Here is a 70,600-nt window from a genome sequence, read left to right on the forward strand (position 1 = left end):
TTCTCCCTCATTAGCGTTACAGCCAGAACCGAAGAAGCTTCTTGGAAGAAAAGCAAGAAAACCCAGGGGGCTTCTGGAGAAAGCAAGCAGGACCCTGGGTGACGGAGCATCTCCACAGACATCGAGCCAAAGGCTGGCGATCTCTCTGTGTGGACGGGACGGTTGGGGCTGAGCGTTTGGACCCACCACTTTCCCTGGTCATTTGTGGCATGGAGCCCCAATAGAACCTGCAAGGGATTGGTTCTGGCCAAGCCCTGCAATTCCTGACATTGATTTCAGACTGGGGGGCCTCCATCCACAGCATTTCCCCACTTCCGGTTTCCGGTCAGCGGTCAGAGCTCCTGAACTTGTCCGCGGGGGAGCGGACAGCCCAGGTTCCAGACTTGAGCTCCGCAAGAGGCGCTGAGCTCCAGTCCTTGCTTCAGCTCCTGCCCACCAGCAGAGTTTGAAAGCATGCGAATGCAAGTAGATAAATAGGTACCACTTACCTGCTGGGAAGATAGGAGCGTTCTGTGCGCTTCTCTGTATAGCCCTGCTGGAAGCCACCCCTGGGGGGAGGGTGTGCCGACCGCTTCAGTTCCTCTCCTAGTTTCCTGCCCGATAGACTTTCCAGGTGAGTCTCTCTCCACCTTGGCCACATGAAGATGGATGGACTTCAGCTCCCAGCATTCCCCACGGGTGGCATGGGTGGGACAAGCACAGCTTCTGGCGGGGAGACCCCTGACCCCTTTTGCTCCAGCTCTCCACAGGGAAGGTCCCCATAGCTCAAGAGCCCCTGCTTTGCCTGTGTGTGTGTGTGTGTGTGTCCGTCCATCCGTCCGTCCCTCTGCCTGACGGGTGTTTTTCCTGCCTGTCCCAGGATGAAGGACACCAGCCGCAAGAACAACGTCTTCGCCCAGTTCCGGAAGAACGAGAGGGACAAGCAGAAGCTGATTGAGGCCGTGGCCAAGCAGCTGCGCATCCTCATCAGCAGCAGCCACCACTCCTGAGGGGCCACGAGGCGCCTGGGGGCCCTGGGTGGGTGGAGGGGGGGCTTGCAGGGCGGGGCCTGTGCGCAGCGGCTCCAGGGAGGATCGGTGGGATGCAGCATGTGGGAGTGCTTAGTGGTGGCCCCCTCTCTGGAGAAGCCTGGCTCGCTTGGGAAAGAAGCCCAGAGCCCCCGAGAGCCTTCCTGGTAGGCCCAGGGGCCCATCAGCACTTCCGGGCCCCTAGACGCACCTTGGCAATGAAGCGCTAATGCAGGGCGTCCGACCTCGGCCACTTTAAGACTTGTGGACTTCAGTTCCCAGAATTCCCTGGTCAGCCTGGCTGGCTGGCTGGGGAATTCTGGGAGCTGAAGTCCACAAGTCTTGGGCGCTTCTGGTTTAAAGGGAACAATTGACACTTTCAAAGGGAAACACTTACAAGAAACACCCCTGTGGGGTGCCCAGACCCCTCCCCCCCTTTCAGCCCCCATTCTGTCTCCAGAAAGCCCCCTTCCTCCCTTCCTCCTTTGGCCCCATTTGAAACACAAACCGCTCTTCTTTTTTAAAAAAAGTGTGTGATCCATTTTTTAAAATCTGATTTCTCAGCTTTTGAGCAGCTCAGGAGGGGAAGCATTTTCCTCTTAAGACAAAGGGAATCGGAGCTCTTTAAAATAAACTCCTTGGAAAAAGGGAACTTTGTTTTGAAAACCCAAAACTCCAGTTTTTAAGGAAAGGAATGGATCTCTTGCAAGGGGAATCCCTTGTTTGGGCCTCTGGTTTTCTCCGCCATCGTTGGATCTAAGAATTCGGGACGGTGGACAACCCAGGCAGCAGAAGCCCCGTCCTTTGAAAGGGAGCAGCGGCTGCCCCCCCCCGACCCATAGGCCCCCCGGCCCCCCTTCCTTCTGCCTGCTTTTGTGCCAAGAACCCCCCTTTCCATGTGGCGAATAAGTCACGGTCGTAATTGGAATGGGGAGGAATATTACATCCTCCCCCATTGGATGTGACTGTCAGCTTCCCTCAAGCCAAGTAGCAGGGCAGCCGCCCCCTCCCCAAAAGTGTTTGCCCACAGACCACCCGGAGACCTCAAACGTGGGGATTTGTGGCCAGAGAGGACGGGGTCCATCTGCTGGCCATCTTGGCCCCTCCCTGTTGCCCCTGGCTCTAGTGACATTTCCTGGGGGGTCTGTGTGGAAGGGGCTAAAGAGGCCAAATTTGGAGAGCCCTGGAAGAGCTCATGGCAGGCAGCCAAGGCCCCTCCGTGGCTGTTGGGGCAAAGGCCTTTCCCAAAGGGCTGACCCTGACCCTGATCGGTCAGACAAGTGCCTTAGAAGAGCCTCAGCACAAGCCCACCTCCGGCTGACCCAGGGGGATCCTCCACCGTCCTGCCTTAGGGGCTTCTCTCTGCTGCTGAGCAACGGGAGATGGTCCCAGCGCATCGCAAAGGCCCTGAGACGGACACTCAGAGGCCAGGTCTCCCCTGGAGAAGGAAGGAAGGAGAGGAGAAAAAGCCCTCCGGCTCTCTTGGGTTGGATGAGTTGCTCAGCTCTCCTGGAGGTCCCCACCACTTGTGGGGCTTGACTGGGGTCCTCCTGGCTGCCATTCCTCCCCAGGGTCCGCCAGGGCCTCTTCTGGGAGTGAGGCATAGAGCTGGGGAAGGGGCATGGGGAGTCCCTCCTCTCTCCCTCTGGCCACATGGCTGTCTGTCTGCTGGGAGGACAGAGGGGGACCCAGAAGCCTCTGTAGTGTCCAGGTTCACGCCCAGACCAGGCAAAGCCTTCAGTGCCTCCAACCCTCTCCCCAGCCCTGGTTCAGCTGGAGCCACCCGAGGCCTCTGGGGCTGCTGGAGCTGATCCATGGGGGGGGGGCTGCTCCTTTTCCTTCCTCCTTTCCTTCCAGGCCAACCTGCCTTGTGAGTCACTTGCCCCAGTGAGGCGGCTCTCACCACGGAGGGGGGCCGGGACCGTTTGCAGGAAACGCACCTCTGAAGATGGGTCTGCCTGCTGGTCCCAGGGCCAAGCCCTTTGCCAGAGCTGCCCGCCCTCAAGGGGTCCTTTCTAAGCCCAGCCTGGTCTCTGGGCCCAAAGAGCCCCCAGCCGCCTCCTTTGCCTTATCCAGAGAAGGACAAGGGGAGTCACCTCCAACCTGCATCTTGTCCCACTCTGCCGGGCCTGACTTCTCTCTGCAGCAGCCCCAACAGCCCAGCCCGGCCCAGCCCACAGAACCGGCCTTTTGGCCCCTCAGGAGAGCGGCCGTAGGGAGCACGTCCGGCCCCTGCTGAGGCCGTCCCCTTTTGAGAGGGTCTGGCTCTCTGGAGGGAGGGGAAGGGGGGCTGATCCGGTTGGCCCTTGGTGGCTTCTTTTGGGCTGGGCCCTGCCCTCTCCAGCCGGTTCTAAGTAAAACTCCCGGCTTGTGGTGCCTCTTCCTCCTTAGGGAGATACGACCCTCACCCAGGAGAGGAAGCCCCTCAGACATTCTAGGGGTGCCCCTTGGGAAGGGCCTGTTCCCTGGAAGGGGGTCTCCCCCACTCCCCTCTCTCTGCCCATCCATTCCCCCAACCTTCTTGTGCCCTCTGAATTCGGAGCCAGGATTTGCCTTTGGCTGAAATGCCTCCCCCTCGTCTGAAGTGGGGTCCCCAGCCTTGGCAGCTTTAAGCCCTGGGGCTCCAACCCCCAGACTTCCTCCGCCAGCCCTGCGCCTCAAGGTTGCCACAGGTGGGGAGTCCTGGCCCAAAGAGGAAGGGTCTTCCCCGTCTTTTGTCTTCCCCATCGCAGGAGACCCTTCTTTCCAAGGCTTCTCTTGGCTTTTCCTGGGATAATTCTGGGTTGGAGGGGGGCAGGGCACCGGTCCGTGTGGGGTGGGGTCTTGGGGCCCCAACTTAAGGCAGGACCTGGCAGCCCTCCAGGCGTTGGCCACAACCCCCTCCTTGCACAAGCTGGCTTCCTGGCAGTTTGCCAGAGTTGCAGACGTTTCTCCCTCCACATTTTGAGCTTCCTTGGAATCAAATTTACAGGTTACTTTTTGAATCGGTGGCCAAGGAGGGGGCTGCAGTGGCTTAACTGGCCACAAACTGGGAAACCCCTTTGGATTCAGCCACAACGCCTGCCACACCCCAGCTTCTCAACGGGTCCCTTATGGATTAGGTGCATAAACACACTTTTCCGGTTAGCTATTTCGGGTGGATATTTCTCAAACTAAGGTGGGGAACACAGGTGACTTTTTTCTTTTGGCACAAGCTGTTGCACAAAGTGGAAAACTTGGGATTCGCATAAGGGACCCTCCCTGGCCACAGCAGGTAAAACGGGGGCTCTGGGGGTTCACCAATTAAACTGCGTTAAATAGTAGCATGTGGATTTGAACTGTACATATATATCCTCCTGTTGTAACTTTTATTAAAAGCTGTATGAATGTACCTGCTCGGACTGCTCCTCCTTTGCACTCCCTGTAGAAAGCAAGGAGTAAACCTCAAAGGGTTTGTGGCAGAGGTGGTGGTCCCCAGACATCATCCACAAAGGGCAACTGGACTTCCTTGGTTGTTTTCCCTTGAAGACATTTCTCTTTTCATCCAAGGAGCTTCTTCTGTTCTCTGGGACCCTTGGGAGCATCTTTGGGACAAGCACGGCCGTGGAGCTCTTCTGGAGCCTCTGAGCTGAGGGGACTCCAGCCACTCAGGGCTCTTCTCCCAGCCAAGGAGCCCCCAAGCCTCCTTGCAGGAGCCTCCTCTCCTCTGCCACCCGCTGGGCTTCTACACCAGCCGCCCCCCCGGAAGTCGCCCTCCCTTGTCCTGCTGGTCCAGACCAGGGCTCTCTGGCCCGCGGCCCCTTCGGAACCAAGCGACACAAGTGGAAGGCATGCGCGGGTGTGCAGCGTCCTTTGCACGAGCAGTGGACATTCCCATGTGCATGTGTGAAGCTCCGTTTGTGCAAATGGATCTGCACACACCTGCCACTCACCGAGGTCCATTTCCTCCCCCCAAAAAGCTGGGAAGGGGGGGGGGAGCCCTGGCCTAGACAGGTCCTCCTCCTGCAGCAGCCCCCCCTCTCCCCCCCCGGTGCCTGTATTAGGCCCGTATTAGGCCACCTAAGCGGATGAGGGCCTGGGTGAGCCATCCATCAGGCAGACGAGTCCATCCATTTTCCTGCCAGCTGGAATGCAATTAGGAAGGGCCGGCCGTAAATCATCTGGGCGCTCTGCCCCCTCCGTGCAGGACGGCTACTGTGCCAGGAGAGCCGGGTTGGCAAGTGGCAGGGCCGGCCGTGGGCTGGGGTCACGTTGCCTTCCCAAACGTTAAGCCGAGCCACGGATGACGAATGGCCGGCCTGCCGTCCCCTCCGAGGAGCCCATCCATCTCTCGGCTGACAGGGACGACTTATTGGAAAAGGGCCTGCGCGGGGCCATCGCTCAACGTCGCCCTGACAAAGAGGACTGTGAACGGCCCCCGCGGGCCCAGCACGGTCATCTGTTTCCATTAGGGCCTCTGCACTTGCAGCTCTGCTTGGGCACATGGCCCTCTCCAGCCCTGGCATCCTGTAGGCCTCCTGGGGGGAGGAAAGAGCCCGCGGGACAGTGGCTTCCTTTGGATACTTGAGGAGCGGCTGAGCAGGAACCAGCAGAACTGGACAGTTCCGGTCAAAGGTTATGATGGCAGGAGCATCCGAGGAAGGTCCTGGGATGGTCAGCGCCGACTCAGGGGCAGCAGAGCCACAGAAGGTGGGCAGAAGGGGTTGACCTTGGCACTTGGTGGACTCTTCTTGGAGCCTCCCAGTTTAATATAGAAAGAAATGCAGGGAGTTCTCTATTTAATTTCAATTCAATTTTCAATTTTATTTGATTTATAGACCGCCCCCTCTCCCTGAAGCGACTCGGGGCGGTGTACAGGCACACATTAAAAACCAAATACAAAGAATAAATACACTTAAAATCAAAATTAAACCTTAAAGCTGTACAGAATGGTAAAAATTAAAAAATCAACTTAAAACCAACCCCTAAAAATTTAAAAGTGCAGAATTGAGGGACTAAACTGGGATTAGGCCAGGCCAGCTAAACTGAACAGGTGGGTTTTAAGCTTCTTACGGAAGGAGCGGAGATCGGTGGTTGTTCTGATGTCAGGGGGGAGGGTCGGGCCCATCACAGAGAAGGCCCTACTCCTGGGCGTCGCCCGCTGGCACTGCCTCGTGGACGGTACCCGGAGAAGTCCCTCTCTGTGAGAGCGGATCGGCCGAAGGGATGTATGGGGCAGGATACGATCCCGCAAGTACCTAGGTCCTGTGCCATGAAGCGCTTTAAAGATTATTATTATTATTTATTATTTATTCACATTTCTAAACCGCCCCCTCTCCCAAAAAGGGATTATCGGGGATAATCAACACCTTGAAACGCACCCGGAAAGCCACAGGCAGCCAGTGCAGCCCGCGCAGGAGAGGTGTTACGTGGGAGTACCTAGAGATTCCCGCAATTGCCCGCGCGGCTGCATTCTGAACCAACTGCAGCCTTCGGGCGCATCTCAAGGGGAGCCTCATGTAGAGGGCATTACAGTAGTCCAGCCGGGACGTCACAAGCGCATGGGTGACTGTGCGGAGGGCGTTCCGGTCCAATAGGGGACGCAATTGGCGCACCAGGCGAACCTGGTGAAACGCCCCCCTTGCCACGGCCGTCACATGGTCATCCATTGACAGCCGGGCATCCAGGAGGACGCCCAAATTGCGTACCCGATCCACGGGGGACGTTTAAGACTAGTTGCTTAGCAACCTTCGCCTCCCACCTGCTTTCCCAAGAAACCCCGGCCCTTCCCTTCCTCTGTCCTTGCCTGGGGGAGAGCCAGGTAGCCAGAGGCTGTCCGGAAGCAGCCAATATCCTTGGGCTGAAGATCGGTGGAGGAAATCGATCATAAAGCCTTCACCAACTTGGCTGGACAGTAGAATTAGGATCAAATCCTTTACTGGCCACGTGTGATGGGGACACCCAAGGAATTTGTCTCCAGTGCATAAACTCACAGCGTACCTGCAAGCAGAAAGTGATAAATCACGATCAAGGGTTGGACTAGATGGCCTCCAAGGTCCCTTCCAGCTCTGTTCTTCAGCGTAGCCTCTGCTTTTGCCTCCGATAAGTTTCAGGAAGAGGCTCCCCAAGAGATCAGGGGAGACTCCGCCTTCCCTCCCAACCTCCGGCATGGAAAGGGGCCTTGCACACACTGGGATGAACTGGGGACGATTCACGGAAACCACCGAATTTGGGGAGGAGAGAAAAATGGAAAGAATCCAACTATTCCATAAAAACGGCAATGGAAGGCTGGAATGAAAGGGATTTAAAGGAGAATCAAGAGGATAAAAAGTTGAGAAATCAAATCCAGACTGACCCCGCCCCCCTTGAGTGGGTCACTGTCAAGTGGAGCCCCTCCCTCCTTCCCTCGGTCTGTTTGGGTGGGTGGGATTTCAGCCTTTCCTCCCAGCTGCAGGTGGAAAAGGGCCGGTCTGGAGTGGGACCCCCGACCCCTCTTCTTGCTCTGCTTGGGCTGCTGGCTCCCCCTCGCGCCCTCCGGCCCTTGGCCCTTCTCCCAGGGATCTGCCCCGGGGGGGTGGGGGTGGCGAGGAGTCCGCTAGGACCCCACAGCCCCCCACCCCACCCACGCCGCCACTCACGTCTCCCTTGAGCGCCCCCTGGCGGGGATGCCCGCAAACGGCTGCTGGGGGTGGGCGAACTTGGCCCGGCAGCAAAGCCCGAGTGGGCAGGTGGGTCAAGACGCCCCGCGACGCTGCTCGGGCTGGGAGGCGGGTCTCCGCTCGGGCTGGGAGGAGCCTCCCTTCCTGACCCCCCCCTCCCGTCCTGGTTTTTTCCCCTGCAAGTGCTGAAGGCCCCCTCCCCCCTTTGCCAGTCAGGGCGGAAAAGGGGCTCCGGCACAACCGTCCTCAGCCCCGAGCGCTGCGGGAGGATCCAGTCCCGGGACCGGTTCCCTCCTCGGCCGGCCACGGAAGGAACAAAGGACGGGCGGGAAGCGGAGCACGTGCGCCGCGGCTGAAAGCCTCTTCCTCCTCCGTCTGGCAGGCCGGAGAAACGGGCAAGAAAGAGGCGGCCGCTCAAAACTTTCCGGAGAAGATTATTTCCTCGGGGCGCCTGAAGGAGGGGCTCGACCCGATTCTGCTTCGCATTTCAGTCGAAAGCCTTTTTATTTAAGGGCCAAGTTGCCTGTCCTCATGGTTCTTTCTGCCAGGAGGAGGAGGAGGACTGTGGGGTCCTTGGTGCTGGGTTGCTTCTTTGCAGGCGTTTCTAGGTAACGCCATCAGTGCTAGAAGGGAGGGGGATTTGCGGAGGAGGGGGAGGACAGACGTTTCATGACCCAACTAGGTAACGTCATCAGTGCTAGAAGGGAGAAGGGTTTGTGAGGAAGAGGAGGATGCCTGTAGTCATAAAGGATGAAAAGTGCCATGAATGAGCTGGGGCTGAAAAGTCTTTTTCAGACAAAGCCTCCCTCTGCCATTCAGCCAGGCAGGACCCCTCCCCCCCCATCAGTCCATCCAATGAAGACAGTACCAATTACGGGCACAGCCCCTCCCCACTCCCCTGAGCCCCCCTCACAAGGGAGCAAGCAAGCAGCCAGATGCCCCTTCTGGAGGGAGGGGCTCTCCTATCCCCCACTCCTGGGAACAGTTATTGGGGGGGGAGTCTGTCTTGTGGACTTGTGGAGAACTCCCAGAATTCTCCAGCCAGCTAAGGTTGGAAACCCCCCCCTTAAGGGGAGACCACTCATGAGGGGGGGTGTCCTGAGAGGCCTGCTCAGTCTGGACTTTTCTGTTGCTAAGCGAGACAGTTGTTAAGCCCCATTTTTACAAACTTTCTTTTTTTTTAATTAAAGGTTTTAACAAATTTTACAAATATTACCCCTTCCCCTTCCCACCCTCCGACCCTCCCTCCCCCCGACCTCCGAGAGCAAAATACAGGGTATAAACATTTAACAACATTTAACAGTTAGCTTGCGCTAACATAAGCTAACTGACTTTAACATCCTACCTCCTCTTGTGCTTTAATTCCCCTTTTGTTAAGCTAACTTTAGGTAAATTGTAACATTCCTTGTGCCTTCACTCATAAGCTAATTGAAAATTTTTAGTCCGATATTTATTTTGAATATAGTCAATCCATCTTCTCCAGTCCAACTTATATTTCTCATCCGAATGGTCCTTCAAATATGCTGTAATTTTGGCCATCTCTGCTAGATTTACTACTTTTAGCGTCCATTCTTGAATAGTAGGCAATTCTTCCCTCTTCCAGTACTGCGCCACCAACAATCTTGCTGCCGTTGTTAAGTTCAAAATCAAATTAGTCTCTATAACTGTACAGTCTGAAACTATACCTAACAAAAACAACGGGGGGGGGGGGCTTTATCCTCTTTTTAAGTATATTTTGAATAACCATATTTTTATCGAAAATGCTTTGACTTTTTTGCAAGTCCACCATATATGATAATACGTAGCATCAGCACAATCACATCTCCGTAGCATCTTTCTTGCCACCATTGTAAAGTGAAACACTTCAGTCGTTAAGTTAATAACACGGTTGTTAAGTGAATATGGTTTCCCCATGGACTTTGCTTGTCAGAAGGTCGCAAAAGGGGATCACGTGATCCAGGGACACTACAACCGTTGTAAACCTGAGTCAGTTGCCAAGTGGTTGAATTTTGATCCCGTGACCCTGGGGAAATGCTGCAACGGCCATAAGAGTGAAAAACCGGTCATAAGTTGCCTTTTTCAGTGCTGTTGAATGGTCCCTTAACCTATGGAGGCTTCCCTGTACAGGTAGCTTAGAAGACGGCTTCAAAAGAGCTAAACTCCCCCTTACAATTACTTCCAAAATAAATACTTCCAAAGGGCACCTGTGGAAGAACATCAAATGCAGTTCAACCTCCTTTCATTGTTTTGAGGGGTTATGTTGCTTAAATGACCTTTTATATCCCTGGAATCACTAGGAGGAAAAAATTGTTTGAGGGACCAGAAAAATGGGATTCAGCCAGAAAACCTATTATGAAATGATTCTATATTTGAACTATTATTTTAACATTTATTTACAACATTTTTATTTTATTTTATTTTCTATACCAAGAAGTCAAAAGGTTAAGTTTGGAGAAGTGAAAATGATGTAGACTGTCAACAGGCCAGCAAGAGCATTGTTTTATTTTTAATGTTATGATCCTTGAGAGCTTTTCATCATTATAATATATATTTATTTTATTTTATTTATTAAATTTATTGGCCGCCCATCTTACCACTGGGTAACTCTGGGAGGTTTACAATATTAAAAAGATAAAACAATATAAGTAAAATGCTGCAAAAATAGAAATACGTAAAATACAATATACTGTTCTGATATGGATCCACTTGGAGATCACCCGAGCGGAATTGGGAATGGTGTCCAGAAACCGTATCCCATTCTCATTCTTCCGGCCATTTCTCCGAAGCTCCGTTCTTCTTCAAAGGCGCTGGGGACCATTTCTCCCAAGGGATTCAGCCGGCCTCAAGGAATGCCCGTCCTTGGTCTGCGCATCTGGGAGAGACGGAGGGATTTCGCCACTTGCCCCTTTCACGTCTCTGGCTGTTGTCTCTCAATCACCCGAGCGGGATTCATTTGCTCAAACAGGTGTGTAAGTGGGCACAGAGCAGACAATAACCTCATAAGTGCTGGCTACGGGAAAGGAAGCACGGGCATAGAACGCGGTTCAAAAGATCCCGACAGAAAACCAAGTTGTGTATTGTGCCATTTGCAGAAGGTCATCTTTTTTTTGTGCATCCTCTGACCAAGAGGCCAAACGTTTATTTGCTAAGTCTTTCTTTCTTTCTTTCTTTCTTTCTTTCTTTCTTTCTTTCTTTCTTTCTTTCTTTCTTTCTTTCTTTCTTTCTTCTTTCTTTCTTCCTCCTCCTTTTTTCTTTTCATTTTCATTTTCTTTTTTCTTCACAGTCTTGCCCAGGATCCTACAGTACCAGCATTTCCTCCTAAAACCCCACTGAGAAGCTGAAATCAAGCAGCCTGTGCAGGCAGCAGCCACCGTGTCTCGTCTGGAGGTGGCAACCAGACGGAGCGGGGTGGGTGGGGGATTTCTCCCGAAGGACCCTTGTTGGCTGCAGAAGAGGAGGAGAAGAGGTGGAAAGAACTGCAAGGGGGGGGGGTTTCTAAACAGACCATCAGAGAGGCATCTTCAGCTGGGGAAGATGGACTTTGCTGCTCCTTTTCTTTGCCAGGTGATATTTGATTGATCTGAGAGCATCAACATAGCATCCATCCAGCTTAGCACAACTAATCAATTCCTCAACACATTTCCCAGGATGGAATCAGTTAATTTGCACGCTTGGAAGAGGTGCTTCTTCCCAAACCCTGCACCCGTTCCCCCCCCCGCCTCTTCCTGGGTCTCGCATCCAAGTTACTTGGGGGCGGAAGGGAATCCATTTGTGGCTGCTGTGTTATCTCGCAATCGATGGGCTAAAGTGCTTTCCTCCAAGACTCGGTTCAGGCATTCAGGGAATCAACAGTGGAGCCTCAGCAGGGTAATTGCCATGGTTTTGTCAGGAGGGCATCACCGCCAGGGTGCCTCTTGACCCCGGATCGTGGCCCTCTTCGCCTCCTCCTCCTCCTCCTCCTCCACCGGAGAGCCACTGGAAAAAAATGGGAGTGCTTCAAGAAGCCTTACGCTGCACACCCACCAAATGTTTACAAAAGAATTATGGTAACAAATCTGGATTTTTTTTAAAGAAAGTAGCATTCATAAGCCTAAATTATCCTAAAATGTATGTGCCATGAGGCTGGGTTTCCCCAAACTTATTCCCTGTTCGTGTCTCGGGTTACGCTGCCGTTTGAAATAGGCAGGAAAATTCAGCCGAGCGATTTTCCCTCATTAGCTCAGTAAGATGTTTCTGGTTATGGCTTTTTAATTTTATCAAAGGCTCCTCTGGTTTAGAATAATGGAGGCTGTATTCTTGTAGCAATGCAAAAGTCCTTTAAAAAAAAAGGAGAGGGGGGGGGGTAAAATTCCAAATGGGGATGGAGAGGGGGCCAGATCCCAGCCTGTGTGGGATTTTGTCCTTTGAGCATCAAAAGAAATGGCTCGATATTAATGAGCGAAACCGACCATCTCTAAAACCTGGCTGTCTTAGAAAGGAAGATTTTTTAAACACCAAAACTGTATCTCTTCTACAAATGTTTTAATAAACATGGAAAAAAAAAGTTCTTAAGCAACATCTTGTCTGAAGTTCAGTATACACCGTATACAATCTGAAAGACTTTTCCAGTAAAAATATACTAATTTAAATCTACACGAAAGCTAACAATTCATTAATTGAGCAAATGCAAACAGTAAACTGAATTCAACCAAATGTAAAATAGTAAAACTAAACTAGACTGAGATTAAACTAAATCAACATTCAAAACAGGCTTAAACATATTTGCTTCAAATACTCAGCACAGGAAAAAAAACAGAAGAATCCTTTCCCAGTTACGCAATTGTGTATCTGCTCTTTAAGGAGCTCATATTTTAAAAGAGTTTATTTTTTTAAGGAGAGAAATACATTTGGAGGCATAAACTGCCGAAAAGCTGAAACCCAGGGATGAACTGAACAACACAGCTTGTTCCAATATTAAACTCCTCTGGATTAATCATCTTCAGATCGCTGCTATTATTGTCTGGAGCACAAGCCAACCAGCCCTCCAGCCCACAAAACGGCTCTAATTGTGTGTCCTCTTTCTTTGCTCCTGCTTTTCTTTTCTCTCCGAAAGTGTTCCTTTCTGGGCATTTTGTTAACTCTGCACTCACAACACCCTTGCAGGGAGCACGGAGGTCACGGCACGAGGAGAGCTGGACTGATCCACGGGGGCCTGAAATCACCAGGATTTTTTTCCCAACAAACAAACGAACTCAAGGAATCTCCTGGATTGTCGGGACGGGCTGTTTACAGATTCCTGGGGATTTGGAACCCAGATGGTGACCGGAATCTGGAGCCCTCCCCGCTTTGCACCCACAGCTCAGAAGAAATTGAACGCCTCACCGCCAGCAGCAATGAGCTCTGCCCCCACGGTGGCTCTGCTCTGGCAGGGGCCCTGGCAGGTGAGACCAGCAGCCACCGAGGGATGCTCCCCAGCTGCCCCAACCCCACTGCCAGGACTGGCCCAGTGGCGAGGTCACTACAGGGGGCCAGGCTCATTCCAGAACAAGCCCCCCAAGGGAGAATCACACCTGGGCTTCCAGAGGACTCCGGGAGGGAAAAAACAGCTGGCCCCTCCTAATTCCCAGAGCGGTGGCTGGTGGACCTTTTGCCCCAACGTCACTGAAAACTGGGTGTGACTCAAAGCCACCCCAGTTCCCACCCGTCCTGTGGGAAGGACCACGACCCCCCTAAGGACCCTCCGAGCCCTTCCTGGGGCTTCCTAGACTCATGAGTTCCTCAAAGAAAAGAACCAGGGGGGGGGGCTTTTGCAGTGGTGGGTTCCAGGTGGTACGGCCGTACCGGTAGCAGCCGGGAGAAGCGGCTCGTTTGGCCCATCCGCCCATCTTCCATGACCGTTTAATATCACGACGGCCCATTGTGCATGTGCCCACAGCATGTGGTGCCTGCGCGACCTCCGCCGTGCAGCTGGGTGTCGTAGGATGGTGATGTGCACAGCGCATGTGCTGCTCTAGGACCCCCGGCCCCGTGAGCAGTGCCCGGAACCCACCACTGGGCTTTTGGGTGGGGGTCTTGTTTGAACAGTCGGGGGTCTCATTTGGGCACCAGATCTGAGGAGCACTTTGCACTAGAGGGATAAGCACCAGGGGAAAATGTTTGAAGGTTGAACATGGGTCCCCTCTGAATTTGCCCTCCGTGAAATGGGACACAAGGCTGACCCCTGAACTGCCCCGTTTCCCAAATGGCAACTGGACCTCCTTGGTTTTTTCCGTCTTGAAAACGTTTCCCTTCTCATCCAAGAAGCGTCTTCAGTTCTCACCAATGATTGAGCAGCTCCATGGACAGTCACTGCACTGATTCAGGGATATTGGACTCAAGTCCGACCGAGGAGGGGTAGACCGTTCTCCCTGGTCAGTTGTCCAGGCTTATGAGATAGTTCAGGATGGAGCTATTGGGCAGAAATGTGGGCAGTCAGGCAATGGGGCCACTGCTGCCTGGCTAAGCAGGGCCCTCGGGGCACCCTGGGCTGCCTTTGCTGGCATCCAGACGGGTCTCTTCTGCCCTCTGACGGGACCTTCCCTCAAATGGATGAATGAACGAACAATGGGCCACTGCCAAACCATCGCATGGAGTCCTCCTGTGACTTCCCCATGTTGCCTTGAAGAGGACCTTCAATGGCCAATGGAGCAGAGGCCAGAGGTCTGCTTGGGAGATCCCACCTACTGGACCCACCACTGGAGGACACAGGGCCAAGGACCTGGCAAGGCCCAGGAGACCTTCCCAGGTGGGGGCTCCAGGATCTTGAGGGCAGGGAAGCCCCACTGACCCCGTGGGAGAAGGGTGACCTCCAAGAACCCTTCTTGACCAGACCCTCAGGAAGCCCCAAAGTGAGAGCTCCTGTTGGGGAGAGAGGGAGGGGAGGGGCCGCTGGGCAGCCTCCCCCAAGCCAGCCGAGAGAGAACAAGGCCAGGGCAGCTTCCGCTCTCGGCCCACAGCTGAAGGGCCTTTGTGTAGCAGCCCTTGGCTTCCATCAGCTCTGGACGCTGACCAAGAAGCCATTTTCTCAAGCCCCACACAATGGAGGCCCAAAGCGCCTATCTCCCCGATCATCTGGCTCTTTCTCTCTTCCGTCTCCGGGGGGAACAAAAGGCAGAGCAGGAGGGGGGGGGGCGTCACCTGTTCCCATCCCATCTGGGGCAGCCCAGGGCAATGATCCCCAACTGAAGAACTCCGGAGCCTCCTTCGTTGCCAGGTGGGACCCCCTTGGCTTCAATGGGGAGAGCCAGACACCTCCAGGCTGCCCGCCGTTCTTCTCTCCTTCCGGGACAGACTTCAAAAGACGGAGAGGGGTAAATAAGAACAGCCCTTTGCCCGGGCAAGGGGTAAACAGAGCCCCTCCCAGAGATTTTTTTTTGGGGGGGGCTTCCCCAGCCTGACAAAAGGCCCCGTTCTTCTGTCATCCTTTTCATTTCCTTGATGGGTCCCCAATTGTGTAGCCTTCAAGAAAATGCATCCGAGCTCTTTGTCCGTGGCTGTAATTCGATAAACGCTTTGCAGAAACACAACGGTTTCCGATTCTTTTCAGAAACGCTTAGGAAGAAAAGGGCCCGAGCGGCTGAGACACCAGGGAGGCTCAACTGGGCCTTGTGGAGGGAGGGGGGGAGGGGAGCCTTTCCATCTGAAATGGCAGCCAGGTTGGGCAGGGGTGGGGGTGGGGGGAGGGAGCATCATGTGGGGGAGCCTCTCCTGGTTGGGAGACCGGTCTTCAGAGGCTCCTCCGTCAAAGACCCCCGTGGTCTCCTTCCCTGGGGGAAAAGGGGCCCAGAGAGGCTTTCTGGCCGAGGCCAGGGGACCTTCCCCCCCCAAAGACCCTCTTTGGCTCAGCTGCCAGGTCTCCTCTCCGAAAGTCACTTGGCTGTTGGGAGAAAGCAGACGGGGGCACAGCCACCTTGGTCTCCAGGCATCCTCCTCTCCACAATCCCCTCCCTTCCAGCACTGATGATGTTCCCTAGTTGGGTCATGAAACGTTTGAAAGAAAACAAGCAAGCTCAGAGAGCAACAAGGACCCCTCAGTCCTCCTGCTCTTCCTCCTTTCCAGGGTTTTGCTCCAAAAAAATCCCATGTCTCACTTAGCAAAAGAAATTTTGGTCCCCAAATTCACCTTTTCTCCAAAGAATGTGAAGGCAGCACAAGAAACAACAGATGGAAACTAATCCAGGAGAGAAGCAACCTGGAACTAAGGAGAAACTTCCTAACGGAAGACAATTAACCAGGGGAACAGGGGCCCCCAGAAGTTTTGGGTGCTCCATCACTGGAGGTTTTTAAGAAGAATCTGGACTGTCACTTGTCTGAAATGGTAGAGGGTCTCCTACTTAAACAGGGGGATGGACTAGAAGACCTCCAAGGTCTCTTCCAACTCTGTTATTCTGCCTAGCCTATAATGGGTTAAAACTCCCAGGACATTAGGATTGGGGGTGACAAGATAGCAGTCTTGGGTATAGTTAAGGATTTTACCAAAGGGGAAACAAAATTGGCCTTGTATATGGTCACAGCAGCTAGGTTGTTGATTGCGCAACATTGGGAAAAAGATTTTTTGCCGACAATTGATCAATGGATTCAGAAGGTGGCGGGGTTCGCTGAAATGGCAAAAATTTCAGCTTTCTTAAAAGCTCAGAAACAGGAGGATTACACACAGGAATGGGCAAAATGGATTGATTATATACAGAATAAATACCAGACTAGGAGTTATTATGTAGCCTTTAGGTAAGAATGTTTAGACCGATAGATGATCAGAGTAAATAGTATATGGGATGTTTGGAATTGTTAGAGTGGTATACAGCGGAAGTCAGGGGGGTGGGTTTGTGTGGGAGGTGGGGGAGGGTTAGGGTGGAGGGTGGGGCAATATATATGTATGAATAAATTAGAAGATGGGACTAATGAAACATTGTTAGGCTAGGAGAAATTTATATTAAGAGTTATAGAAAATGATCAATGTGTTATTATTAATTTAAGAGAAATTTATATAGTGTTTGTTGGGAGGAGAGGGGTTATGAGTAATCTATTTTAAGATGGGGGGAGAGGAGGGGGCAAAGTATTTGGTATAATATTTGAAAGTGAATTTTTGTGGGGGGGTTGGGGGGGTATAGCATTTGTATGAGATTTATATTGTGTGGAGGGGGGGGTGAAAAGGGGGAAAATTTGTTTGTACAAAACTCTTTTAATAAAAAATAAAAAAAAAGATAGCAGTCTTCCTGTATGTTGTAGGCCGATTCAGTCACTACCCATATCATATTGATTCTAGAATAAGATAAATGTCTGTTTGAATAAAAAGTATATTGTTTTTAGTAGGATTTCTCTCTCTCCAAACATCCTTTAAACCTGTCTCATCGATCATTTAAAAAAAAGATTTAGGGAGTATCTTTCTATTTGACTTTGTTGTTTTTTGTGAGTTATAGTTCATATTCTTATCTACAATTCTATTAAATCTCCCATCATACAAATATTTAAATAATCCAAATCCATTATTTTCCTGTGTAGTTTTCTGTAAAATTCATCTTGCTTATCATTAGGCACATATATTGCTATTAGGAGCATTTTCTTATTATTGTCCATAATTTCCACCATCAAAATTCTTCTATCATCATCTGTATAAATTTGTTCCACTGGGATTGTGTCTTTGATGTAAAGAATCACTCCTCTTTTCTTACAGGTTGTCAATGAAATAAACATTTTCCCCAGCTTTGGTTGCCTTAATAATTATTCATGTTGCTTTTGAATATGCACTTCTTGTAGACAAATTATATCCAATTTTAGTTTCCCTAGTTTGTGAAATATTTTCTTTCTGTTATTTGCTGAATTAAGTCCATTCATGTTAATTGAGATCAATTTCTTCTCTTCCATATTTATGTTTTATACATAGGAATTATTGCTCTGGTGGCTCTAGGTTCTTCTAGTTCTCTAATGTCCAGGCCACCTACAGCACCTTCTACTATCTCGATCCTGCCTACTGCTCCTTCTTCTTTTTCAATCGAAGCTGAAGACACCGCTCGTGGTTCTGTCACCGATTCTTTATGTCCAGTCTCCTCAGCCTTCCCTCTGAGATGTTCTTCGAAAAATGCTTCTGTTTTTTCAATTGAAACTATTCTGTATCTTTGTCCTTGCCATACAAACGTTAAACCTTCTGGTATCAACCATCTGTAATTAACACCTTTTTTGAATAGGATTTTAGTCAAAAATTGATATTCTCTTCTCGATTCTCTCACTTTTCTTGGTATTTGCTTTAAAACTACAATCTCCTTGCCTTTGTACTCCAGTTTTTTATCTCTTTGCATCCTAATTGCTTTCTTGGTAAATCTTACATGAACTTCCCATGGCAAGTCATTTCTTGCTGTATATGTTGTATAATCTCAAAATGCTTCATCTATAACATCGGGCATCTTCTCTTGGGTTAACTCAAGGACATTTGTCAAAATTTCTATCATTAACAGGTTTTCACCTTTTTCTTCTTCTATGTTTGGAATCTTAGAAAAAATTCTGACCTTTCCATCTCCAAATTCAGTATTCCAATATTATCTTTTTTGACCACATTCAGTCTATTATCAATCTCCCCAATTTTCTTCTCTCTTTGGTCACCTTTTTCTTCAATTTTTGTAGTCTATCTTCATATTTCATCACCTTGTTGAATACTATCATTTTTTTTCATCAGTTTTAACTGCTTTTGTTCTCCGTTCGTTGTTCAATGTTTCCCATTCATTGTTCTATTGTCTCAATTCTTTTTTCCGTGTTTTCTGTTCTCTTTTTGATGGTATCTGTTTTTACTTGCAAATTCTGAATTCCTTGCATACTCATCTCTAAGGGAATTGCCTTCTCTCCCTTTTCTTGCTCGGAGGGTCATTTTAAGTGTTCCGAAGGCTTCAGGGACCGTCTGGAGGCTTCCCTGACGCCTTTGGAGCGCTCAAAACGGCCCTCTGAGCAAACCGGAAGTACTTCCGGTTTGCTCACAGGGTCGTTTTAAGCATTCTGAAGGCTTCAGGGATGGTCCGGAGGCCTCCCAGACACCTTTGGAGCGCTCAAAACGACCCTCCGAGTTTGCTCGGAGGGTCGTTTTGAGCGCTCCGAAGCCTTCAGGAACCCCTGAAGCCTTCGGAATGCTTAAAACGACCCTCCGAGCAAACCGGAAGTCATTTCCGGTTTGCTCGGAGGGTCATTTTAAGCGTTCAGGGAAGCCTCCGGACGATCTCTGAAGCCTCCAGAGGGCCTATGGGGGGAGGGGGAAGCTCTTTTCGCCCTCCCCAGGCTCCTATAAAGCCTCTGGAACCTGGGGAGGGCGAAAAAATGGCTTTTAAAAACAATGAACTCAGCTGGCCAGCGCGCGCATGCATGCTGGCCAGCTGACAGGGCAGTGCCTCGCCTGCCCTGACAAATGGCTCCACATGCCACCTGTGGCATGTGTGCCATAGGTTCACCATCACTGTTTTAGGGTGTTCTCATAAATCAGAAAAAAGGTAAAAATTACACCGTGAGTGACACACTCTCTCCTGCACTTTCACTTCCAAAGCTGTTAGCAGTTTCACCAGCCTTAATGGCTGCTTCATAGCCACTGGCAAAAGGGCTATTCCTGGATCACCAGAGACTTTGCGGGTGTCTCTGGAATCAGCAGGATATGCCCCTTCCTATCACCGTCTCTTCGGGATGGTTTAGGTCTAGTTAGACCATCCTGCGGCTGGAATTTTGGTGGTGGTCTCGGAGCCCTGAGATTGACCGTCGTGACAAGAATCAGGAGTGAAACAATACTTACAGGAAGCCAACTTACCCCACATACCCAAAGAAACTGCAATAATGTTAGAAGGCAAAATAACTATGATGGAGCTAACTGAAGCACTTAAAAAACAAAAGAACGGGAAGGCCCCAGGCCCGGATGGGCTTCCAGCGGAATTTTATAAGACCCTGCAGGAATCGTTGTCTCTTCCATTATTGAAAGTTATGAATGAGGTGATGTCAGAAAGGAGAATACCCAAATCATGGTCAGAAGCATATATTACACTTTTACCAAAGGAGGAGGCCGATTTACTACAAATTAAGAATTACAGACCAATCTCCCTGTTAAATTCAGATTATAAATTGTTTGCTTCAATATTGGCAGAACGATTTAAAAAATGCTTAAGTAGTTTCAATCATTCTGATCAAAATGGGTTTCTGCCAAAGAGACAAATTAAAGATAATATAATCTTAGATACTTTGGAATATTATGAGGCACATCCTGGAAAACAATTGGCATTGATGTTTTTGGATGCTCAGAAGGCGTTTGACAACGTGAATTGGCGCTTTATGCTGTTACAACCGGAACAGATGGGCTTTGGTGAGAAATTTCCTCAAGCCATACAAACTATATATTATAAACAAACAGCAAAGATAATGATAAATGGAGATTTGACAGAGCCTATTGAAATAAAGAAAAGGACGAGACAAGGCTGCCCATTATCCCCATTACTTTTTGTCTCAACGTTAGAACTTTTAAATAGAAATGTCAGAGAAGGAAAAGAAATAAAAGGAATGAAAATCAAAAAGGAAGAATACAAGCTACAAGCATTTGCAGATGACTTGGTCTTAATTCATTCCGATTCAGGAATCGGAAGCTAAGGGGATTTTTAGTAAAATGTTTTTTATCTTTTTTAGGGGGTCCCAGGGTGGGGGGGAGGGTTAATCAGACCGGGAGGAGGGCCAGAGCCGGACAGACAGGTGAGTCCAGGAAGGACGGGGATGCGGTGGAGGGGGGGAATATAAAGGTCACGAAAGCAGAGGGTTGTCCTATTACAACGGTCGCGGGGAGGAGGGGATGCGAGGACAGGATAAGATCCCAAGGTCGGTTGGGAGACCGCGGCTGCTGGTTACGCCCGGTCGCTTGTACCAACCCCTGCAGTCTAGGTGGACAGGTGCTACAGAGCCAGGGCCTGTGGCTGATGCTTTGCAATGCAAGGTCTGTCACCAACAAGGCCCCCCTCATTAATGAGTTGATCTCAGAGGGGGAGCTAGACCTTGCAGGGATAACGGAGACCTGGTTGGGCCACGAGGGTGGTTTACCCCTCGTGGAAATGTGCCCACCGGGTTTTCGAGCATTCCATCAGCCTCGGGCCCTGGGTAAGGGTGGTGGGGTGGCGGTGGTTATGCGGGAATGTTTAGAGCCGAGGGAGTTCACTGTTCCTCAGATACCCGGGTGTGAGTCCCTTGGTGTGAGTTGGGGCCCAGGGAGGCAGTGGGGCTTGCTGATTGTATACTTGGCTCCTCGCTATGCATCAGCAGCCCTGCCCGAGCTCCTCGAGCTAATCTCAGCGACGGCAGTTGAGACTCCCAGACTTTTGGTCATGGGGGACTTCAACTTGCCGTCAACGGGAGTGGCTTCCGAGGTGGCTCGGGAGTTCATGGCTTCCATGACGGCCATGGACCTGACCCAATTAGTGCAGGGCCCCACTCACGAAGGGGGCCACACACTGGACCTCATTTTTGTATCTGAACAGTGGACGAGTGATCTGGGAATAGGGGATTTAGTTATCACGCCCCTGTCATGGTCAGACCACTCATCCCTCCGGCTGGACTTCCCTGGCGCTATCCCCCACCGCGAGGAGGCGGAACCAGACTCTATAAACTGGTACCGCGCCAGGCACCTGATGGAATCTGATAGATTCCTGACGGAGCTTGGGCCAATACCTGTAGCCTTGTCCCGCTCCCGTTCCGAGGACCTAGTGACTGCCTGGAATAGGGCGACGACTGGGGCCTTGGACCGGGTTGCGCCTTTGCGACCTCTCCTGCGGCATCGACCCACCCGGGCTCCTTGGTTTACAGTGGACCAGACGAGCCGCCAACAGCGAGTCTTGAGAGACCATTCTGGGAGGAGTTTGACTCTGTTGCCCCCGAGGATTTGGACAGGCTGCGTGGACGGCTGCGACCCACCACTTGTTTAACGGACCCGTGCCCCTCCTGGCTGGTACTGGCAGCCTGGGAGGTGACACGAGGCTGGCTCCTGGGCCTGGTGAGCGCCTCACTGAGTGAGGGATACTTACCAACCGCCTTGAAAGAGGCGGTGGTGAGACCCTTGCTCAAGAGGCCTGCGCTCGACCCAATGGAGCTAGCTAACTATCGTCCAGTCTCCAACCTCCCCTTCTTGGCGAAGGTTGTCGAGAATGTGGTGGCGCAGCAGCTCCCACGACACCTAGACGAATCCGACTATCTAGACCCACGCCAGTCCGGCTTCCGACCCGGGCATAGCACTGAGACAGCCTTGGTCGCGTTGGTTGATGATCTCTGGAGGGCCAAAGATAGGGGTTGCTCCTCTATCCTGGTCCTATTAGACCTCTCGGCGGCTTTTGATACCATCGACCATGGTATCCTATTGCGCCGTTGGAGGGGATGGGAGTCGGAGGCACCGTTTTGCGGTGGTTCGGCTCCTACCTCTCCGACCGGAAGCAATGTGTGTTGACAGGGGGGCAGAGATCGTCCCTGAGGCCACTCACTTGTGGGGTGCCACAGGGGTCGGTCCTCTCGCCTCTCCTGTTCAACGCATATGTGAAGCCGCTGGGTGAGATCATCCGTGGTTTTGGGGTTGAGTACCATCTTTACGCTGATGATACTCAGCTGTATATTTCAACCCCAAACCACCCCAACGAGGCTGTCGAAGTGATGTCCCGGTGTTTGGAAGCCGTCGGGGTCTGGATGGGGGACAACAGACTCAAACTCAACCCCTCCAAGACTGAGTGGCTGTGGTTACCGGCACCTCGGTTCAGCCAGCTGACTCCATCGCTGGCCATAGGGGGCGAACAATTGTCCCCTGTGGAGCGGGCGCGCAATTTGGGCGTCCTCCTTGATGCCCGGCTGTCAATGGAGGACCATGTGGCAGCCGTGGCAAGGGGGGCGTTCCACCAGGTTCGCCTGGTGCGCCAATTGCGCCCCCTACTGGACCGGAGTGCCCTGCGCACGGTCACTCATGCGCTGGTGACGTCTCGCCTGGACTACTGCAATGCCCTCTACATGGGGCTTCCCTTGGGACGCATCCGGAGACTGCAGCTAGTTCAGAACGCAGCCGCGCGGGTTATTATGGGAAGTACACGTTACTCCCACGTAACACCTCTCCTGCACGAGCTGCACTGGCTACCTGTGGCCTTTCGGGTGCGTTTCAAGGTATTGATCACCATCTTTAAAGCGCTCCATGGCAGAGGACCTAGTTATCTGCAGGATCGCATCCTTCCACATACGTCCCTGCGACCTATCCGCTCACACAGGGAGGGGCTCCTCCTGGTGCCGTCTGCTAGGCAATGCCAGCGGGCGACGCCTAGGAGTAGATCCTTCTCTGTGATGGGCCCAACCCTCTGGAATGACCTCCCCCCAGACATTCGAACTACCACCGACCTCCGTTCCTTCCGGCAAAAGTTAAAGACCCACCTGTTTCAAGCAGCTGGCCTGGCACTTTCGTAGTTTTACCTCCCAGGGATTTATTTTATTTTAGGGTTTGGGGTTTTAATTGTGATGTTTTAAGATTAGAATTATTTATTTCTTAGTACAGCCTATTTCCCCCTCCAAATGTATCTTAAATGTAGTTTAAATGTATTTAATTATTATGAATGATTTTATTATGTTGACTGTACACCGCCCCGAGTCCCTTTTTGGGAGAGGGGCGGTCTAGAAATCTAAGAAATAAATAAATAAATAAATAATTCTAGAGGATCCATTAGAAACAGCATCTAAACTGATAGAAGAATATGGAAAAGTAGCAGGATTAAAAAATAAATAAAGACAAAACAAAGATCTTGACAAAGAATATGGCAAGACGAAAAGAAGAGTTGGCGGAAACTTTGGAGATACAAGTTACGAACAAGGTTAAATATTTGGGGATATATTTAACAGCAAGATGCAGCGCTCTTAAAGACAACAACTACTATAAACTCAAACAACAAATCGTGATGGATCTGAAGAAATGGGAAAATCTACAACTTTCGATGATAGGGAGAATATCTACAATTAAAATGAACATTCTACCTAGAATTTTATATCTGTTACAGACGATTCCAATTAGACTTGGAAAGGAATATTTTGATGACTTAAATAAAATAGTCTTGAACTACATATGGCAGGGGAAAAAAGCAAGAATAAAACTAAAATTGTTACAAGATGCAAGAACAAGAGAAGGATTGGGCCTGCCCAATTGGGAACTATATCATCAGGCAGCAAGTTTGATGTGGGTTAAAGAATGGATAACACTAAGGAATACCAGATTATTGACCCTTGAAGGACATAGTACAAGGGAACTAAAACACAGGGGTATTTTAGAAGACATTACCTACGGGAGGCTTTGCTACTAAAGTGGGAGAAGATTAAAAGACAATATTATTTAAAAATTCCAGTCTGGCTATCAACTATTGAAGCCTTTTCATACGCAATAATATACAAAAAGGAACAAACAGTTAGATATGGTGAAATATTGAATGCAGTGAGTGAACTTAAATCTATGCAAGAACTGGAAAAGGAAGGTATAAAGATGAACTGGTTTTCATAAGTGCAAATACAATCTAGATATAACAAGGACCATAAAGAGGAGGGTTTTTGTGATAAAATGACTGAGTTAAATAAAATTTTGATGGGTACTGTTGAAAAAGTAATTTAAAAACTTTATGGACACTTACTAGAGGTTAAGTTAGAAGAAGAACAAGTTAAAGGAACTTGGGGGAAAATTTTGGGCATGGAAAATGGCAGAAATTGTGGTCTCAAAATTACCAAATTACAATGTCAACAGCATATAAAGAAAATTTGTATAAGATGTTTTACAGGTGGCATCTACCCCCGACGAGAATAGCAAGAATGTTCAAGAATAAATCAGAAAAGTGTTGGAAATGTCATCAGACACCGGGATCATAGTACCATATGTGGTGGACTTGCGCAGAAGCTGAAAGATATTGGACTAAGATTCACACGTGGTTGGAGAAAATGACACAAAAACATATAGACTTAAAACCAGAGATTTTTTTATTGGGAATTATACCAGAAATATATAATAGAGATTTGAAATATTTGATTGTAAATGTTTTAGCAGCAGCTAGAATTGTATTTGCAAAAAAAAAATGGAAAAATTAGAAAATACCAACACAGGAGGAAACTATTAAAAAAAATTATGGAATGTGCTAAAATGAGTAAATTGACATTTGAAATTAGAGAACAAGAAGATGAACAATTTTACAAGGTTTGGGATTTGTTTTATCAATGGTTAGATAAAAATCATGGCAATGGAAAAAGTGGGAGAACTTTTTATATTTTAAGAATAATAGAATGATATATGCAATACTTTAAGGGTTTTGCACTTTTAAACAGATTAGAACGATGTAATGGAATGATGTTGTATGTATGATTTCAATATATAGAATATTTTGTTTAAAATTTAGGAATAATAATTGGAGTTGAACTATTGATGCAAATGATGTTGTATATATGGATTCAATATTTAGAATACCTTGTTTAAAATTAAGGAATAATAATTATAGTTGAAAAATTGACACATACCAATAGTGTATCTATGTTTACCAAATGAACAATTTGTGATTTGATATGTAATTGTAAGTGATGACCATGGAAAGGATGCACAAAATCTTGTAACCAAACAACACGCTATATGAAATGGAAGAAGGTTATATGTGTTTTACGTCTTTGTTTGTTTCTGTTTGTTTAAAAAAAAGTCTTCCAATATTTGAAGGGCTGCCCCAAAGAAGAGGGGCTCAATCTATTCTCCAAAGCCCCTGAAGTTCAGGACCAGAAGCAGTAGAGGGAAACAGATCAAGGAGAGGAGCAACCTGGACTTAAGGAGACATTTCCTGGTGGTGAGGATAATTAACCAGTGGAACCCCCAGAGGTTGTGGGGGCTTAACAAGACAAGGTTCGGCTCACTGAAAACATGGAAGAACGGAATGAAGGCAGCAGGAAGGGATTGCTTGAATGCTGTGCATGGAATCCAAGAAGGCAAAAATGAACCTCCACACAAAAGGAGAACTTTGGTCTGGTCACATAAAGAGAATTAAGGAAGATGGAGTCACAAATCGATTATTCCAGGGGAGACTGAAGGGGTCAAAGGTCAGACTGAGGAAACGGTTAAACCATTTTATTATCTGCTGATTGTTTTTTGCTTGCTACTCCCCCCCCCCATTTTTCTGGGCTGTAACCCTGCAGGCTGATGGGTTATGGATATGTTTATTTTACACTCAGTGGCACAGAGTGACCTGGACATGGTCCTCGACTTAGGACCTCAATTGAGTCCAACATTTCTGTTGCTAAGTGAGGCAGTTGTAAAGTGACCTTTGCCCCGTTTTATGACCTTTCTTGCCACTGTTGTTAAGCGAATCACTGCAGTTGTTAAGTTAGCCACACGGTCGTGAATCTGGCTTCCCCCAGATTGATTTTGCTTCTCAGAAAGTCGCAAAAGGGGATCGTGTGACCCTGGGACCATCATAAATATGGGTCAGTTCCCAAATGTCTGAATTTTGATCACATGACCACAGGGATGCTAGGTCATAACCGGGTCGTAACTGTGAAAAATGGTGATGTCATTTTGTTCAGTGCCATTGTATCTTCAGTCATTAAATGAACTATTGTAAGTTGAGGACTAGCTGTATTATCGACTATTAATATTATATATTGCTAATGCTAGTATACTAATAGCATATATTAATGCTACTGTTCAGTATTGTGGACTCAAGGAGAACAGTTTGTGGAGCCAGTAGCGGAGGCAGCCTAGATTTCACACCAAACCCGTCCCAAGTTTCCCCTCTTATGTCTTACCTCCTTCGAAAGTCCCGCTGGGCAGCTGTGTTGCTGGGGAGGCCCTTTGGGTGGGCAGTTTCTAGGCAGAGATGGGCAGAGCCCCAGGGGTCAAGGCAGAAGGGGGGGGGTTCTTGTTTCCTAGGGACCCAGAGATTAATCTGGAGGCGGAGTTTATCCTCCAGACTGACGTCCATCAGTCAGAGCTCAGCCCGAAGCCACCTGGGGAAGATCAAAGGCTCCGGGCCTCTCTCGATCTCCCTGAACGTGCAGATCCCGGATCTCCTTTTTCAGAGCACGAGGGCCACGGCCAGCCCAGAAACCGACCAGGCACTTTGAGCCCCAAAAGCAGCCTCAACACGGAGCATCTTCAGCTCCGGAGGGAAGCTGGAATCCCCCCCCCCGCCCGTTTCTGCAGCTGCCAGAAGCAGCGAGGGAAGCATCCTTTAGGGAGCCCAGGCGCGTCTCTGGGCTTCACGCGAGGACCGCTACGTGCCGCCCCCGCCCCCCCCGCCCGTCCTTGCGGGGCCCCGCGTGGCCACCAGGTGGGGCTGCAGGGCAGAGAGTGAACCGGCCGCCGGCTGGACCTGCTGAGCGCGCCGGGCAGTCCGCTTCTCACCTGCCGACCCCTCCCGCAGGAAGCCCCCGTTTCCCCTGGAAGGCTTTCGGGGGGGGGGGGCGGGGGCGGCGCTGCTTCCCTTCCTCCCCGAGATCACCTTTCCGGCTGAGCTTCGCGGCCCTTCGGATCAGGTGCAGTCAAGAGGGGCGTGGAATTCAGAGGCCACCCTAACGGGCTTCGCCGCAGGCAGAGCCGCTGTCCGAGGGCCGCGCTGGTCTGTAGGAGGCGAGAGGCAGTCAGACCGGGCCAGCTCCCGGCCCTCCTCTCTTCTGGACCCAGGCCCACTGAGCCGCCGTCTGGGAGAGGCCGGAACCCCCCTCCCCTTTGCCTTGCCTTGCGGGCCGGCCCTTCTCCAGGGGCGGAAAGCGCCCCCCCACACTTGCCCTCGACCCAAGACGAGGTCAGGGACATTCAGGAAAGCTCTGGTCACTTTGCCAAAACTTGTTCGGTCGTTAAGTAAGCATGACCATGATTGGGTTGTTTTAAGGGACACAAACTGCTTCCCTTCCGTGCCCCAAACCAGAACCAGACCAGGGCGTTCTCGTGGGAACGTAAGATCAACCTCATACCTCATATTTGCGACTGTTTATATAAACTCTTTCTATATAAAAATAGCAAAACAGGTGTGTGTGTGTGTGTGTGTGTGTTGCTCAGGGCAAGGGTGCAAAGCCAGCTGTCCTTGCTAAGTCAGGGGGACGTATCCCCCACCCACCCACAAAAGAGGCACTGGGTCCTTAGCTTTGCAGTTCTTTGGTGAGCACAAGACACAGGGCAGGGGGCTGTTGCTCCAAGAGTCCCAGGGGGGGGGAGGGGAGGAATCCCAGTGGAGGAGAAGCAGAGTTGGCCCAGGAGGGGGGGAGGGGGCGCAGGGCAGAGGCCAGGACGACCAGCGCTGGGCTTCCTTGGAGGTATTTTGTGGCCAAATTGGGCCTCCTCTGAAGCCCTTCAGGAACTCTGGACTGGACCCTGCCTCATAACCCAGCCTGGCCCTGTGAAGGGCGGGGGGACTCAGGCAACCCCATAACTTTAGGGAGGTGGGGGGGCTTCCCTCAGGGTTAAGAAAAACAGTGGCTACCCCTCCCTGGGAGATGGGTAGGCTTCCCTGCGCGGTGGCAGTCCAGGAATCAATGGTGGATGCTTCACATACTGTCTACATTTGACCCCTGCAGGGTGGGCTGAAGAAGCAGCTTCCCAGCCTTTCTTCAAGCCAACAAGGGCTCCCAGCCTGGAAGGTAGTGTCCATAGTATGTACGTACACACACACACACCCTCACTGTCTCAGCTAACAAGGTTTACAGGCTGCAGGCGGGGCGGGGCTGTGCCCACTGGGATTTGGCCAGGTCTCCATGGTTAGAGGGTCAAGGTCATCCTTGGACCTCCCTGGCAGCTTCATCCCTTCTCCCTCCATCGGAAGCCCCTCCCTGTGTTTCTCCAGCAGGTGGGAAATCGGTGCTTCTAAAGTGGCCCTGAAAGGGACGGGCGATTCTTAGGGGCTTCCCAGAATTACAAATTTAAGAATCAAGTGAAATAATGAAATAAAACTTTCCTTTGCCAATCGAAATTCTCAGGTACTCAGAACTTCTAACAGACTTTATGCCTTTGGCTCTGATGGGGGACGGGGGGGGGAGGGAGGTCAAGGTTTTTTCCCCCTGCGTTCCAAAGAAAACGACCCCCCTGTGGGGACCGCCTGCTTGCTGCGCGCATCGCTGAGAGGGGGGTTCTCTCCGCCATCGCGGCCCCGCCAAGGCGAGAGAGCGTGAACCGCCACTCTGGCAGGAAACGCCGCCACCGCCCGGGAGGCGCGGAGCAGCCCTGGGCGCAGGTCACTCCGGCACAAGTCGCGGCAGGTCAGTCCCGGAGCAGGTCGAGACCGAGCACCCGAGCCGCGCCGGGCGCAGAAAGGAGGCGCCGCCTGGCGCCCGCCGGAGCCACCTCGGCCACGGCTGCTTCGCAGGGCGGCCAGTCAGGGCAGGCGGGGACCAGGTGAGCCGGGCGGGGGTCCGACAGGGTGCCGTTCCGTCCCCAGGGAACCGCGGCTCCTCCGCCCGGCTATCCCGTCCACCGCGCTTCCCTGAAGGTGGTCGCTGCAGCGGACCCTGAACGGCCGAGTCCCGGAACGGTCCAGGCGCCCCGGCGAGAGATCGGCGGTGAGGTGTCTGGATGGCCGGGAGAGGCGCAGCGAGCCCCGCTCGCTTCCCCGCTTCCCTGTGCCGCGGCCAGGTGAGGCGCAGCCGGCCCTGGGTTAGCCTCCTCCCGCCGAGCGCCACGAGCGGAGTCGGTGGAGGCAGCGCTGGCACGCTCCAGCGCCCGGCCCGCCTCGCCCCCGCCCCCGCCTCGAAGGGGAGGGGAGGAGGGGACGACCGCCGGCCGAGCACCGGCCGCGCCGCCTCTATATAAGCGCCGCCTGCGCTCATCCCCGCAAACTGGCGCGGAACGCTGCGGCTCCTCCTCCGACGGCGCCGCCAAACGGAGCTCCCGGCCGCCTCCCCCAGCCGGCCCGCCCCCCGCCCAGCACAGGCGCTCCAGGCAGCCCATCACGTTGGACGGCGCGACCGCAGTAACCCGCTGCAGATCCGGGCCCGGAGTCTCCAGCGCCTCGCAGCCACCGAGCCTCCCGTCTTCGGCTGAGCGGACCCCTCCGGGCGCAGAACATCCGAGAGGGTCCCTTCGGCACTTTGGCCGCGCCTGCCACTCCGTCTGGTCTTCCTCCCAGGGAAAGGGGCGCCCGCCTCTCCATCTGAACACCCCGCTCTTCGGCGGGCAGCAGCGCGCGATCCCCGCAGCGTCTCGCTCCCCGCGCGCCCGGACGAGTCTGCCTCCAGGAGTCGAATCCGGCCGCCTTCCCGCGCGGAGCTTCCGACGGCTGCGGTCCGTCCCCGGCGCGCAAGATGCTGTTCGCCGGCTTCGAGCTGCTCTCTGCGCTGGCCACCGCCGCCGCCTGCCTGGCCTCGCTGACGCTGCTCCTGGCCGTCTCGCAGCAACTGTGGCAGCTGCGCTGGGCCGCCACGCGCGACAAGAGCTGCAAGCTGCCCATCCCCAAGGGCACCATGGGCTTCCCGCTGGTGGGCGAGACCTTCCACTGGCTGCTGCAGGTAAGCGCTGCCGGCACCGGGAAGCCCCGGGCTGGGTGTCCGCGCGGGAGGGAGAGGCGCGACGGGACCGGGCGGCCCTGGAAAGGAGGCGCCTGGCCTGAAGCGCTGCGGCTTTGAAGCTTTGGCCGTCGGTCCCAGCCCTCTCCTCTGCCTCTCCTGCCGGCAGGGGGAGGCTCGCCCCTTCCAGGCTCCATCCAACAGGTAAGGCTGAGGGGCTCCGGTGGAAGCGTGGAACGGATTGTCCCCTCTCCCCTCAGCGTAGCCCTTGCCCGCTGCCCCTCCCTCCCCCTGCTCTCCCCTTCCGGGCAAAGCGCAGCGCGGGATTCCCTCTTGGCCGCCCAGCTCTAGAGCTCTTGCCGCAGAAAGGCCGCCCCACTCGAGGTTCAGCCTACGCAGTTTGCGCCAAGCGGCACAGCCGCGAGCCTCCGAGGTTGGCGGGGAGTCCTCGAGACTTTCGTCCCGCCCCGCTCCGTCGCTCCTATGCCGGGATAGCTAATCCCTCCCCCCTCACATACCGGGCCCGCGGGACTCAGGCTGCCGCCCGGAGCAGCGCCGCTCTCCCCGTCCGCGAGCGGTTGGAATTCCTCCTTGTGTCCCCGCCGTTCTACTGGGAAGCCGAAAGAAACCAGGAAGGCCATTCTGCGGGGCGCTGGGGTCGTGACCCTTTCCTCCTTTTCAGCCCCCTCCCCAATGACAGAAGGACCCCCTCCCTCCCTCCCTCCCTCCCTCCAGCATCTAAAGAGTTAAGCGCCGTCCCTCAATGAGACTCTTCAAAAGAAATGTATCCGATTTTTCACAAGGGGCGCCGAGAAAGGGTCTCTCCTCCCTTTTCCTCAAGGCTCCATCCAGGCAAAAGAAAAAAAAGAGAAAACGTCTAGGGCTAAAAATAAATGTTAAAAAAAGTATAAATCGGAGCCCGCCGAAACCTTCCCACATAAAGGTGCCCTTTGTACAAGGATGGAAATATTGCACAAATAACCCTTTATTAATGCCACTAAAAGCACTTTTAATGATATTTACGCAGATCAAGATCCCGGGTCACCTGAATAGCTGAACTTCACAACTGCGCTTTTGTTTTGTTTTTTTAACCCCCACCCCCACCCCAACCCTTCCCCGACCCCAACTCTCTGCCTCTGAGAGACCCGTGGCGGGAAAGCGGGGCGCCTCTTTGGCGCATGAAGCCTCGGCGGCCTTTCTTCCAAAACGCGCGCGGGAAATACCCTCCTCTTTCGAGCTCTGAAAATGGGGAGGAGGACCCCGCGGGAGGTCCAGGCGCCCCCTTTTGCTTGCGGCTCTTTCCCTCCCTCCCCTGGACCACGCCAGCATCTGGGAAAGTGACCGGGCGTCCCGGTCTCGTCCCGCGCTTAGCCAAAGATACCTGGAGATAAATATTCACCCTCCGCGGAAACGACGAGTCGAGGGCGCGAAGGGCAGAGGGAGGAGGCTGATTCAGCCCCCCCCAGTCGTACTCTTAGAAATTGAATCCCTTCCGCTGCTCCGCGGGTGGGGGTCTCCGTTGAGGGGATCCGGACCCAGGCAGCCTCAGGCTGGGGGAACCCGGTCTCCTCCCCTTCACCTGGCCATCTCTGTGTGGGAGAGGCATTCTGTCCCCCGCCCCAAATGAGAGCTTCCCCTCCGTGTCGGGGAACTTGAGAGGCGCCTATTAGGTAGGTTTTAGTTGAAGACAGGAGGTGGTCTCGATGGCCTTAGGGAACCCTCCTCACTCTAGTGCGCGGCCATACACGCGAAGGGATGGGGAGGCTCTCTCCGTTGCCTCCGATGCAGCAAAGCAGAAATATCGCCCGCCCGCCCGCCCGCCCGCCGGGAGTGTCTGTCAAAGGGGCGCCCACTATTTGCATTCCAGATTCTGCCTGCCCTTCGATGACCCCAGAACCGACCGCTGGCGATTTGGACAGCAACGCTGAAGCCCACCCCGGCAGCGGAGGAAGCCCCCCCACTTCCCCGGGAAGGGCGATCCGGGCTCTGCTTGAGCCGAGGGGAGCCCGCCGCCTCCAGGGAATGCCTGGTGTAAGAAGGCGGTACGTGTTTGCTTGCATGAGTGCGCGCGCACGCGCTGGCCTTCGGCATCCAGAAGCCCGTTTGGACAGCGATTAAAATCAGCCCTCGCACCACCCTGAAGGCGCGAGAGAAGCCCTTTGCCCGCGTCAAAGTTCGGCTTCATCCACACAACTCGCTAAACTCTGGTGAGTTCGGGGTCACAAAATTCCCTTCTCCCGTCCCGTGAATTTGTGCTCCAGCCAGGCGACCGTCTGGCTTAGCGTCCCCGCGACCTTCCGACTCAGAGGCTGACTCGCTTCCTCGGATCGAGGCGAGCGCTTCTGCGCCTGCGTCTGCTTTCCGGGAGCGTGGGCAGCGGGTGGGGAGGGGGCCAAGACGGGCAGAGACGCCCCCTCCCAGCAGGAGCAACCGAAGCCTCAGTTAAGGGCGGTGAAAGTCCTGCGCCTGACGGTCCCCACCGTCTTTGGGCCAGGCGGGGCGGCCCAAGAAATCCCACCCACCCAAAGTCACAAACAGAAGACCCGTTTTCCACGCGCCGGACTTAGACCCGTGGCCAGGGCTTCCCCCTTCCTTTCCCTCACAGTTTAGCCTTTTTGACACCCCATCCACCCGAACAGATGGGAGAGGGCAAAAGATACGGGCTGAGCACGCAAGGGGGGCTCGGGTGGAGGGGGGCATTTGGGCAGGAGCCCCGTCGCTTCAGCAGCCTTTTGCAGCCGCCGCGGGGCTCCCGTCCCGCTCCCCTTCCTCCAAGGGAAGAGCGCAACTCCAGCCCCTCACCCGGACGCGGAAGCTGCCGGAGCCCTGCTGGCGACCCCCGAACTCTACCGGCCTTCCACGCCTCCGGGCTGCAGGGGAAAGTGGGGGGCGGTGGGGGCAGAGAGGCCTCGGGGGAGCCGCCAGGCTGAGCGGCCGCTCTCCTCTTGCAGGGCCCCGGCTTCCAGTCCTCGCGGCGGGAGAGGTTCGGCAACGTCTTCAAGACCCACCTGCTGGGCCGGCCGCTGATCCGCGTGACGGGAGCCGAGAACGTGCGCAAGATCCTGATGGGGGAGCACAGCCTGGTCAGCACCGAGTGGCCGCGCAGTACCCGTCTCCTCCTGGGCCCCAACACCGTGGCCAACTCCATCGGCGACGTCCACCGGCACAAGCGGAAGGTAAGGGCTGCGCGCGGGCCTCTGAGCATCAACAGAGCGCCTTGCGGGAGCGCTCGGCGGCGGGGCGGGGGTCGCCGGCTCTTCCTAGTCGGTCTCGGATGCGCCTTTGCGGAACTTAAAGCAGCGATGGGCGGGGGGCGGCGGCGGCGGGGCTGGGTCGACCGGGAGCTCTTGGCTCCGCTCCGGGAATTCAGGAGACGCGGGAACCGGCCGAAGAGGATGGGCTTTGGGGTCCCGTGCCTCGTGGGTGAGCTGGGCGCTGCTCGGGGGCTCCTTGCCGAGCGCCGTCGGGCCTTCCCTCCGGGGATATGGTGTATGTGTGTGTGGAGGAGAGGAGCTGTGGACGGCCAGGCGTCTGGTTCGTCTCCACCTCGCCGGCGGCACGTGCCGAGGCTGAACTCTAGCAACCCTCCGGGGTGTGTGGGCGGCGGCGGCTGCCGACGGGCGGGGGTGGGCAAGGGCCGGAGCGGTGCTCCCCTGCCTGCCCACGGCCCTCTTGCCCTGCTGGCGGCTGAAGGAGCGGCTCCCGCTGGGAGGGGGGGGGGGAGAGAGACGGGCGGGGTGTCTTTGCTAGAGAGGTGTAAACAGAGGGGTGGTCGCACCGTTCCGGGAAAAAGGCTCCTGCATATCTGGAATCTCGGGTCTTCCTCGTTGGGTGAGAACTTTCGCTACTTTTGCTTAGTAGGAGGTTTTGTGGGAGGCTCAGCGTTACAGCGTCCCCTATCCAGGGAAAGTGCCATTAAAAGACCCTCCCTCCCTCCCCTTTGGAAGAGGCAGCCGTTCCCAGCCATTTAGCTACATTTCTATCCCCCCTCCCGTGAAGGGGGTTCTGGGAACGGTGTGCAGAGGGAGGGGGAGGACTAGTGAAGGGACAAAGAACTTTCAAAGGGATGCCCCCTCCCCTTTAGCCTGCTCCCCCACCCCCCAACCTTGCATCTCCAGGAAGCAGGAGTCTTCTGATGAGATGCAAGAGAACTCTAAGGCATGTGCAGAGTTCTGGTCTTCTCTTCCAACCACATCCTCTTCTTCTCACCCTAAAATATGAAATAGATCCTAGCCACCCCTAAGAATTTGTCCTCCCGCCATCTGCCCACACCCTCTGAATGAGACCCCCTGCCCGTTCCACCCCTGTCTTCCCGGTTCCTTGACTAGAGCCTGTTCTTCCCCCTTGGGGAAGGGGTGGGGGGCAGACCCAAAGGAGAGCAGAAGGGGCCAGTTGGGGGTCCGGCTGTGGGTGGAGCAACTCCATCCACCGTGTGTCTGGGGCGGCCGTGGGGCACCTCCTGCACCAGCCCTGCCCTTTCCCTTACCAGCAGCCTCAGACACCAGCCACTTAGGCAGCCCTTGAGGTGACCCCAGCTTTGCCCCCCCCCCATGGTCTGGCTGACGTTCTTTCACCCCTTCACCCCGAGGAGGCTGGGGTCCCACCAAGAGACGGCTGCACTGGGCTTCCTGTGGCCCCCTGGGGTTGCTAGAAGCACATCTTACCATCTTCCATGGGATCGTTCTTCATTGTCTCCCCCCCACAAGCACCTGGTCAGGCTGAGCCTGGGGGAAAGGTGGACTAAAGGTCCCCCCCAGAAGCTTCTGTGGCTGAGGGGGGGGCTTGGACTGGTCTCCCACCCTCCCTTAACTGAGCCTTGTGGGCCTCCTTTTAGGAAGAGCCTGGGCAGCCACTTGTCTGAAATGGCACAGGGTCTCCAGCTTGAGGGGAGGGGATGAACAAGAACACCAGTCTCTTCTAAAAAAGCCTCTGGTGATGGAGCAGCCACAACTTCTGGTGGCAAGCTGTTCCGCTGGTTAATGGTCCTCAATGTCAGAAATTTTCTCCTTAGTTCCTTCTCTCCTGGATGAGTTTCCACCCGTTGCTTCTTCTTGCTTCTTCTTGTCCTGCCCTCAGGGGCTTGCGAGAATAAATTGACCCCCCCCTCTTCTTTGGGGCAGCCCATCTGGTCTCCCTGTTCATTCAAGTAGACATAACCAAGCCCTGCAACCGATCTTCCTACTTTCAGTCTCTTTAATCCTCCTAGCTGCTCTCATCTCCAACTGACTTGGGAGGCAGAAACCGGAAGGGCTCCGGTGGAATCTGAGGCCGCCAACATCTCATTAAAGGCCAAAGCTTCCCAGACCCTCCCTGGGGTTTCCTGCCGAGATGCTCTGAGGCCCCTGCAGCAGACGGGCTGGGATGGGTGCGGGAAGCAGGGAGGTGATTCACAGAATGCCACTCGTCCTCAGATTATGACCATCCATTCAGCCCTTGTTCAGTCACGCCTTCGCTGGATGAATGCGCCTTACACCTGGTCCTCAAAGTTATGGCGGTTGCAGCATCACTATGGCCATAGGTAGCTGCCTACTCTTACAGCTGTTGGGGTGCCTATTACCCCCCCCCCATCTCAGGCATTTTGGCCACCCTGTGTGGGGATTCTGTTTAGAGGCATCACGGGGGGCTTGGTAGAAGCTCTGGGGCAGCGGTCCCAGTTTAAAAGTGCTGTACCCCCCCCCAGTGCCCCCAGGACTGTGTAGGAGGACCCTCATGTCAAGTGGCCGAAAGGGAAGAGAGTCACTGACCCTGGAGGAAAGGAGGCAGGGAGGGGGCTGGTGGTGGTGGGGAAGCTGGGAATAGCTTGGATCGGGGTTGAGTCCTCGCTTAATAACTCTGGGGACTGCTGGCTTTTATCTTACTTTTATTTATTTATCAAATGTACCTGCTGCTCGTCTCGTCATGAGGCCATTGTTAAAGGAGGCAGTCCTGCTTTGTGACTGCTTTGCTTAGCAATGGAAGTTCCGATCCTGATTACCACCATTAATTGGAGCACATTCACCATCCTCTCTTCAAAACCCTCTGCAAGAACAGGTGGTGCTTGACTTATGACCACAATCGAGCCCCAGATTTCTGTTGCTAAGCGAGAATTTTGCTCCTTTTTAAGACCTCTCTTCCTTGAGTTGTTAAGTGAATCCCTGAAGTGTTAAATTAATCACACAGTTGTTAAGCAAAGCTGGCTTTCCCATTGACTTCGCTTCTCAGAAGTTCGCAAAAGGGGATCACACGGCCCTGGGACACTGTGACCGTCATAAATATGAGTCAGTCGCCAAGGGTCTAAATTTTGATCACATGATTGTGGGGATGCTGCAACCGTCATAAGTGTGAAAAATGGCCATGTCAATTTTTTCAGTGTTGTAAGTTCGAATGGATTTAAGTGATTACTACCTGCAATTCAATCTTTTTCTGATGTTAGCATTGTGCTTACCCGAATCAGGTGTGCTGGGCTAATACACCCTCGAGGCCTTTTGGTCTCTCCATCCCACCCGGGGCTGATTTTCTGCCAGATGCCAGTTCTGGTCTTGCTCAGGAGCAGAGCCTGCCTCCTTACCTGGACTCGCCTTTCCTGGGTACCTGACAGGTGTGTCTTGACCCCTGGCCTTCTCTCACCAACCCTGCCTGCTTGCTACGTTGCTGTTGGCAGGGCAGTGCTCTGCGGTCAGCTGAGAAGTGCCCCAAAAATGCCCGCCTGCTAAATCCTGCCGGCTCCTTCGAAGCCCCAGATTCGCCCTCGGGCCTCAAAGAAATTGCAGCTCAGGAGCGGCTGCCTGTTGTCGCCTGATGCTCCCAGCAGGGCTGGCGTTGACTTTGGTTGGATGTCCCCCCTTCACAACACCCGTTGCTTGCATAGAGTCGGGCTGAATCACCTGCAGGCAGCAACTGGAGGGGGCGATTTGCTTGGTGCCAGTCTGGAAATCTGACCTCTCTCTGGGGCGGGGAGGGGGCTCTCTCCCTTCTCCCCCAGAAACAGCCCAGCGCAAGCAAGCAAAGGCTCGGGGTCACGCATACGTGGCGTGCTTGCCACATCCGGCAGCTCAGACAGTAGCCGAGCAAGAATGCTCCACTGGAGGAGAGGCGCAAAGCCGGGAAATATCCGGTTTTCATTCCAGACGGGGAGAGCGGGAGTTGCCATGCCTCCCCACCTGGGATGAACTTGCTAGCCGTGGGTGGTGGGGGCAGCACGACCCTCCCCCCCTTGGCTTGAGAAGGTACCGGGGGGGGGGGGGGGGCTTCCTCAAAGGGGCAGAAAGAGGGGAAGTGGTTAGGTGTCTGGGGAGGAGGCCTTTGAGCCTGGCATTCGGGCTTCTGTGGAAGGGGGGTCCAGCCTCTGCTGCCCCTCCCCCTCCCCTCCTATTCAATCCTCCTCCTCCTGCAAACCCACTCCCTCACATCACTGATGATGTTACCTAGTTCGGTAATGAAACGTCTGCAAGGAATTCTCCCCCCTCCCTCCCCCACCCCTCTGTGTGTGTTTGTGTGTGTGTGTTTGCACCACCGGGTGCAAAAGGAGGTAGTGAGGCTCGCTGGCACTATTGCCATCAAGAGGGAGCTGCTGCTGGTGGCCCTGCCAGTCATGCCATCTGGACTTGCTGGTGGCTCCATTCCATTCCCTGCCCGGTTCTCCTCTTTTGCACCCAGACCTCCCTCCCTCCAGACGCAGTCAGGAGGCAAATCCCTACAGCCAAGCCCAACATGTGGAAGAGACATCAAGAAGCAGCTAGGAAAAACCACCACGGTCTCTGCAAGCTTGCTGGAGGACTTTCTGAGCCTAATTCTCACACGAAGTACCAACACGCGGGCATGCACACGGGTTACTTTGGAAATGCTTGAATCTGGGTCTGAACTGGCAAATAGTTGCAACTGGGAAGCCGCCTTTTCCACCCTTCTGTGCCCGCCCGCCCGCCCGCCTGCCTCAGAGATGCTCCTGGGTGTAAATGCCATGATCCGAGAAGCTGTGTGGGAATCTGGGCATCTTCTCTCCTTTCCTGTGCCTCTTGGATCATGAGGTCTAGTCACTTGAAGAGTGACTTGGACAGCCTTGGGAGGTTGAGGGGGGAAAGGGAGGGCAGATGCTGTGGTTGTTTCCTCCCCCTCCAGAGGCTGGCATTAAGGCAAGGGACTGGGGAAGCGTCAAAAGCTGGCAGCGGGTGAGCCTGGGATCCAACGCCCAGAAGGTGGGCATTGTGGGTTCCTCCAGACAGGTCTCCTTGTTCCGGAGTTTAAATGCCAAGCCCGGCCATTTAAAAGTCGGAGTTAAGCCGATGCAGCCCGCGGGACCTTCCCCTCCTGTCCCCCGCCCGCAAAGAGGGAGAGTAGTGCCCGCCCCGTTTTCTGGAAGATGGTTTCTGGGGGATCGCGCGCTGGCTCCAGCTGGGAAGCTGCGGAACGCAGGCGGCGAGGTCGCTAGAGGGCGCCGGGCGCCAGCCGCCGCTCGGCCGCGGGATTTCTCTCGGGGCAGCCGGGGCAGAGAGCCGGGGAAGTCCGCCGGCCTTGCGCGAGTCGGGCGGGGAGCTCGGGGGCCTCCTCGGCCGCCCACGGAAGAGGCCCTGGAACCTTGCAGCCCCCCCTGCGAGAGCTCCTGAGCCGGCCTCCCTCCTTCGGGCGCCCCTTTCCCCGGAGCCTGGCTCCCGATGAGGCCGGCCGAGCCGCCCCTTCGCTCCTCGCCGCCGGAGGGACAACGGAGCGCGACGGCTGATCTTCCCAAGGAGGAGACCCCTCGGATCTCCCGCCTGCACACGAAAGTTGGCGGGCCACGGGAAAGCAGCCCTCTGTGCATGGGCAGAGGCTGCCTTCCTTTCACACCGTTCCTAAGGTGCTTTTTTCAAGAGGCAGCTGGACTTTCTGGTTTTTCTTTGAAGACGTTTCGCTTCTCACCCAAGACGCTTCTTCAGTTCTGAGTGAGAGCTGAAGAAGCTTCTTGGATGAGAAGCGAAACGGCTTCAAAGAAAAACCAGAAAGTCCATCTGCTTTTTATTGGGGGGGGGGAGCATCTTTGGGACAATCGTGACCTGGAGGACTGAGACGCCCCACGGACTTTCACACCCAGGTTGTCACTTGTAAGCCAAGCCAAACTCGCGAACAGGGGGACCGAGGTCGGCCAGCCCTCCGTGCAAAGGCTCCGCCCCCCCGACCTGCTCCCCAGGACCCGCCCCTCCTCTTGTGCCTTTCTTGGAGGGGGGCCTGGGCTGCGGCGCCCCACAACCCCGGAACCTCTGGGTCCCGTCTGGTGAAGCAGCCCTTGTTCGTGCCGAGGCCGGGAAAACCCGCGGCTGTTATTTGACTAAACAAAACTTTCGCGAGAGGCGCCTCGCATGTGAAACGCAGGGCAGCCTCCAGGAAAGCAGCATTTTGCACACAGCCCCCCCTCCTGTGTGTGTGTGTGTGTGTGTGTGTGTGTGTGTGTGTGTGTGTGTGTGTGTGTTGCTTGGGAGGTTCCCCCTTGCTCGCTGGTCGCTCTGCCGTCCAGCGCGGAGTGCAGGGCTCCCTTCCCGAATTCAGACCCCCTCCCCAGCCCTCCCTCCTTCCCCGACGTGAGCCGGATGCCACCGCCCCGCCTGACCTTGGCGCGTTCTCCCTGCTGCTGGAGCCGGAGGGAGGGGGAGGGCGGGGGGCTCTGCACGTGTAAGTTAATCAAAAGTAAGCAAACATTCTTTTTCCGCCCGGCCTCTTGGAGGAGGGGGAGGCCGGCAGGGCAGACCGTCAGCAGCCCAGAGGATCTCCTCCTCCTCCTCCTCCTCCTCCCCCGGCTGCTCCGAGAGATGCTACTGCTTGGGCGTGCCCCCCCCCCCGCTAGCGAGGCCCCCCTGGCAGTTTACCTTGGCAGAGGAGGCGGCGAGCTGTGCAAGGCTGGAGGCTGGGCTGTGCGGGTGGGGAGATGGGACGGTGCCTGGGCCCTCGCAGGGATTGGAGGCCAGACGGTGCCCAAGCTGGACATCCCCAGAGACACCTGGACGCCGGCCCTGGTGGAACCAGAGGAGGCAGGCAAAGGAAGGCATCTGCCCTGAGGACCGGGCCAATGCCCTGATCTAGAAGCCCTTCCAAGCTTTGTCAGCATCAGTGGAGCTCTGAGCTTGGTGGTTTCCTTGCAGACATTTCATTACCCATCAGGGCACTGATGATGTTCCCTAACTGGGTCATGAAACGTCTGCAAGAAAACATTGAATCTCAGAGAGCACCAAGGACCCCACAGTCCTCCTCCTCCTCTTCCTCCTCCTCTCCCTTCTAGCACTGATGATATTATCCAGTTGGGTCATGAAACGTCTGCAAGAAAACCACCCAGCTCAGAGAGCACCAAGGAGTTCAGTGACATAAATGGCAACGTTGGCACACAGGGGCAGAAATGTGATCTGCCTTGGTTTGGCCATTGCCCTCTTTATGGTCAAGCAAATCCTATAAAATAATCCTGGTTTTCATATAAGCCATAAACCATGTTGTGGAAGCCACAGTGATTGAAGCTGTGGGAGCCTTAAGCCCAGGCAGGCAGGGATGTCCCTGCAGGGATGGGAAACCCTCAAGAGGACGCCAAGAGTTGTGCAAAGTCTCTCTGCTCCGTGGAGACCCTGGAAGAACACAGAACATAGAACGGCAGAGTTTGAAGGAACCTTGGAGGTCTACTAGTCCAACCCTCTGCCCATGGCAGGAGATCCTATACCTATACCATTTCGGACTTTCTTTGGGATTGATGGGATGGATACATGTGGTCATAGAAAGAATAACAGAATAACATAATTTAACATACAGGAGTTAGAAGGGACCAACCCCCTAAAGCAGGGAGACCCTCTAGTACCATTTCAGCCAAACGGCTAATTTCTTTTGAAAAACTTCCAGTATTGGAACAACCACAACTTCTGGAAGCTGGCTAATAGGTCTCGCTTTGCTCTGCTTTTCACCTCTGGGCCTTGGGGTGAGGTGGGGGGTTGGATCCTGCAGGAGTTGTGTGTGTGTGTGTGGGGGGGGAAGCCCTGAACCATGAAGTGACATCACAGTGACCACCAGGTCAACCTCTCCCTTCTTAGCCCGATGCTCTCTCCTTCCTGCACCTCAGGTATTCTCCAAAATCTTCAGCCACGAAGCTCTGGAGAGCTACCTGCCCAAGATACGGCTGGTGATCCAAGAGACCCTGAGGGCCTGGGGCAGGAACCCCGACCCCATCAATGTCTACCACGAAGCCCAGAAGCTCACCTTCCACATGGCCATCCGCGTCCTCCTGGGGTTCCGAATCCCAGATGGGGAGCTCAGCCAGATGTTTGAAGTCTACCAGCAGTTCGTGGAGAACGTCTTCTCCTTACCTGTGGATCTGCCCTTCAGTGGCTACCGTAAGGTAAGAAAGGGTGGGGCAGAAACCCAGGGGCTTCACCTGTGCTGGACCAACTCCTGGCCTTGTTAAACAGAAGGGCATTTGCCAGTCTCTCCCTGCCCAAAAACCCCACCGGGAAGTCTGGTCCAACCCTGGGAGAAGTTTGCATCCTTGGAGGCAACTCCTGATGGATCCAGGGGGGGGGGGATTGGGGAGGGGATTTTGGTTCTTGTAGTTTAGATGCTTTTAGGGCAGGAATGTCCAATCTTGGCAAGTTTAAAATTTGGGGACTTCAAACTCCCAGAATTCTGGGAATTGAAGTCCAGAAGCTTTGAAGCTGCCGAGGTTGGACACCCCTGTTTTAGAAGGTTCAACACACGACAGATGTCCGGCTATCACCCCACGGAGAGCCCTGCAAATGTGGCTGGGGATTCTGGGACGTGAAGTCTCAACCCAGTGGGAGGGCCTGGGAGTGACCTGATGCTGGATGTCCTTTTCGTAGGGGATTCGTGCCAGGGAGATCTTGCAGAAGGGCTTAGAAAAAGCCATCCGGGAAAAGCTGCAGAACTCCCAAGACAAAGACTACCTGGATGCCCTGGACCTCCTGATCGAAAGCGGCAAAGAACATGGCAAGGAGCTGACCATGCAGGAGCTGAAGGTACCGGTCCCTGGGGCCACTTCTCTCTCCGGCCACTGGGGGTGCTAGATCAGGATGCATAGAGCAGAAGAGGATAGAATAAGAGAGTTCTCGTCTAGCCCCCTCCACTTTTCCCAAAGTCTCAGTATCTTTTTTGTAACGTGGTGACCCAAACTGGATGCAGGATTCCAGGTGGGGCCTTCCTAAGGCTTTATAAAGCATTAGCGAGACTTCATGTGGTTTTGATTTTATGCCTCTGTTTATACAGCCAAGGATTGTATTGGCTTTTTTGGCTGCTTTTGAACATGGCTGGCTCATGTTTAAGGGACCGTCCACCAGGACTGCAAGGTCCCTGTCACAGCGACTGTTTTGGGGCCAGGTCTCACCTGATCTGTACTTGGACCTTTGGTTTTTCCTGCCCAGGTGTAAAACCTGGCTTTCCCCCACATTTATTGTCATGTTGTTGGATAGGATGACATCTTTGCGCTTCAGGAGCTCAACCCGCCAGCCGTGGCTCACACAGCTTCTCTTTGCCCTAGGACGGCACCCTCGAGCTGATCTTCGCTGCTTATGCCACCACCGCCAGTGCCAGCACCTCCCTGGTTATGCAGCTGCTGAAGCACCCGGCGGTCCTGGAGAAACTCCACGAAGAGCTGAGGCACAAGGGCCTCTTGCACAACGGCTGCCTCTGCGAGGGGGCCCTCCGGCTGGAGACCATCCACAGCCTCCAGTACCTGGACTGCGTCATCAAGGAGGTGCTCCGGCTTTTCACCCCCATTTCGGGGGGGTACCGGACGGTGCTGCAGACCTTTGAGCTGGATGTGAGTAGGAGGACCTTGTGTGAAGCCCCCTCCCCTGGCGCTTCTAGGCCAGTGTTTCTCAGCCTTTGGCCGCTTTAAGAGTCTGGACTTCAACTCCCAGAATTCCACAGCAGCAAAGAACTCTGGGAGCCAAAGTCCACACCTCTTAAAGGAGCCAAGGCTGAGAAACACTGACCTAGGTTTACATCAGTGTTTCTCAAACTTGGCGACTTTAAGTCCTGTGGACTTCAACTCCCAGAATTCCCCAGCCAGCTATGCTGGCTGGGGGATTATGGGAGTTGAAGTCCACAGGACTTAAAGTCGCCAAGTTTGAGAAACACTGGTTTACATGAATTGGGAGACAAGACTCCAAGGATAGAAGGGCCCACCCCACGACACCCCCCCCCCCAGCACTCTGGGATGGCATTGCTTTAATTGGGTGCAAAATGATCCATACTTGGCAGCGAAAAATATTTTTCAGGGAGATAATAGGAGCAGGAGGTAAGCAGGAGGACCTTAATCCCAAGTCAACAACTTTGGTCCACTTCTGAGGATCTCCAGAGAGTCTGGAGGGATGAATGTGGTTTGTCTTCTAACGGCTCCCACCCTTTTGCTCATCGTCAACCCATGTCTCTATCCTAAACTGGTTGAAAAGCTCAAGGCTGGGGGCAAAAGCTCTAGCAGCCGCAGAAGGTCTGAAGGCTAAGCTGCTGGGCCTGCCCCTCCCAAAGGGGTGTTGTGGGTTGCAACATCTGGATCAGGTGCAAGAAGTCAGGAGCCAGGACAGAGTTGAAAACTACTACGAATTTATTTCATCTTCCTAAAGACAAGAATCTGATTCTACTAATGGTTGAGGCGAATTGATAAGAGTCAACGGACTTCAAGGCTGTCCTTCATGTCGTCTGTGGGCTGATCGGAGTCAGCTCCTTACAGCAGGTGCCTTCCAACTTGGCGACTTTAAGGCTTGTGAACTTCAACTCCCAACTGGCTGAGGAATTCTGGGAGTTGAAGTCCAAAAGTCTTAAAGTCGCCAACATTGGAGACCCCTGTCCTATCACCTGGCCAGGCTGCCCTTAGGTCTGTTCCTGGGGCTTGTGAATTGATTTCCATGAAGAGTGCTGCTCTGTACAACAATGGTGGGTGAGATGAGTGACTTGTATATTATCTTTTAAACAACATCTGTGAGCGTACAAGATACTCAGATTCTTATGAGGTCCTTTTGTTGTGGGAAGGGAACCTCTTGTTTTGGGCTGAAGGGCTGCTCTCTCTCTCTCCCCTCTTGAAGCCAAGGGAAAAACGTAGGAGGAGGTGGGCTTAGAAGGACCCCTCCTGAAATACAGAGTTCTCAGAGGCATCAGGATTTGGGCGGCTGCAGAGGCATCATTGTAGAAGCCAACACTCTAAATCTGGATAGGAGAAATGAGGGCTAGAGCCAGATGTTGGGATGACATCTGGATGGCTGATGATGGAATTTCCAAGGAGCAAAACAAATCTCCCCGCTTGGTTGTTCCAGTCTGCAGAGCCTGTCATCAAAGGTCAAGGGCTGGGTATCCTTCTGAGTGGGGCAGGCAGATGGCAGAGGCAGTGGGGTGGACGTCTCCTTCTTGGCAAAGCAAACCGCCAGTATACAAACAGTGAACAAGCTCCCCCTCCTTTCTAGCACTGATGATGTTGCCTAGTTGGGTCGTGAAATGTTGGAAAGAAAAGCACCAAGCTCAGAGAGTACCAAGAACCCCATGTTTCTCCTCCTCCTCCTCCTCCTCCTCCTCCTCCTCCTCCTCCTCCTCCTCCTCCTCTCCCTTCTAGCACTGTTTATGCTCCTTAGTTGGGTCATGAGACGTGAGATGGTCTGTGTGCATGGGGCATCTTGAATTTCCTAGGACTTGGGGTTCCCTAAAGCAGCCCCTCCTGTAGCAGCCTCCTAGGACAGCCCTGGTGCACCTGGAGCCTTCGGAGGGACTCTCTGTCTCTCTGTCCCCCCTCCGACAATCCATCTCCTGTTTCTCCAGGGCTTCCAGATCCCCAAAGGATGGAGCATCATGTACAGCATCCGAGACACCCATGACACAGCACCCGTCTTCAAAGATGTGGACACCTTTGACCCTGATCGCTTCAGCCAGGAGCGCAGCGAAGACAAGGATGGCCGCTTCCACTACCTGCCCTTCGGCGGAGGGGTACGGACCTGCCTCGGCAAGCATCTGGCCAAGCTGTTCCTCAAAGTGCTGGCCATCGAGCTGGCCAGCACGAGTCGATTCGAACTGGCCACCAGGACTTTCCCTCCGGTGACCCTGGTGCCGGTGGTCCACCCGGTCGATGGACTCAAGGTCAAATTTTTTGGACTGGATTCAAATCAGAACGAGATCTTGACCGAGAGAGAGGCCATGTTGGGGGCCACCGTGTAGGCTGAAGGCTTCTCTGGGCTGGCCAGATGGAAAAGACCAGAACGGAGAGGGGGAAGGAAGAAGCTCGGCCCACCGCTCGTGATGGAGGAGGCCTGACCTCGGTGGACAAATTTGGCAAAACCGCCTCCAGTGAATATGCCAAAAGCTGTGGGGGTGTTTTACTCTGGGGGCGAAGAGCGGATTCCTCCCTCGTGGCTTCTCTTCGGTTTGTGTTTGAACACCGGCGAGAAGCGAATTGTGTTGACCGTACGTATGTATGTATGTATGTATGTATGTATGTATGTATGTATGTATATACACTTACTTCCAAAGGGTTAATCAGGCCACCCCACGGCAGTTGGGAACTCTTCTTGTCTTTGCTAGTCAAAATGGCCGAGGGAATCCCCGAAGGGCCCCCGGGGGGGGCAGGGGGGTGGAAAGGAGCCCTCCGGGTGGGCATGCTTGGGCTCAGGCATAAAGGCAGCACCCAGGAAGGGAGGGGATCAGGAAGATGGCTGGGGATGGAATCCCCACGTTTTTGGCAGGGCAGGAGACTCTGCCGGGGGTCTCGAGGCACATTTGGCAAAGCTTTGAGGTGGGGCCTGGGGGTTTGCACAGCTGCCCCCAATTCTCGCCCTTCGGAAGTTGCCCAAAGGCAAGTTTTTATCCAGCCTGGTGTGGAAGATCAAGGCTGGAGGAGTCTGAGCTGCTCTTGGGTCGTCTTCTTGGTGGCCCTCAGCCCCAGGCTCAGCCCCAGCTCCCTGAGGAGCCCAAGAAGGTCACTTGAGGCTGTCAGCTGCTGCTTCCTTGCTCCCCTTGTGTCCCTGCAAGCCCCCCTCCACAGTGAGGGTGTCCTTGGGCTCCCCCCCCAGAGAGAGACTCGAAGGCCTTCTTGGAGTCTTCTCAATACCAAGACCGGAAATTTTTCCTTTGCCACAAGTGGCCCCGGAAGATTTTTGAGAAGGGAATTTCATATCTAGCGATCTCTGTCCCTGAGGGGCCCTTGGTGGGCTCTGAGCTGGGTCGTTTTCTTGGAGGCATTTCATTCCCTAACTAGGTAACATCATCAGTGCTAGTGAGAAGTGGGGTTTGCTCATAAACACGCTCTCTACCAGCACTGATGATGTTACCTAGTTAGGTAAAATGAAACATTTGCAAGAAAACAAGCAAGGACGCACCTCATTTCAACTCTGAGCTACAAATATTCTCCTTTATCGGCCTATCCATATACCTGCATGCATTTTATTTAGTCCGGGATAACTCCTGTATGATTGACCGCTCCTAGCTAATATAACTTGACTAAAAATAAAGTAAAATGAAATATTAAAATGTTACTGCAGTGGATTTGCAGAATGAAGCACTTTCGAGACTCAGAATCTGTGTTTGTCTTGTGTTTCTTTGGATCGCTTAGCATAGCTCCCGTTGGTGCGATTATTTTATACAAGAAAAGTGGTGGGCTCGTTTTGTCTGAGTTTATAAACTATAAGTATTATTTTTGTTATTAAGTCAGAATGGATATTTAGTATAATAATGTTGCTGTCTCAAATGTGTGTTATTTAGTAAACTATGAATGATTCCACCGCTTTGCTTTTTTCTTTCCTTCTTTATGGCCAACTTGTCTGTTGAGAAAAAATAAGACAGTTAGCACGGAGCCACACCTGGTGTAGGTGTGTGTGGGTGTGTGCAGGGGGAGGGGCGGCAGAAGCTCTTGTGCAATTCCCTACAACACAAACCTTGTGCAGAATCGGTGCCGGCCCACTTCCCATCAGCCGTGTGGAGTTTAATGTCACATTAAATAAGCACCTGTCGTGTGGGGATACATTTCAGTGCGGTGTGGCTTTTGATGTGTCTGTAATACGGGGCTCAGCCCACCCCGACCGACCCTCCCTTTCCAGCCTCCCTCCCCCCTGGGGAGGAAGAGTCCCAGGGTGCCACACCTCTCACTCTCTCCTGGTGCCATCTGGGGGGTTCACAGGTGATCAAGGACATCTTTGTGGGTGGATCCAAACCTGTGACTAGGGTGGGGGAGGGGAGGGAAGCGTCGTGTGTTGTGTGATCCTATTAAAAAAAATATCCACCTGGCTATTTTATAGATTTCCATCATCATCTTCATCTTAATTTAAAAAATGAATTTAACCCCTTGAGTGTCTTGGATGTGAACTGCTGCCAGGTTGGAAAAGACTTTCGAGATCCCCCCTGGACTGCAAGGAGATCCCATCAGTCGATCCTAAAGGAAATCCACCCAGGCAGATCCTGAAGCTCAAATATTTGGCCACCTAAGGAGAAGAGAGAACTCCTTGGAAAGGACCCTGAGGTTGGGAAAGATGGGGGGCCAAAGGGGGAAGGGGAGGGCAGAGGAGGAGGGGGCTGGGGAGGCTCAACAACACAACAAAACGTGGATTTGGGGAAACTCCAGGAGACAGGGGAGGACGGTGTGTGTGTGTGTGTGTGACGTCTGTGGTTCATGGGGTTGCAAAAAGTAGGTCACAACTTAGTGACTGGACAACAGCTGATGCCAAATCCTGTTGGTGGGATTTAGCCTTCTGATGTGCTTTGGGGGTGGGAGGGCCCCAGGGGCCAAATGAAAGGGAAGGGGGGGGTTCCTGAGCTCTGGAGGAGAGCACCCTCCGCCTCCCAGAGTTTCATTGCTGGAGGGGTCAGAGAGCCCTGGGTCTGGACGGCCTGAGGAGTCTTTCCTAGGGCAGGGCTTGGACTAGAGGACCTCAGAAGCCCCTTCTGACCCAATGGTTCTATGTTTCTCAGCGATCTCTAAGATGCATCAGCTGCTGCCTTCCACCACAATACTAAAGCGCTACAGTTGGTTTTTGACACCCTGTTGTATAACTTTACGAAGATGTTTAGGGAGGTGGAGGCTAAAACATATGAGGAACGGGGGCAGGAACTGGGTTGAATGAATGTCTAGTTTAATGAAGAGAAGGACCAGGGGGGGACGGGACATGATTATTTATTTATTTTTTTATTTTATTTATTTTGGTTTATCAAGCATGTATGAGAAAACAAGGAGAAGTATGAATGTAGCATATAGACATATAAGTATAAGCAGATATATATATACATACATAAGACATGGGTACGGATAAATGGGGACATTGGGACAGGGGCGGTGGGCCCACTGGTGCGCTTATGCACACCCCCCCTTAGGGACCTCTTAGGAATGGGGTGAGGTCCACGGTAGAGAGTTTACCTTTGGGGGTTTGAGGCTGTAACAAGGGGGTCCGCTGGCAGCAGGCTTTCCATATCTCAGGGGCCGCCATGCCCTCCTGAAGTCCTGGAAGTTTTTAAGAAGAGGCTGGTCAGCCATTTGTCCAAAATTTACCTAGGGTCTCTTGCTTGAGTAGGGGGCTGGACTAGGGACTCCCTTCCAGCTCCATTCGGATTGATTCCCTTCCCTCCAAGGTGCTGAGATGCAATCAGAAACGATACTTCGGATTTGTTTCCCTCCCACTCAGAGCAGAACCGAAGCACAAGGAAGAGCCGAAAGAAAAGTCTCCAGGGGGGGGGGGGGGGCTGGCTGGCTGGCTGTCCCTAATGGCTTTAAGGCGGCGCCACCCACTAGGCGCTGCTGCTGCGGTGCTCGGAGGCCCTTTCGCGGGACCCGCCTCTGCCCCTTCCTGCCTCTCCACCCCCCCCCCGCCCCGTGGTCGTGCAAGGACCCTTCGCTTCCTTTTCGCAGGGACCGGTTGGGGTGGGGGGGGGACAAGAGGCGCCCGCGGGCGGCTCCTCGGAGAGCGACTGAGAAGGGCAGGCGCGCGCTCGACGTGTCGGGAGCCCAGGAACCTCCGGGTCGCGCCAGGGAGACGCGCACCTGCCGAGCGCTCCCCGCAGCTTCTGCCCAGCAGCCACAGAGCGGCCCGGCGGAGCGCTGGTGCTCCGGATCCGCTTCGCTTGCACGCCTCTGTCCCGTGCAAGGCGACTCAGAGGATCGCCCGTCCCGTCCCCGTCCCCTTCTCCTTCTCTTATTCCCTTCCCTTCCTCTTCTCCTTCCCTTCCTTCCCTTCCCTTCCCCTTCCCTTCCCTTCCTCTTCTTCCTCCTTTCCCTTTCCCTTCCCCCTTCTTCCTTCCCTTCCCTTCCTCCTTTCCCTTCCCCTCCCTTCCCCTCCCCCCTTTTAAATGTTGGCTGGAGAATTCTGGAAGTTGAAATCCACACCTCTTAAAGTGGCCAAGGTTGAGATACATGGTCGAGACATGTGATGGTGAACCTATGGCACACATGCCATCACCAGCTGGTCTTTGCGGGAACCAGTGCCAAAAAATGGCCTGAAAACAGCCCCTCAAAAGGCCAAAAATACCCCCAAAACAGCCTGAAAATGGGCTGAAAAATGGTCCACGTGCCCACGTGTCCCGGTTTGGGTGCCGAAAAGGCTTCCCTTCCCTGGTGTAGACCCTTTGATCAAAGTTGCTGGTTTTCATTTTAACCGCTTTGGATTTGGGGAACAAGTGGATGAAATATGTACCGGTACTTTACGGTGGGTATAAAGTTGGATCGGATCGAACAGAGTCCATTCAGCATCTGCTGTGATATATTAAGGGCCTAGAACTGCATTAAATCAGGTGGATCCCAAACAGCTTTTCTGGAAATGCTTTATGGCCACTCTTGGAATGTCTAAACGGCAGCATTATATAGGAGTCAGGAGGTGTAGGGTAATTATTCACACGGGCATTGGCACTGTGGAGGAGGCGGGTGGGATACTCCCCAGGCTCTGGGGCTCTGAGGATTAAAGAGTAGAGCAGAGGAGAGAAGAGAAAAGAGAATCCTACTGTTGAGGCCTTGGAGGTCCCAGCCCCTGCTCAGCCCCCAAAACTAGATCATTTCAGAAAAGTCTATTCTTAAAGACCTCCCAGTAATGGAGCACCCACAATCTCTGGTGGCAAGCAGTTCCACTGGTTCTCCCTGTCAGGAAATTCCTCCTTAATTCCAGGTTGCTTCTCTCCTTCATTCGTTTCCATTTGTTACTTCTTGTTCTGCCTTCAGGGGCTTTGGAGAAGAGGTGGACCCCCTCCTCTTCTTTGGGGCAGCCCCTCAAATATTGGAAGGCTGCCCTCATGTGGCCCCCCTCCCCCCAAAGGAAGGTAACAGAGTTCTGTTCTTGGTTGGGAATGAAGCCTGGGCTTCCTTGTCATCTCCTTTCAGGGCACAATTGGACAGGAGAGCTGTGAGAATCAACCATTCCCGTCCAACTCCTCTGCCACCAGATTTTCTCAGGAAGACCGAGACCACCCAACCCTTAGAAATGTGTGGAATGGGGAACACTGGATTCAATTAAAACCCCCAATAGTGCCACAACAACAGGCAAACAATGACATTAAAAGACGCGTCTCTCTTCCCACCAAATTCTGGCCCAGCCATCCTGAAAGAGGCTTCTTCAAAGAATAATAAAATTCCAGCCTTGGCTCTTGCCAGTTCCTGCTCAGATTGGATGCTCCCAAGGCCAGGAAGGTGGCTGTGGGGCAAGCAGAGGAAATGTGGGTCTCCCCTCCCCACATTGCTACCCCATTGCAGGAAGTCAGCAGTTCTCCTGGGCTGTGGCTCTGGCACAGTTTGGGCTTCCAACTCAAGCAGGGGTTGTTGTGCAAGAATAAATAAAAATGAAATCCATCTGGAAGGAAGGAGGGAGGGAGGAGGGAAGAGGGAAAGAAGGAAGGAAGGAGGGAGGAGGGAAGAGGGAAAGAAGGAAGGAAGGAGGGAGAAAGGAGGGAAGAGGGAAAGAAGGAAGGAAGCAGGGAGGGAAGGAAGGAAGGATGGGAGGAGGGAAGAGGGAAGGAAGGAAGGAACGAGGGAGGGAGGATATTGGGAAGGAGGGAGGGAGGGAAGAAGCAGTGGAGAAGAGATAGAGGGAAGGAAGGGAGGGAGGGAGGATATTAGGAAGGAGGGAGGGAGGGAGGAAAGAAGGAGTGGAGAAGAGACACCACTGTCTAGTGGTGTGGAAAGGAGATTTATTTATTTCCCAAAGCAAAGAGCTTTGCCTTGGGGGGGGGGCAGCTACAGAGCAAATGGAGTACAGAGAGGTTGTTTTATAGGGGAGCTTGTCCTGGGAGGGGAGGTTTGTAGGTGCTGATCTCTAGGGTGACACTTGAGGGGTGTGGGGGAGGAGTAGGTATTGACCCTAGAGAAGGGGGTTGGTTAAATCAAGCGATGTGGTCTCTTTGTTTGAACTGTGAGCGTTATAATGATGTTTACATCGTATTAATTGAGTTTTGTGTGTTTGCTTGTGTGTGTTTACAATTTGAAATAAGTGTTTAATTAATTCTTAGGTTTGGGTAAGATTAAAGGATTTCGGAGACCACGAATCAGTAACTTTGTGGAGACCTGGGTCAGTTAACATGTGATTCCCTAGATCATGTTTCTAGCACAGTTGTAAAAGTTATAAATTTGGGAGAATGAGGTCATCAGGACCCACCCTCAGCCTGAGTCAAACCATTGAGGGGGAGGGGATAGGCATCCTCTTCCTTCCACGCCGCCCAGGGTGAGGATGGGCAGGAGGGTCGTCTGTCAGGCTGCCCTTTTATTACACACTTAGGGAGTTGGAATAACTTACCAAAACTTTCTATTTTAACACCAAAAAATATGGCGCCCTCCGAGCGGACTCTGGTTGAGACTGAATCCAGGGCTTTGTGGAATAAAGCCCCCATCCAACTTCCCATCATTTTTGAAGAGGCTGAAATACGCCCCCCCAAGAAAGGAGGAGTGGGGGAAGGAGGACACTCAGATGCTGAAAGGGGGGCTCAATGGCAGTGGGGAGGGGGGAGCTCCCAGGGGATTCAGGCTCTCCTTGGCTGGGAGTCTAGATCAGGGGGCTCCAATTTTAAGCAATTTTAAGACTTGTGGACTTAGACCTGGGAAATTCTGGGAGTTAAAGTTCACAAGGTCTGAAACAGAGGTCTCCATCCTTGGCCATTGTAAGACTTGTGGACTTCAATTCCTAGAATTCTCCAGCCAGCATAGCTTACTCTATTGTAATCCCTTCCTCTGCAATCTCTCCACTTAGATCAGAGGTCTTCAAACTTGGCCACTTTAAGACTTGTGGACTTCAATTCCCAGAATTCTCCAGACAGCAGAGCTTACTCTTGTAATCCCTTCCTCTGCAATCTCTATACTTAGATCAGAGATCTTCAAACTTGGCCATTTTAAGACTTGTGGACTTCAATTCCCAGAATTCTCCAGACAGCATAGTTTACTCTCTTGTAATCCCTTCCTCTGCAATCTCTCCACTTAGATCAGAGGTCTTCAAACTTGGCCATTTTAAGACTTGTGGACTTCAATTCCCAGAATTCTCCAGCCAGCATAGTTTACTCTCTTGTAATCCCTTCCTCTGCAATCTCTCCACTTAGATCAGAGGTCTTCAAACTCGGCCACTTTAAGACTTGTGGACTTCAATTCCCAGAATTCTCCAGCCAGCAGAGCTGACTGTGTTGATTGGAATGGCCCACTTCCTGGCCTGGGACAGGAACACCAAGTCAAGGGGAGCCCATTTGACTTGGGGCTCTGCCCAAGGGGTGCCGGGCCACAGCCCAAAAAGGGGCTCCCGACTCTTTGTGGAGCAGGATGCTGGACCTTTCTATGTGCAGCTTCTTGGAAAGCGTAGCCGGTTCAGGCCAACAAATTCATCCGGCTCCTGATTGTCTCAAAGGTGCTTTTTCAAAAAGCACCTGGAATTTGTTTTCCCTTGAAGATGTTTTGCTTCTTATCCAAGAAACGTATTTGGTTCCGAACTGAATTGGTGGATGGTGGAGAAGGTAAGGAATGGAAATCCTTCCCTCCTCCGGTCCCCCTATTCAGTCAGAACGGAAGAGGCTTCTTGGATGAGAAGTGAAACATCTTCAAGGAAAAACAAAGTCCAGTTGCCTTTTGAAAACGCACCTTTGGGACTGTTGCAAAGTTACAAAGCAGATTAAAAGAAAGTTGAAAGGGGCCATGCAAAGTTAAAAAGGCAGCGGGAGCTTCTCCCCCCTCCCCCCAGCCTGATTTTCTATATTTGGGCTAGCCGGAACGATCCTTCAGGTCATTGTCCTTGACCTCTTCAGCTGACCAGCTCTGCTTTGTTTCTTTCTCCTGCCATAGCTCGGCCTTTTCAAAATAATAGAAATGGTGTAGGGTCTCCTGCTTGGGCAGGGGGTTGGACTAGATGACCTACATGGCCCCTTTCAACTCTGTTATAATAGAATAACAGAATAACAGAGTTGGAAGAAACCTTGGAGGTCTTCTAGTCCAACCTACACCATTTCAGACAAGGATTGTCCAATCTCTTCTAAAGTCTCCAGTGATGGAGCCCTCACAACTTCCGAATGCAAGTTATTCCACTGGTTAATTGTTCTCACTACGAGGAAATCCTCCTCACTTCTAGGTTGGTTCTCTCCTTGATTAGTTTCCACCCAGTTTCCATAAACCCAACCCAGATTGACAGCATCCGAATAATATGGGGGTATCCGGAAGCAAGGTCAACTCCGGCATCCCTGTGGATAGAGAAGGGACATGAGGAAGATGACGTCGTCCTTGGCTCCGTGCGGATGGGAAAATCCTTGTGGAGCCATCCATGTCTCCTTGGGTTGAGTCCAAGGCTACTCCGGAGATGCAGGGTTGCCAGGAGCTGTTTTTCCATTGCAGAGATCTCTTTGGCTCCTTCATCCGGGGACATCTGAACGCACCGGCCTTTGAGTGATGCTTTGGAGCGGAATGGGGTTTTCGTCTCCTCGGCTGTTCTTCCTCAGGCAATTTCCCCCTGACTTATCTCCTCTGCTGACACGCCTCTACCCATACTCCACCACCCATACTCCACTGCGTCCCACAGTGTTTGGCACAGCCCATTACCAGAAAGCGGGTTCGTCCTGGGAGTTCTGCCCCCTGGGAGAGGAGAAAGAGTAGGGGGCAAAAAGTCCTAGACCCATTTGAAGCTACTCACAATAGAATTCCCAGGCTCAAAATTTTGGCCTTGGACAATCTAGAGCTGCGCCGCCTGCGGTATGATCTAAGCACAGTACACAAAATTGTCTGTTACCATGTCCTACCTGTCAATGACTTCTTCAGCTTCAGCCTCAATAATAATACACAGGCAAACAATCGATACAAACCCAAGGTCAACCGCTCCAAACTCGATTGCAGAAAATACAAATTCAGCAACAGATTGGTCAATGCCTGGAATGCTGTACCTGACTCCGTGGTTACATCCTGAAACCCCCACAGCTTCAACCTTAAACTGTCTACTGTTGACCTCACCCCCTTCCTAAGAGGTCCGTAAAGGGGGCGTGCATAAGCGCACCAGTGTGCCTACCATCCCTGTCCTACGGTCCCCATTTATTCAGTTCCTTCATTCATGTCCATTTTTATACCTGCTATCTTGTACATCTTTGACAATCCAATAAATACAAATACAAATTAAGGAAGGAGAGGCAGCATCACTCCGAAGTATCGCAAGAAACCAGTAGCGCTCCCCACCCACAGGGTGACTTCTGGGCTATTGCAATGTCGGCAATCCACCTCTGGATATTTGTGCCTTGCAATGGCTTCTGGAGAAATAGCAATGAATTGCAAAAGACTGACAAAATCCCACCGAAATAGGACAAAGTGCAAGCAGTGCGCAGGGTTTATTCGTGCGTGCCAGTTTCATCAAGTCTCGGCAACAATCGGGATGAAAGGTGAGGCGGAAGCTGTACTTGAACCCATAAACTGTGGGACGTGAATTATTGTGTTCCGTGTCTGAAGAAATACCCACATCCCAACAGATTTTTCTAGCACTGTTTTACAAAGCCTTGGGAAGGCCACACTTGGACTGCTGCACCCAGTTCTGGTCGCCACAATATAAAAACGATGCTGAGACTCTAGAAAGAGTGCAGAGAAGAGCAAGAAAGAGGATTAGGGGACTGGAGACTAAAACTTATGAAAAACAGTTGCAGGAACTGGGTATGTTTAGCTTAAGAGAAAGAAGGACCAGGGGAGACATGATAGCAGTCTTCCAATATCTCAGGGGTTGCCACAAAGAAGAGGGAGTCAAGCTATTCTCCAAGGCACCTGAGGACAGAACAAGAAGCAATGGGTGGAAACTGATCAAGGAGAGAAGCAACCTAGAACTAAAAAGAAATTTCCTGACAGAACAATTAACCAGTGGAAGAGAAATTGCCTTCAGAAGTTGTGGGGGCTCCATCATTGGAGGCTTTCAAAAAGAGACCGAACATCCATTTATCTGAAATTGTACAGAGTCTCCTGCTCACACAGGTGGTTGGACTAGAAGACCTCCAAGGTCCCCTCCAATTCTATTATTCTACGTTCTATGATTTTGGAGAAGATCTCAAAGACCAAAGAGACCCTCATCAGATGCCAGAGAACCCTAAAAGTGCATTTCCACTCCACTATACAACATAATACAATAGTAGAGTTGGAAGGGACCTTGGAGGTCTTCTAGTCCAACCCCCTGCCTAGGCAGGAAACCCTATACCGTTTCAGACAAATAGCTATCCAACATCTTCTTAAAGACTTCCAGTGTTGGGGCATTCAAAACTTCTGGAGGCAACTTCTGTTCCACTGATTAATTGTTCTAACTGTCAGGAAATTTCCTCTTAGTTCCAGGTTGCTTCTCTCCTTGATTAGTTTCCACCCATTGCTTCTTGTTCTATCCTCAGGTGGCTTTGAAAATAGCTTGACTCCCTCTTCTTTGTGGCAACCCCTGAGATATTGGAAGACTGCCATCATGTCTCCCCCTCCAGTCCTTCTTTTCATTAAACTAGACATCCCCAGTTCCTGCAACCGTTCTTCATACGTTTTAGTCTCCAGTCCCCTAATCATCTTTCTTGCTCTTCTCTGCACTCTTTCTAGAGTCTCCACATCTTTTCTACATCGTGGCGACCAGAACTGAATGCAGTATTCCAAGTGTGGCCTTACCAAGGCATTATAAAGTGGCATTAACCCTTCATGTGATCTTGATTCTCTCCCTCTGTTGATGCAGCCTAGGACTGTGTTGGCTTTTTTGACAGCTGCTGCACACTGCTGGCTCATATTTAAATGGTTGTCCACTAGGACTCCAAGATCCCTTTCACAGTTACTACTACTGAGCAAGGTATCACCTATACTGTACCTGTGCATTCCGTTTTTCTTGCCTAAATGTAGAACCTTACTCTTTTCACCAATGAATTTCATTTTATTAGATAGTGCCTTGGTTTTTTCCCTTGAAAGTGTTTCACTTCTCTTCCAAGAACAGAACATTTCTTCAGCAACCCATGGATTGAAAGCAAACTGATGCTGAGAATAGTCACCTCTCCCCAAAATGGTTTGCAACTTTACAAGAATTTGGGGCAAACCTTTCTAAAGTCTTCTTCTCGGTCTCAGTCCTAAAGAGTGCTGAATGAATGATTATTAGTTCATGGGAGGCACACATGAAGGGCTGCCGAGATCTTAAGGGTGTCTCAGGATGGAAGTCCAAGGTTTGTAATGGTAAACATGTATGGCTGTGTTGGATTTCTCCACTAAAGGAAAGTGAGGTAGGCCAGATTCATGGTAGTAATCCTACTTATATATTACCAAAGAATGCACAAGTCTCAAATAGAATATCTGTAGCTCAGGATTGGACTGTGGGGCCCTCGGTGCTCTCTGAGCTTGGTTGTTTTCTAGCAGATGTTTCATGACCCAGCTAGGTGACTTCATCAGTGCTATAAGGGAGTGGGGTTTGTGGGGAGTAGTAGTAGTAGTAGTAGTAGTAGTAGTAGTAGTAGTAGTAGTAGTAGTAATAGGAGTGTGGGGTCATTGGTGCCCTCTGAGTTTGGTTGTCTGGACCCATGCCATAAAGGGCTTTAAAGGCGATAACCAATGCCTTTGATAATGTAAACTGAAGATTCCAGGATGGATGTTATGTTGTGAACCTTTCTTTTCCCCCCTTTTTTATTTTTAAACATAAAAAAGAACATTAATTTTTTTTCATCCATTACATACAGCATGTCGTTTGGTTACAAGCTTTCTTGCATCCATATTTTCAATTACATATACAATCACAGATTTTCCATCTAATATAACTAAATACCTCACTTTCATTGTACAACATATATTCAATTACAATTAATATTTCTCTCTTTTCAATAAACCTAATTCTCTTACATTCTTGATTGTCTGCTTAATAACAACATACCTTTATGTAGTCGTTATCTCATTCTAAATATTTTTACAGTATAAAAGAATTTACCAAGTGTTTATATTTGTACATCTATCACTATTTTCAACAGGATATCTTTATAGTATGCACTTAGAGTTATACATTATATCACCAATCCTCTATTCAATGTACATAAATTCATTATTATCCTTGTCCTTCATTTTATAACAGGGGCTGGGTGAATAAGGATCCGGGTAGGTGGGTGGGGGTGGGGGTCTAATGTTGGCCACTTTAAGACCTGTGGACTTCAAGTCCCAGAATTCCCTAGCCAGCCATGCTGGAAATTGAATTGAAGCCTAAAGTCTTAAAGTGGCCAACGTTGGACCCCCCCCCCTGCCTGGATCAGTATGAAGCTGCATAGCACGTTGAAGCAAATCCAATTATGTTCTGTAGGACAAGATGCTCCACTCAACCTTTACTATATTAGGGCCTTTCCTTTTCCTCTGTTTTTCGTCCACTTGACACTTGGAACTTGGAAACTCCAGGGCGGAAGAGAGGATGATGAGCAGAAGCCTCAAGAAGGACCATCTTATTAGCCCTCAGTGATTGGTTCCCTCTGTTGAAAGAGGCACTTATGCATTTCTCAAGAAGATCCCTGGAAGCAAAGTCCAGGCGCTGTTGTCTTCCTGCAACAACGTCCTTCTCTCCAGAGACAATGAGCCCCTCCTCCCATGAGTGAGTGACTCATTCCCCAGACTCTTCTGCCCACGTCTCTCTTGAACACACTTTGCCAATGGGTGGTTGAGGTAATGGGCAGCCCTTCCATCCAGATCGCTGGACTATATTTGCTTCATGATAATGGCTTAATCATTGGATAATAATAATAATAATTAATGCCTAATAATGAGAAGAGCTATTCCAACAGATGGGCTACAAAAGGGTAAGGCCCACATTCGCTATTAATAACTCCAGACAAGCGAGAGAGCTTCCAAACATTCTTGATTCATCATTTGAAACCTATTTGCTGGGTTTCAGCTCACTTGAGTCAGAAGAAAAGCCTTCTCGGAGAAGCCCGTCATGTAAAATGAGGCTCTAGAGAAGACTTTGCAGAGAAAGGAACTTGGAGAAACTTCAACCGAAGCCTGCCAGTTCCTGTCAGGAAGTGACTGCAGCAACTGAGCGAAACCATCTGGAGAAGGTAGAAGTTCAGACCAATGGGCAGGGTCTCCTTCAAGAAACTTGGAACTGGCACAATGTCGTTCCAAAGGCTGGTTCTTAGCCATCGGCAGACGGGCTTCCTTTTAGTTTGTGGGTCTCCTCTGCTCTCTGGAGCAGAAGCGGGTGAACTGAGGTCTCCCTGAGCATCGCAGGATCTGGAAGGGGTGGGTTCTTTGCGCTGGCTGGGAAATGTTGAGAGTTGAAGTCCACAAGTCTTAAAGATGCCAAGTTTGGAGAGCCCTGATGGACAGTACATCATCCACGTCATTTGTGCAGTTACATCATGACAGGTGTGATGTCATTTGTTCCCCTCCCGCTCCTGAAGGTGCCCATGTGCCAGAACCTTCTGAGTCTACAAGGCTGTGCTTTGCAAAGGGTCTGCTGAATATTTCTTTCTGAGCCTGGCATCCCCGTGGCCTGTTCTTCCTCATGTTTAGCCATGGGGCTCTTTGCCTCCTCAATGAATTACAGAGTTGGAAGTCCCTTGGAAGTCTCCTCATCCAACCCCCTCCTGCTCAAACAGGAGACCCCAAACAGGAGTCAAATGGTTGTCCAATCAATAAAGGAGAACATCTGTAGCTCAGGGGTCCTTGCTGGCTTTCTTTGCAAGACTCAAACTTGATATCATCATCAGTATTAGTATTTGGTTGTCCAGTCTCTTCTTGAAAGCCTCCAGTGATGAAGCACCCCCAACTTCTGAAGAGAAGCCATTCTACTGGTTAATTGTCCTCCCTGCTAGGAAGTTTCTCCTTAGTTCCAGGTTGCTTCTCTCCTTGATGAGTTTCCATCTGTTGCTTCTTCTTGTCCTACCCTCAGGGGCTTTGGAGAATAGGTCAAACCCCCCCATTCTTTGTGTTTACTGCTCTCTCATTCTCTCCGTGGAAGAATCTTGTTTCTAAACCTGTTCTGTGATTTTCCCAGCCAGTAGTGAAACTGGGGATTTTTGCTGACACGCCTTGTGGTTCCTGTGATTGAGAAAGAACATTGACTTGGCCCAGTGTCCATGCAATGGCGGATGGAAGAGCTGTGCCCTCCTCACTTAAATGTCTTTATCAACCACTCTCCCGGAGATCCCATCTCTGGCTGAGCTCGAGTGGGAAGCTCTTCTCTTGAGAAAGTTGCGGAGGAGTGGAAAGACCTTTCTAACAAGGGTGGGAAGGCCTCCAAGTGAAGCTTCTTTGGAACGTAGACATAGAGGCTGAGGTTTGGCAGAAGCCTTTTGAAAGCCAACCTGGGGTGAACCCAGATCCATCCCTCTTTGCTTTTACAAGACAACACCAGACAGAATCACAACGGATGCACAACATCGGCCTATCTTACACATAATGGCTCTCAGGGCTGGCATCATACACTCAAGCTTCGTGTACAAGACTCCTTGTGCTTTGCAGAGAGACCATCTCAAAGCCAACGCCTGGGAACGGAAAGCAACAGCTCACCAGCCCTCCTGCCAGTAGAGGCTTCATAAAGTATAAGAAAAGAAACCTGGGTTTTTTGGGGGGTCTCTGAGCTTGGTTGTTTTCTTGTAGATGTTTCATTATGCAAACTAGATAAGACCATCACTAAACATCTCAACACTGATGATGTTCCCTAGTCTGGTAATGAAATGTCTGCAAGAAAACCACCAACCTCAGAGACCACCAAGGACCCCACAATGCTCCTCCTCTTCCTCCTCCTCTCCCACTCCCCTCTAGCACTGATGATGTTACCTAGTTAGGGTCATGAACCATCTGCAAGACAACAAGCCAGCTCACAGATCACCAAGGACTCCTCATTTCAACCTGAGATACAAATATTCTCCTTTATTGACATCTGAACGTGTCTTTGGCTAGCACTAATGTTTCCAGTGGCCTTATTTCTGCCCCCCTGGCTCCTTCTTTGGTCTCGTCCTTGTGAGGCTCTCCAAAGGGAACCAGGACAGAACTAAATTCTGTGATGGGGGCCTACCCAGGGCCATCGTCCCCGCGGATTCACCTTCTCTTCATATCTGCAAGAGAGAACTGATGTTGTCTGTGGCTCATGGGGCATCTTCTCCATGGGGAACTTAAAAAAAAAGACTTAAATATATTTTGCTAGGCTTACATCTTTTTAAATCAAAGTTGGGTGTCCAGAAACTCATCACCTCCTCCACTTATTTGCATAGGCATGCCCAAACTCCATGTTATTTATTGGCCAACAGCCGGCAGCCATATGCAGCTGGTCGGTGTCTATTCGTTCCTTTCCCTCTTCCCTCCAAGTGAAATACACGGATTCCCAGGAACATAAATCTGAGCACCATAATTCAAGAGCTCTCTCCTCCGTCCCCCACCTACCTAGTGAATCTCTTTGCCAATTTCCCAGCCTTCGAAGTTCTGGAGTTGTACTCCAGGGCCCTTATGTGGCTTGGTTGTCACTCCAGGATTCATGGCCCAGGTACTTGGCAGGTGGCATGCCAGATGTTTCAGAATAAAAGCATTGGAAGGGATCTTGGAGGTCTTCTAGTCCAACCCCCTGCTCAAGGGGGGGACCCTATACTATTCCAGACAAATGGATGTCCAATCTTGTCTTGAAAATCTCCGGTGATGAAGCAGCCACAACATCTGGAGTCAAGCCGTTCCCCTGGTTAATTGTTCTCACTGTCAGGAAATTTCTCCTTCGTTCTAGGTTGCTTCTCTGTTTGATAGGCCTCCATCCATTGCTTCTTCTTGTCCTGGCTTCAGGGAGAATAAGTTGACCCCTCTCTTCCTTGTGGCAGCCGCAGCCCCTCAAGTACTGGTCTCATGTCATGTCTTATGTACATACCCTGGTCAAGTGTACATACTTTGGAATTTCATTGGTTAGAAGTTGAGTCCTTGAACTTTTTGATAGTTGCCTTTGCACCCCCAGGATCATGGGGCATGTTTCCCTTACACCACGAGGGGCCAACGTCAATGAGCAGATAATAAAGTTGCCCATAGTTTGATTCTGCATAAGAGTGGATTTTATCCTGGAGAGTTCTTCAGCACAGTTCCACAGAACTGAAGAAGCTTCTTGGATGAGAAGCGAAATGTTTTCAAGGAAAACAACTTGGAAAGTCCAGTGGCCTTTTCCACCTTTGGACAACTGTGACCTGGATGGCTGAGCATCACCGTAGATATTCTCTCCTTATTGCTTCTGATGTATGGAGCTGATTCCATAACAAATGCTAAATTAGACCCAAAGTTTTGTAACTCTTGCTTTGTGGTACAGACTTCCTGCTTTTTCCAAATAAAATCTGGTTTTTATGAATCCATTTGGCAAGCAACCCAACCGGATTGGCTCAGTGTTACTTAATATCTTTGTAAATTATTTGGATGACTTGCAGAAGGCATCCGACTGGGTGGGGCAGCTCATACCCCACAAGGCAGAGGAGGAGCGTGTTGAGGGGGGCGAGGAAGGCCAGAAGGGAGATGGGAATTTGAGCAGGGCCAAGCAAGGGTAGGTACAAGACGGTTGACACCTGACCTGACAACAATGCGTGTCACATTTAGTGAAAAGAAGGACTGGGGGGACATGATAGCAGGGTTCCAATATCTAAGGGGCTGCCTCAAAGAAGAGGAGTCAACTTATTTTCAAAGCACCTGAAGGCAGGACAAGAAGTGATGGATGGAAACTAGTCAAGGAAAGGAGCAACCTAGATTTAAGGAGAAACCTCCTAAGAGTGAAGACAATTAACCAGTGGAACATCCAGAAGTTGTGGGCTCTCCATCACTGGAAGTTTTAAAGAAGAGATTGGAAGGCCACTTGTCTGAAATGGTAGAGGGTATCCTGCTTGAGCAAGGGGCTGGACTAGAAGACCTCCAAGGTCCCTTCCAACTCTGTTATTCTGTGTATGATTTGGGGTTTTTGTGGGCCACAAAGGTAAACAATTAAACCTCAGAAAGATGCAGCAGGACCAAGCAAAACACCAAATGCCCTTTTGAGCTGCATCAAGAGATGGTACCCAGGCTTTGGGTCAGATTTCGCCTGAGGTCTTCTGCCTACCAGAGGTAACCCTCATTCAAAGTCATGATGACCCCTTCCCCCTCCCAAAAAACCCTACTTATGACCTGGTTCTTGAGTTCTGCATACAGCTGCACACACCTCCATGGCCACCTGAAAGCATCTGAGCTGTTTGGCAACTGGATTTGCAGCTGGTTGCAGCATTCTGTGGTCACGTGACTGTGGTTTATGATTATGTTTGCTTGTTTCTGGCCCTTTCATCTAATTTCTGGCCAAAAATGGAATACATTGATTCACTCAATGACCATGGCATTTACAGTACTTAACGGTTGCCACCAAAAAAGTCATACAATCGGATTCAATTTTGCGAGATCCTTGACTTTTGACTGTCATGACTTACAATGGAAATTTCATGCTCCGTTATGGACATAAAGTGAGGACTACGTGTAGTGAGAAGGCGGTTTTAAGGAAGCTGATAAAGAAGCCAGAAGGACTCCAGTTCCATTCCAGACAAATGGTTTTCTAATCTCTTCTTAAAAGCCTCCAGTGATGGAGCAGATAATAATAATAATAATAATAATAATAATAATAATAATAATAATAATAATAATAATAATAATAATAATAATAATAATAATAATAATAATAATAATAATAATAATATATTCTTAGCCGCACCCTCTCCCGAAGGACTCGGGGTGGCGTACAATAAAACATATGAAATAAATATATAAACAAGGCATACATATTACAAAAACATATACCAAGACATGTACAAGGAGGAGGTCGGCTAATGAATAAAAACAATAAAATACAATGTTTAGAAACCCCTAAGTAATTGAATGCAATTAAAATACCCAAATAAAAACCCATCAGGAGCGATATAGTTGGATCAAAGTTGAGCCAGGCCAGCTACTTGGAATAGGTGGGTCTTGAGCTTTACACGGAAGGAGCGGAGGTCAGAGGTATTCCTAATATCCGGAGGGAGGTCATTCCACAGGGCTGGGCCCGCCACAGAGAAGGCTCTACTCCTAGGCGCCGCCCCTCAACACTGTCTAGTGGACGGCACCTGGAGGAGGCCCTCTCTGTGCGAGCGGATTGGTCGCAGGGATGTATGGGGCAGAATACGATCCCGCAAGTAACTAGGTCCTGAGCCATGGAGCGCTTTAAAGATTGTTATCAAAACCTTGAAACGCACCCGATAGACTACAGGAAGCCAGTGCAGCTCGCGCAGGAACGGTGTCACGTGGGAGTACCTAGTACTCCCCATAATTACCCGCGTGGCTGCGTTCTGGACCAACTGTAGCCTCCGGGTGCATTTCAAGGGAAGCCCCATGTAGAGAGCGTTACAGTAGTCCAAGCGAGACGTCACCAGCGCATGAGTGACTGTGCGTAAGGCATCCCGGTCCAGTAGGGGGCGCAATTGGCGCACCAGGCGAACCTGGTGGAACGCCCCCCTTGCCACGGCTGTCACATGGTCATCCATGGACAGCCGGGCATCCAGGAGGACGCCCAAATTGCGCGCCCGCTCCACGGGGGCAAGTTGAATGCCCCCGATGGCCAATGATGGAATTAATTGGCTAAACCGGGGAGCCGGTACCCACAGCCACTCCGTCTTGGAGGGGTTGAGTTTGAGTCGGTTGTCATCCATCCAGATCCGTACGGCTTCCACACACCGGGACATCACTTCGATGGCCTCGTTGGGGTGGTTCGGGGTGGAAAAGTACAGCTGAGTATCATCAGCATACAGATGGTATCCCACCCCGAAACCACGGATGATCTCACCCAGCGGCTTCATATATGTGTTTTTTTTTTTTTATTGAAAAAGTTTTATTCAAACATATTTTCCCCCTTTAAGCCCCCCACCATACAGTATAAATCCCATACAGATACTATACCCCTCCCCTCCCCCCAGCCCCCCCTAAAGAAAGGAAATTCAAATATTATACCAATTATTTTACCCCCTCCCCTCCCCCTGTCTAAAAGTAGATTACTCATACACATATTGTACCCCCTCTCTTCCCAACAATCACAATATAAATTTCTCTTGGAATAATAATAACCCATCAATCCCTTCTTCTAAACTAATTTAACATATATAAATCATAATATAAATTTCTCTTAAAATAATATTTCATTAATCCCATCTTCTAGTATATTTATACATATATATTACCCCACCCTCCACCCTAACCCACCCCCACCTCCCACTCAACCCCCCCCTGACTTCCACTATACACCACTCTAATGATTCCAAGCATCCCATGTATTATTTACTCTAATCAACTATCAGTCTAAACAATCTTAGCTAAAGGCTACATAATACCTCCTAGTCTGGTACTTATTCTGTATATAATCAATCCATTTTGCCCATTCTTGTGTATAATTCTCCTGCTTCTGATCTTTTAAAAAAGCTGAAATTTTGGCCATTTCGGCGAACCCCGCCACTTTCTGAGTCCATTGACCAATTGTCGGTAAAAAATCTTTCTTCCAATGTTGCGCAATCAGCAGCCTAGCTGCTGTGACCATATACAAAACCAATTTTGTTTCCCCTTTAGTAAGATCCTTAGCTATGCCCAGTAGAAACATTTGCGGAGTAAATTGTATTCTTTTTTTCAGTACATTTTGCATGACCCACCATATTTTTATCCAAAAAGCCTTAACCTTATTGCAGGTCCACCATACATGAAAAAAGGTAGCATCTAGGCACCCGCATCTCCAACATTTTGGTTGAATATTTGGGTACATGCATGATAATTTTTTAGGATCTAAATACCACCTGTAAAACATTTTATAAAAATTATCCCTTAAATTCTGTGACTGTGTAAATTTAACATTCTGAACCCATATTCTTTCCCATGTTTCCAACATAACAACTTCACCAAAATTCTGAGCCCATTTAATCATACAGTCCTTAACCAATTCACTTTCTGAATCTCTTTCTAACAGTACATTATATATTCTTTTAACTTGTTTTGGGCCAGTCTCTTTTATCTGCTTAATCAGATCCACTTCTTTGTCCATAAAACCAACCCTTCGATCTTCTTCCCATCTCTTCTGTAGCTGTATATAATGTAAGCAATTTAAAACAATTCCTTCTTCCAACAGTTGTTCAAAAGTTTTTAACTTCCATTCATCCCCATCAGCGATAAGCACATCTTTGTATAAACAACCCCCGAGTGACTTAATCATAATCCCCATGGTGTCTGCAAGATCCAACCAAAGCGGTATCTTATAATCCCAATTGGGCCGGTGCTTCTTCCATACTCTCATCAGGGCACTTCGGAGAACGTGATTGTTGAACACTTTGTCCACCCTATCTTCATAAAAAAGATATGCATGCCATCCCAGAACAAGATCATGGCCTTCTATATTCAGCAAATCCATTTTTGTTTTCCCAAACCAATCTGCTACATGCGTTAGTACCGCAGCTTCATAGTACAATCGAAGGTTTGGGAGTCTGAGGCCGCCTCTTTCACGAGTATCTTGCATAATCTTCATCTTTACTCTCGGTTTTTTCTCCTTCCAAACAAATTTATTTAATGTTGCTTGCCAATTTAACAAAGTTTTATCTGTTTTAAGCACCGGTATCATCTGGAATAAAAAGATAAATCTAGGTAGAATGTTCATTTTAATTGCTGAGATCCTTCCAAGCAAAGACAATTGTAGCTTTTTCCATACTTCAAGGTCTTTCTGGATCTTTTGCCACAACACTTCATAATTATTTGAGGAAAGTTTTGTGTTCGATTCTGCAACTTGTATTCCTAAATACTTGACCTTGGAGACTATTTCAAAGCCTGCTAAGCTTTCAAATCTCTTTCTTTGAGACTCTGTCATGTTTTTAACCATCATTTTCATTTTGTTTTGATTTAGTCTAAACCCAGACACCATGCCAAATTCTACTATAATATTTTTCATCTGGATTATTGATTTCAAAGGGTGTGAAAGGGTAACAACCAGATCGTCGGCAAATGCTCTAGTTCTATATTCCTTTTGCCTAATAGTTATGCCATCTAAGGATTCTGAGTCCCGAATTGCATTCAACAAGACTTCCAAAGTTAAGATAAATAACAATGGAGATAATGGGCAACCTTGTCTTGTACCTTTTTGTATCTCGAAAGTTGTTGACAAATTTCCATTAATAATAAGTTGTGCATTTTGTTGCTGATAAATTGCTCCAATCGCCTGCCGAAATCGTGGTCCCATATCCATCTTTTCCAAAGTCTTGGTTAGAAAATTCCAGTTCACTCGATCAAAGGCCTTCTCTGCATCCAAGAAGACCAGCGCTGCCGAGATCTGCTTATTCTTATCAAGATAGTCAATTAAATCTATGAGTTGCCTTACATTCTCCTTCATATGTCTGCCTTCAATAAATCCTGCTTGATCATGATGAATAATCTCTTGAATAACCGGCATCAATCTGTTGGCTAGTACCTTAGCAAATATTTTATAATCTGTATTCAGAAGAGATATCGGCCTGTAATCTTCTGGTTTCTTAGGGCCCTCTTTATCTTTGGGTATTAATGAGATAAAAGCCGCTTTCCATGAGGGGGGTATTTTACCGCCTTGCTGTATGTTACAAAAAAGTTGTGTAAGATATTCAATCATTTCCAGTTGTAAAGTTTTATAGTACATTGCAGTCAAACCATCAGTCCCTGGAGCCTTTGCTAGTTTAAGTTGGTTTATAGCTAAAGTGATCTCATCAGCAGTTATCAGACGTTCCAAATTTGCCTTTTGAAGCACAGATATTTTAGTAACCCTTTTTTCTTCCAAGAAATCATCTACTGACTTGTTCTTTATATTATCGCGTACATATAACTTAGCATAATAGTCCACAAATGATTTTTTAATCAAATCTTGTTGATATACCGTCTTCCCTCCATACTCAATTCTATCAATAATTCTATCATTCGTGTTCCTTCTCAAAGTATAAGCCAACCACCTACCAGGTTTATTAGCGTTAGCAAAGGTGTTATGTTTAGCAAATTGCAAGTTAGATGCCGTTTGTTCGGCTATAAGCATTTGAAATTGGTCTTTCAACAATTTTAGCGCCATCTGGAGCGTCTCGTCTTTCGGGCTTGTTATAAGCAGCTGTTCCTTGCTTTTTATTTCATCTTCCAGTTCCATTCTCCTTTTCTGTCTAGTTTGTTTATGTTTGAAATTCATATGTATCAGGACCCCACGCATGTAAGCTTTACTTGCATCCCAAACTGTTTCAATGGGAGTACCCTTATTCATATTAAAACTGAAAAATTCCTTCATGTGTTTTTTTTTTTTTAGAATAATTTTTTATTGTTTTTGTCTTTTTATCACATATTACACTCTTTATATCAACAGTTTGTACAATGTTACATCGTCGTATCTATGTATGTTTTCCTCTCTTTACCATATATTACAATCCTTATGTCATTTTATCTATACATTTTTATGATATTTAACATATTTACCTATTTTTATATACAGTTCTGTGTTTATTTATGTATATTGTTTTCGGCTTAAATGTTTTTCTTATTATCCAACCATTCATACCACTTATTCCAAATTTCGTAGTATTCCGAGTCAAATATTTAGGAATATGGCTAACTGCAAAGTGCTCAACCATAAAAGAAAATAATTACACAAAATTAGTGCAACAAATAAAAAAAGACCTAGAATTATGGGGGAAACTACAACCATCGCTATTAGGGAAAATAGCAACTATAAAAATGAACATACTACCAAGAGTCCTATATCTATTTCAAACGATTCCCATAAAACTAGAGAAAACTTTTTTTACTGAATTGAATAAAATAATACTAAAATTCATCTGGCAAGGGAAAAAAGCTAGGATAAAACTGAAAGCATTACAGGACGATAGAAGCAGAGGTGGTATGGGACTACCTGACTGGGAACTCTACTACAATGCAGCAGCACTAATTTGGATTAAAGATTGGATAAATCTAAAAAACAAAAGAATATTAGCAATAGAAGGCCACGACCTACAAACAGGATGGCACTTTTTCTTATGGGAAGAGAGTAAAAAGAAGCAAAAATATTTCCATAGACATTACATTAGAGAAGCATTAATTCAAGTCTGGAATAAAATTAAAGCAAAACACTATATGAAAATACCGGCATGGCTTTCCACCATGGAAGCCATGATACACCCCAATACGCTAGATTTATCAAAAATGGTTAGATATAGTGAAATATTAGATAACCAGGGGAATTTGAAAACGAACCAAGAACTAAAAGAGAATAATATCAATATAGATTGGTGGCCATACCTCCAAATACAATCAAGATATAAAAAAGATATAAAAGAATGTGGAATATATACGGAATTGCAACAAATAGACAAAATCTTAACTGGCCCAGAAAATAAATTTATAACGAAAATGTATAAATATTTGTTAGAAATAAACTTAGAAGAAGAAATAGTTAAAGGATGTATGATAGCATGGGCCAAAAATTTTGGTTATAACATAGATCTAGCGGATTGGGAAAAAATTTGGAATATAAATTATAAATTAACGAGATCAGCGACACTGAAAGATAATATATATAAAATGTTTTATCGTTGGCACCTACCACCAACAAGATTAGCAAAAATGTACCCAACACTGAAATCGATATGCTGGAAATGTAAAAAAGAAGAAGGGACCTACTACCACATGTGGTGGACATGCCCGGAATCGCAAAAATACTGGAAAAGAATCTGGAAGTGGGCACAAGAAATTACGGGGGAACAAGTAAAGTATAAACCTGAAACCTTTTTATTAGGAATAATTAAAGGGAACTATACAAAAAAAATTAAATATTTACTAACACATATATTAACTATAGCTAGAATTGCCTTCGCCCAATGCTGGAAGCAAAACAATACACCGCCAGACGAATTAGTGATAAAAAAAACTTTGGAGTGCGCAGAGATGGACAAACTAACTCAAAAATTACAGGACAAAGAAGAATCGGAATACTATGTGTTTTTTAAGTTCATCAACATTTTTTTCATATCTAAATAAATTTTCATTTACTCTCCAAGACCTTCTTGGCCTCTTCCCTAGTTCAATTTGTAACCACACCGGGCTATGGTCCGTAAGTGTCCTGGAGAATATCTTGGTTTTCTTAGCTTTAGGGAGTAGATCCGGTGTTAACAAAAAGAAATCAATTCTTGAAAAGGATTTATGTCTATCTGAGTAAAAAGAAAAGTCCATCTCATTTAGATGTTGTATCCTCCAAACATCTTTTAATTTCAAGTCATCTTGTAGGTCAAAAAAGGCCTTTGGCAGTTTGGTAATGAATTTGGTCGTTGTTCTCTTATCTATTCTTGGCGAAATCACTCCATTCCAGTCTCCCATAATTAAAATACTCTTAAAATTCCAATCTAAAATTTTTAAATGAAGCATCTTGTAAAAACTTTCTTGTAATTCATTAGGTGCATAAATTCCTAAAACCAAAATAGCATCAAAGTCTGTATCAAGTTCAATTGCTATATATCTACCACTGTCGTCTGCCTCTATAACCTTGGTTGGGAATCTTTTATTTATATATATCACCACTCCATTTTTCTTTACCAAGTTAGAGGCAGCATACAATGTTCCCAGTTTTGAGTTCACTAAATACTTCTGGTCTTGTAGCCTAATATGGGTCTCTTGAAAACAAACAACATTATTATTAAATTGCTTCAAATAATAAAATATTTTTTTCCTTTTTTGTGGAGAGTTCAATCCATTCACGTTCCAAGATAATAGCTTAAGCATCTTTGGGTCTAATCTGGAGCGTTGAGAGCATTTGCTGAAGATCTTTCTCCACAAGACTAATCTTCGGCCCGGCTTTTCCCATGGCTCCAGTTTGCTTCTTAACTTCTTTCTTAGCACGTTGTATTTGGGGGTCCACCTGCTTGTGAGTTTCTAGCATTTGTCTAGTCGTGGATCTGGTAACGCGTTGTTCCACAGGTTTAAGTATCGGCATTTCAATGAGGGTCTTAGACGGTCCTTCTTCCAAAAAAGAGCTCAACAGAGATCCGGAGGGGTCCACTCGAAATCCACCTTCAGCACCCTGCACCTCCTTCTCTGTTGGCAACTGCTTTCTTTGTTCTTCTGTCTCTTTCTCAAACATCCTCAGCTCTAAGACGTCCAAGTCTGCTGATGTTGGTGTAGAT

The 70,600-nt window shown here is 50.4% G+C and overlaps 2 protein-coding genes across 2 annotated transcripts in view; both read left to right on the forward strand.

Annotated features, from left to right (window-relative positions):
* The window catches only part of LOC309395335 (exocyst complex component 6B-like), a 70,135-nt gene extending 65,758 nt beyond the window's left edge, over positions 1-4,377 (forward strand). The window contains exon 14 of the mRNA XM_081959482.1: positions 860-4,377. Within this exon, the coding sequence (XP_081815608.1) occupies positions 860-989 (130 nt within the window). The 3' untranslated portion in view covers positions 990-4,377. The remainder of the gene's footprint in view (positions 1-859) is intronic.
* Positions 4,378-29,761: 25,384 nt separating this feature from the next.
* CYP26B1 (cytochrome P450 family 26 subfamily B member 1) lies at positions 29,762-46,790 on the forward strand. Its single transcript, XM_081959682.1, has 6 exons — positions 29,762-30,103; positions 33,052-33,276; positions 41,142-41,417; positions 41,896-42,051; positions 42,570-42,851; positions 44,840-46,790. Exons 1-6 carry the CDS (start codon positions 29,900-29,902, stop codon positions 45,230-45,232), a joined length of 1,536 nt encoding a protein of 511 aa, XP_081815808.1. The 5' UTR covers positions 29,762-29,899; the 3' UTR covers positions 45,233-46,790.
* Positions 46,791-70,600: the final 23,810 nt, after the last annotated feature.

Source organism: Natrix helvetica (genome assembly GCF_964273705.1).
Source record: "Natrix helvetica genome assembly, chromosome: 7".
Classification (NCBI taxonomy): domain Eukaryota; kingdom Metazoa; phylum Chordata; class Lepidosauria; order Squamata; family Natricidae; genus Natrix; species Natrix helvetica.

Excerpts from the sequence above, each read along its gene's own strand:
- CYP26B1 (XM_081959682.1), top strand. The coding sequence starts at position 29,900 with ATGCTGTTCGCCGGCTTCGAGCTGCTCTCTGCGCTGGCCACCGCCGCC. Across the intron at positions 30,104-33,051 it reads CCTTCCACTGGCTGCTGCAG|GGCCCCGGCTTCCAGTCCTC; the intron begins GTAAGCGCTGCC and ends CTCCTCTTGCAG. Across the intron at positions 41,418-41,895 it reads CCTTCAGTGGCTACCGTAAG|GGGATTCGTGCCAGGGAGAT; the intron begins GTAAGAAAGGGT and ends TCCTTTTCGTAG.